This window comes from Sapajus apella, unplaced genomic scaffold (assembly GCF_009761245.1).
Source record: "Sapajus apella isolate SASKATOON/1434 unplaced genomic scaffold, GSC_monkey_1.0 scaffold54, whole genome shotgun sequence".
Lineage (NCBI taxonomy): Eukaryota > Metazoa > Chordata > Mammalia > Primates > Cebidae > Sapajus > Sapajus apella.
The window spans coordinates 49,290-121,378 of record NW_022436994.1 but is presented as its reverse complement, the minus strand read 5'-3'; the positions used below and the strand labels follow the sequence as shown (position 1 = coordinate 121,378).

The window sequence follows — 72,089 nt, the reverse complement described above, 5'->3', positions numbered from 1 at the left end:
AAACAATGTAGTCGCTGAAAAGAAGCGCTCAACTCTCCAAACTCAATCTATTACATTCCATTATGACACGTGTCAACTTTCTTCTAGGAGTGCTGGTTGTGTACGTGATTAAGAACTGTGTAATTTCAGCTTAAAGATTTGTTTGAGGCACTTCATACAGTACACTGCGGTATGACACATGTACAGGAATTTGCCTACATGACTCAAAACAATTTTTTTCATTGATTGGAAGTGTTCATCATTCTTAGGGTCATTTAATACATTCTCTTAAGACATACTTACCAAAAATATTTCTAAGGGTATGAGATATATGCTTGATTTACAACAGTGTTATTTCAGTAAATAGAAGTGTTCATCACTCTTAAACTCTGTCTAGTAGACTTAAAACACATATATTAACACATGTCTAATTTGGTAAGTTGTGCAAGTAATTCAGAATGGTGCGAATTCAGGGAATGGATATTTTAACTACTCTTAACTACTGCAATTATTCTGTCAGGACACATGTGTAAAAGATATTTCTAAGAGTGCTAATGCGTAGCTTATCAAAAAAGTTTTGTTATTGACTTATTTTTTCTTTTTATCATTGGGTTGTTGAAAATATATTTTTATTTTAATTGACAGATATTTATTTTCAATTGACAGATAAAAATATTTATTTTTAATTAACAATTTTAAATTGGCAGATGGCATTGTATGTTTTTCTCATGTACAACATGATGTTTTGGAGTACATACACATTGTGAAATGGTTAAATCTAGCTATTATTATTATTAATTCTGAGACAGAGTGTAGCTCTGTTGCCCAGGCTGGAGTGCAATGGCACAATCTCAGCTCACTGCCACCTCTGCCTCCTGGGTTCAAGCTAGCCTGGTCTCAAACTCCTGACCTCAAGTGATCCACCGGCCTCAGCCTCCTGAAGTGCTGGGATTATAGCACCACACCCACCAAAATCTAGCTAATTAAATGCATCATCTGACATAGTTATTATTTTTGTGGTAAGAACATATAACATTAGTTCTCTTTACATTTTTTCAAGAATATAACATATTGACTGGGGAGGGTGACTCATACCTATAATCCTTGCACTTTGGGAGGCCAAGGCAGGAGATCCCTTGAGGCCAGGAGTTCAAGGGCAACATAAACTCTGTCTCTATGAAAAAAAAAATTTAAAGTTATTTGGGCATAGTGGCACATACCTGTAATCCCAGCAACTCATGGGGCTGAGGTGGGAGGATCACTTGAGCCCAGGAGGTTGGGAGGTTGAGGCTTCGGTGAGCTGTGACTGAGCTACTGCACTCCAGCCTGGGTGATAGAATGAGACTCTGTCTCAAAAAAACCGCAAATGATGAAATACAATATATCATCATTAACTAAACCATAGTCACCTTGCTGTTACCCCAAGTTTCTCTTCAAAAAATCAGTATGTCAGTATGCTCAGCTCTCTTATTCTTTAATTCTCTATTTTAAAGTTTAACTTCCTTGTAATTCTAGTGAACAACCTTCTCCACTGGTTCCAATCAGTAGTTCATATCTGCTCCCCCTTCCCTCCAACCCCTGGCTCCATCCTGACTCATCCTGGTCACCTGATCACCCCTGACTACCTGATCTACCTGCTCTGACAGGCCTGTAACCTTCCTTCCTGCCAAAACACCCACCCTACCACTCCAGCTCAGACCTCTACTCTTTTTTAAAAATAGCCAATCGGGATTAGTCTAGCTGGTGCGGTCTAATCCTAGCCAATAGGGGACAACACAGTAGTAGGGGCGACCCCCTTTAGGCATAAGTACCCCTTCTCCCCTTGTACAGGCTGTGGTGGCCATGATTGCTCTGTTTGTGTGCCCTGCATCCTTCTATAGAAGTAAACTGCCTTGCTGAGAGGACATATCTTTGAGTGCTATTTCTTTTGTGGCATTAAAATTTTACTTAACATTTCTGTGTGGTAGATCTCTTGAAATTTGTTCCTCTTATCTAATTGCAATTGTATATCTTTTAAACGACATCTCCCTATTCTCTATTTCCTGCCAAACACTTCAGCTTCTAGTAGCTACCATTCTACTCTCTACTTTTATGAGATCAACTTGTTTAGATCCCACCTGAGTGACATAATGTGATATTCGTTTTCCTGTGTCTGGCTTATACCATTTAACAGAAATGGTTTATTCATGTTGTCAAAAATGAAAGGATTAAATTATTTTTTGTAACTAAATGGCATTACCTTATGCACATAGACTGCATTTTGAAAGTGTATTCCTCCATTGATTGACACTTGGGTTGATTCCATATCTTTGCCCTTGTGAACAGTGCTGCAATAAACATGGGAGTACAGGTGTCTTTTTGACATATCAGTTTAATTTCCTTTTGATATAGACCTAGTAGTGGGATGGCTGAATCATATGGTAGTTCTATTTTTTATGAAATAATTATTTGTAATTCATATAAAAATTATACATATGAAGTACAATGTGATGTTTCAATGCATGTATAATTGAATAGTGTTCAAATCAAGGTAGTTACCATATCCATCGCATTAAACACTTGTCATTTCTTTGTAGTGATGACATTAAATATAATACTTTCAATGAGTTCATGTCCTTTGCAGGGACATGAATGAAGCTGGAAACCATCATTTTCAGCAAACGGACACAAGAACAGAAAACCAAACACTCCCTGTTCTCACTCATAAGTGGGTGTTGAACAATGAGACCACATGGACACAGGGAGGGGAACATCACACACCAGGGCCTGTCAGGGGATGGGGAGGCTAAGGCAGGGATAGCAGGGAATGGGGGATTGGGGAGGGATGTCATTAGGAGAAATGCCTTATGTAGATGACAGGGGGATGGATGCAGCAAACCACCCTGGCACGTGTATACCTATGTAACAAACCTGCATGATCTGCACATGTACCCCAGAACTTAAAGTATAATAAAAAATAAAAATAATCCTCTCTTGAAATCTACACTAAGTTGTTTTTAGTCATCCTACTCTGAAATAGAACTCCAGAACTTATTCTTCCTGTCTAACCTTTTGCCAGTTAACTAATCTGTTCCAGTCCTTCCTCCATCCTTCCTAGAATCTGGTAACCACTAATCTACTCTATACTTTTGTGAAACCAAGCTATTTCTATTCCTAATATGAGTATGGTCATATAGTGTTTGTCTTTTTGTGCCAGGCTTGTTTCACTTAAGATAATGGCCTCCAGTTCCATCTATGTTGACGCAAAAGACATGATTTCATTGTTTCTTATGACCAAATAGTATACCACTATATAAATAAACCACATTTTTAAATTTATCTTGTTTATGGACACTTAGACTGATTCCATATCTTTGCTATTGCAAATAGTGTTGTGATAAATATACAAGTATCAAAAACCTTAGGTTGATTTCATGTCTTTGTCATAAATTTATGACACTATACACAATAGCAAAAACATGGAATCAACCTAATCTCTATTGAAAAGATGCCTGTACTTGTATATTTTTGATACAAGTACAGGTATCAAAAAGATACCTGCACAAATACAAACTCCTTTTGATTTTTTAAATGAAGTGGTGGATACCTAGTAGTAGGATTGCTATACTAAATGGTAGTTTCATTTTCATTTTTTTGAGAAATTGCCATACTGTTTTTCATAGAAGTTGTGCTGATTTACATTCCCATCAAAAGTGTATATGAATTCCCCTTTCTTGGCATTCTGACTAACACCTGTGATTTTTCCTCTTTTAATAGTAGCCATTTTGACAGGGGTAAGATGATAGCTCATTGGGGTTTTAATCTGCATTTCTGCAATGATTAGTGATGTTGATAATTTTTTCACATAAAGAACATAAAACAGAACTACATCTGACCCAGCAATTCCATAACTGGGTATACACTCTAAAGAAATAAATTGTTCTACCAAAAGGACACCTATACTTGTATGTCTATTGCAGTAGTATTCACAGTAGTGAAGACATGGAATCAATCTAGGTGCTCATCAATGGTGGGCTGGATAAAACAAATGTGTCACAAATATACCCTGGAATACTATGCAGCCATAAAAAAGAACAAAATCATGTTGATACAGTTTAGCTTTGTGTCCCCACCTAAATCTCATCTTGAATTGTAATCCCATAATCCCCATGTGTGATGGGAGGGACCCAGTGGGAGGTAATTGAATCATGGGGACAGTTTTTCTCCATGCCGTTCTCATGATAGCAAATGAGTTCTCATGAGATCTGATGGTTTTATAAGCGGCTTTCCCCTTCACTTGGCAGTCATTATCTCTCTAGCCACCCCATGAAGAGGTGACTTGTGCTATGATTGTAAGTTTCCTGAGGCCTCACCAGCCATGTGGAACTATGAGTCAATTAAACCTCTTTTCTTTATAAATTACTCAATCTCGGGTATTTCTTCATAGCAACATGAGAATGGACTAATACTGTAATTTCATACTACAGAGAGTGTAGTGCTGCAGTAAAGATACCTGAAAATGTGTAGGCGACTTTGGAACTGGGTAATAGGCAGAAGCTGAAACAGTTGGGAGAGCTCAGAAAAAGACAGGAAAATGTGGGAAAGTTTGGAACTTTCTAGAGAATTGGGGGTCTCAGAAAACAGGAAAATGTGGAAAAGTTTGGAACTTCCTAAAGACTTGTTGAATGGCTTTGACAGAAGTGTGGATAGTGACATGGACAATGAAGTCCAGGCTGAGGTGGTCTCAGATGGAGATGAGGAAATTGTTGGGAACTGGAGTACAGGTGACTCTGTGACTTGCGGCATTTTGCCCCTGCCCTAGAGATCTGTGGAACTTTGAACTTGAGAGAGATAATTTAGGGTGTCTGGTGGAAGAATATTCTAAGTGGCAAAGTATTGAAGAGGAATCAGAAGATAAAATTTGGAAAATTTGCAGCCTAACAATGCCATAGAAGGGCAAGTCCCATTTTCTGGGGAGAAATTCAAGCCAGCTGCAGAAATTTGCATAGTAATGAGGAGGCAAATGTTAATCACCAAGACATGAGGAAAATGTCTCCAGGGCATGTCAGATACTTTCACAGCAGTCCCTCATATCACCGGCCTGGAGGCACAGGAGGGAAAAATGGTTTTGTTGGGGGCCCAGGGCTCCCATGCTCCGTGCAGCCTTGGGACATGGTGTCCTATGTCCCAGCGGGTTCAGCTCTAGCTGTGGCTAAAATGGGCCAAAGTACAGCTCAGGCTGTTGCTTCAGAGGGTGCAAGCCCCAAGGCTTTGATAGCTTCTATGTGGTGTTGGTCCTGTGGGTGTGCAGAAGACAAGAATTGAGATTTGGAAACTTCCACTAGATTTCAGAGGATGTATGGAAATGACTAGATGTCCAGGCAGAAGCCTGCTATAGGGGCAGAGCTCTCATGGAAAACCCCTGCTAGGGCAGTGAAGAAGGTAAGTGTGGGGCTGGAGCCCCCACCAGAGTCCCCACTGGGGCACTGCCTAGTGAAGCTATGAGAAGAGCACCACTATCCTCCAGACCCCAGAATGGTAGATCCACTGACAGCTTGCACCATGTGCATGGAAAAGCCACAGGCACTCAACATCAGCCTGTGAAAGCCCCCAGGAGAGAGGCCGTACCCTGCAAAGCACTGGGGCTGGAGCTGCGAAGGCTATGGGAGCCCACCTCCTGCATCAGCATGATGTGGATGTGAGACATGGAGTAAAAGGAGATTATTTGGGAACTTTAAGGTTTGGCTGCCCTATTGGATTTTAGACTTGCATGTGGCAAGTTGCCCCTTTATTTTGGCCACTTTCTCTTATTTGGAACAGGTGCATTTACCCAATGCCTGTAATCCCATTGTATCTAGGATGCGACTAACTTGCTTTTGATTTCACAGGCTCATAGGCGAAAGGCACTGCCTTGTTTCAGAAGAGACTTTGGACTTGAACTTTTGGGTTAATGCTGTAATGAACTAAGACTATGGGGTGCTGTTGGAAAGGGCATGATTGGTTTTGAAATGTGAGAACACGAGATTTGGGAGGGGCCAGGGGAAGAATGATATGGTTTGGCTTTGTGTCCCTACCCAAACCTCTTCTTGAATTGTAATCCCATAATCCCCATGTGTCATGGGAGGGACCCAGTGGGAGGTAATTAAACCATATGGGCAGTTTCCCTCCATGCTGTTCTCCTGAGACTGAGTTCTCACAAGAGCTGATGGTTTTATAAGGGGCTTCCCCCTTAGCGCTACACTCAACCTCTCTCCTGCCACCCTGTGAAGAGGTGCCTTCTGCCATAATTGTAAGTTTCCTGAGACCTCCCCATTCATACAAAACTGCGAGTCAATTAAATCTCTTTTTACAAATTACCCAGTTTCAGGTATTTCTTCATAGCAGCATGAGAACAAACTAATACACCTGTCCTGTGCAGCAATATATCCATATTAGGCCATTATCCTAAGGCCCAAGAGACAGGAGTATGGGGCTTCAGTTGTACCCCCAAAACTCATGCCCAGAGGCAATTGTTTAAAGGCATTTTTGTTTCTTACTAGCTGGCCCACTCATTATACTAATGTTCCTGAAATTTATGACAGAAAGAACAATGTACAGGCAATCAATAACTTTCGTTATTTTTGGTAAACAATTTGGGAGTTGCCTCTTCTTTTTTCCTTAAAAATTCCCTTGTAGCTATTGCTAATTGGGGTGTACAATTTGTATCACACAAATTATGATTTGAATTTGAAATCATTCAACTTGAATCATTCAATCTATACTCAAGGGTGGCTATCCTCAATCTTTGTGCTTGAATAAACTCCCTTGAAAAAAAACCACTTGAACAAATAAACATTCTTGATTATTTTAGGTTAACATTTTGGTAACCACAAGAGGGTCCAAAGTGAACTTCCAGCGATTCCTCCATTTCACCAACAATCAAGACCTTGGTACCAGCACAAACACATGTTTATCTGCCCACCTTGCTGAGCCTCCCCTGGTCTCTTTGGAGTCTCCTTTTGGATTGTGAGCCTCTCTGATTGTTGGGATGAGATTCAGAATTTATTCAAATTCAGTTCCACACTTGATGGGGCTCAAATTGAAGATCTACTTTAAGGTTTTAAGGTAAAAGTTTTGTTTATTATTTTCTAGAGATTCTGGGGACTGAAAATTTGTGATTTTCATCTTTCCCTGAGGTTAAGGTTTTGTTTGCCTTACTTGTTAGAGCTTGCAAATCTTTTGTTTAAAATTTGGTTAAGGAGAAAACAAATTTTTTCCAAAGGAGAAAGTGAAATCTTTGTAGCTTAAAAGTCTAACAAAAGGCTCCCCCAAAAGTAATCTTTAAAACTGACCAGATGCTGAAACTCAGTTTGTTACTATTGGAAGGTGTCCAAGTTATTGGTAGTGAATCCACACAGGTCTGCAGCAACTTCAGTTCTTGCCTCCTCAGAAGAAAGAATTCATCTGAGGGCCATAAGGCAAAAGAGCCTGAGGTGAGTTTCAGAGGAGGAGTGGAAGTTTATTTAAAAAGGCTTTAGAATATAATAGAAAAGAAGGAACACTTGGAAGAGACCCAAGTGGGTGACTTGAAGAACAAGTGCTGTGTTTAACCTTGATCCTTGGACTTTATAGTCTCGCCTCTTTCCCATGATTCTTCCCTTAAGGTAGGCTGCAACATGCAATGCCCTCCTTACCCTTGAGAATTGAGCATGTGCAGTGTGTTTAGGAAGCTGTACGCATGCACATCTGAGGCCTTCATCCCTTTTCTGGTGGAGATTCCCCAGAGGTCATACTTTACCATTTTTGTCTCTTAATGCACATGCTTAGGGAGTTTCTTCTCCCTGGCATCTGCATTCAATTAACACTTTAATGTTAACAGCTGTGGATCATCAGGAGATTGACTCTCCCTGGCACCCTGGCACCATCTGCTGGGTTATCATTCTTTTTTTTTTTTTTTTTTTTTTTTTGAGTCGGAGTTTTGCTCTTGTTACCCATGCTGAAGTGCAATGGCACAATCTGGGCTCACTGCAACCTCCGCCTCCTGGGTTCAGGCAATTCTCCTGCCTCAGCCTCCTGAGTAGCTGGGATTACAGGCACACGCCACCATGCCCAGCTAATTTTTTGTATTTTTAGTAGAGATGCGGTTTCACCATGTTGACCAGGATGGTCTTGATCTCTTGACCTCGTGATTCACCCGCCTCGGCCCCCCAAATTGCTGGGATTACAGGCGTGAGCCACTGCGCCCGGCCTGAGTTATCATTTTTACAGGAGCAGTGTGAAGATTGTTGAACCATCATATGACATTCTTAGTGGGTAGGGGAGAAAAGCCTTCTCCTGCCCCACTCATGTCTATCTAACTACCTGTAACAAGTTCAATTGACAAATCAAAACTTTCTTCTTGATTGACCAAAATTCCTCCCAAAGGGATTTTTCGGTCATTCGAAAGGAAAACCTAAATTATGGGAAAATATATTTCTAAAGGAGTGATCCACCTTTAAAAACTCCAGCTGGATTCATAGACGATAGTGGCTCTTGATGTATATATTTAGAAAAACTCTCCTGCATAACTCATGGAGAACCCAAGTTGCAATGGTCAAAATGGGGTCTCTTTGAGATGCCTAAACTGATCTGTTGATATGTTCAGTTAGAAAAAGCTGGCTAAAATAAAACAAAATGACCAAGAGAGCTATTTTCAATGTACTTAGAAGCATCTAACAAGAAGGTTCTAAAAAAGTAATTTTTTTGAAAGAGGATAACAAAATATTATTAATATCATTTTGTGACTTGGTTTTTGCAGCATAACTTCAGAGCTCAAGGGGATGCTTTCTGTTGGCTGCTACAGCCTGGCACTGTGAGCGGGATGCCAAAGCTGCTCTGCTTGAAGTCATAGTGAATAAAACCCAGAACCTGACAAGCCAGAAGAAAGGGTAAGAATTTCTCAGTAGTCAGGCTCCCAGTCTCTCTGTACAATTCAGCCAAGTGGACAAGGAAAAATCACTGTTCATGTCTTTTTCCTTGCAAAATTCTTATTAATATGAGAAAAGGACTTGTGTGACTCATCTTGGATGTAGTGACTTTGGTGTACATCTTGGTGAGAATAGAGTATTGGGTTGCTATTGGACTAAATGTACCATTGGAAATTCTAATACCAGTGACCAAGAAATGGATCCTTTAAATTAGAATGACTTAATTAAGACAAAGTTTTAGACATCTCTCATTCTAAACAATCACCTTATTTGTATTTAGTGAAGATGAAATTAAAGATGCATAATAGTGTCATGGCTAGCCTTAGAAATCCTTTTTACAAAATTAAAGAGCAAAACTCTAAGCTAAAAATGTTGAAGTCCTTCAAAAGCTCAAACTGCCTGCTTTGGATCCCTGTTGAATTTATACTCCACCCTGTGGTACAGTGGCTAAGATGCTGTACTTTTATGACTTCAGCCTGGGTTTGACTCCTGGTCAGGGGATCAGAGCCACTTGTCTTAAATTATTTGTATGACTCTTTACCCTTTGGGGGATGAACTCAGGAAATCTGTGACAGGTCTCAGTTAATTTAGAAAGTTTATTTTGTCAAGGTTGAAGATGCGTCTGTGACACAGTCTCAGGAAGTCGTGACATCATGTGCCCACGGTGGTCAGAGCACAGCTTGTGGATTTTTTTTTTTTTTTTTTGAGATAGAGTCTCACTCTGTAACCCAGGCTGGAGTGCAGTGGCATGGTCTGGGCTCACTGCAACCTCCACCTCCTGGGTTCAAGCGGTTCTCCTGCCTCAGCCTCCCAAGTAGCTGGGGTTACAGGCTTGTGCCACCACATCAAGCTAATTTTTATACTTTTAGTAGAAACAGAGTTTCACTGTGTTGGCCAGGCTGGTCTTGAGCTCCTGACCTCAAGCAATCTGAACACCTCAACCTCCCAAAGTGCTGGGATTATAGGCATGAGCCACCGCACCTGGCCACAGTTTTCTTTTATACGTTGTAAGGGGACATGAGGCATTAATCAGCATATGTAAGAAGTACATTAGTTGTGTCCAGACAGTGGGGGACAACTCAAAGTAAGCCCCCTGCCTCAGGGCTTCCAGGTCACAGGTTGGTGAGAGACACATGGTTGCATTTATTTGAGTTTCTGATACGCCTATCCAAAGGAGGCAATCAGAATATGCATCCATCTCTGTGAGTAGAGGGATGACTTTGAATAGAATGGGAGGCAGATTTGCCTGAGTGGTTCCCACTTGAAGAGGCCCAAGATATTTTCCTTTCACATTTCTGTTGGGAACCTGCCCAACCCCATACATGGGTGCCCTTAGTCCCAGCAGTGACGAGAGATTGAGAAAAGGAAATGAAGACAGAGACACAAAAGTAGAATTTACAGCATCGGCCCAGGGGACCAAAGCAAGCATGGAAAACACGTTGGCCCTAAGCTCTGGGCTCCAGACACTTATTATGTGTATAATCTCATTGATCTTACAGGCATGGAAGGGAAGGGGAAAGGAGTAGGTAAGAGAGCTGGGTGGAGAGCACATGAGATCCTTCTAAGACATGTTAACTAGTGCTCTGAGCATCCAACAGCACTTGAGATCCTTCTAAGACATGCTAAACTAGTACTCTGAGTTTACCACCGATTGTTATCAGGCTGTGGCTGCATCAGAAGTATAGCAGATTGGGAGCCACCCTGTCTTACCATTCCCAATGCATCAAGGGGCTTTTATCTCCCAAGCATTGAGGACATAGAGCATTTAAAATCACTCCATATTCCGAGAACCTAGGCAGAGCCTGAGGTGTTCTGTGATCTCTGTCCTGCAAGGCTTTTCTCTTCCTTGCCAGCTCCAGCTCCCATCTGCAAAGACCCTCCCAGATCTTGTGAGCGGAGGTCACCTCCCTTCTCAGAGATCTTTACACAAGCCCTATTTACAAGGGCTTCCATGTCAAGAAGGCATTCATGGGACCAGAGCCATATCTTGCCTGCTCTGCAACCACTCTGAGGTGTTCCCCGGTGTTACTGCACTCTTGGACGGTCTTTACCTTAGGCTTCCTGTTGCCACTTGATTTCCAATTAATTGCACCAATAATATAGTTTAGTTCGGTGCATAAACTTCAGTGTACTCTGAGCCAAGCAAGCTTATAATTATTTAGCTAGAATTAACATAGGTCTCTCCCTGGCTATCTTGACCCACACATTTCCCCTTTTTTCTTTTTTATAGTCTGTTGAAGAAAGCATTTTACAAGAAAATGAGTCTGTAGTCTCAGGTTTCATCTGATCTCTCATGGGTAGGATGGTTTATTCCTAAACAGGTAGGTCCTGAAAGCTCATTTTTAGCATGTTGAAGTCTCCTGTCCTATGAAGAGAAAATGTGAGAAGTAAGAAAAACAACAACAAACAAAGGAACAATTCTGGAAAAATCATATAGGCCACGTTACTCTGAAGGCGATACATTAGTAGGCAGGTATGAAAGTGGCTTACATATATAAGTGGGTTGTTGTTATTTTCTTTGGAAATTTAAGTTGTTTGGCTTCAGTTCACAGGGATTTAAGAAAGCACAGCTTAGTTTTAGTCCAAATTAAGAAAAATGGAAAAAAAAGAAGAAAAAAAATTGAAAACATTATTTTGAAGATTTGTAGCTAAGAAAAATTGGAATTCAGTTCAAACTGTAGAAAATAATAAAAATTGAAAACTCATTAGGCAAAAACTAGAATCTAATAACAGGTGTACTATAGTTGTGAAACCTAATTTTTCTCTCAAGTGTTTCCCATTTTTACTAAAGACAAATTATGGTAGGACTGGTTTGCTTTATTATACTTGGCCTAATTATTTGTATACAGTACATCAAAAATATTTTCCCCCCATAGACTTTTAAATTGTCTTTGATGGAACTTGTTCCACAGGAGGAATCTCAGACAAGACTTTTTAAAGCTGAGCCAAGCCAAGGATTTGTTTCATTTCTATGAATTGGGTGAATTTCCTCTCCTTTTGAAGTTCTAATTCTGGGGCATCTGGGTCCGTCAGAAAAGTGACATTCTTTATTTATCACAGGTCAGAAACCCAGTATAGGGACTGCGTACACAAAATATAAGGCCAGTTTTTCCAAGGGCTTTATTGGCTCCAATAGTCAAGTTTGATTTCTTAAAGAAAAACACACCATTCCAGTCAAAACCTTGGTAAAATAACCAGTTTCTCCAATTGTGCCCTGTTACAAATGCAAACAGATTCTTACTGCACTTGTGCAAATAACTGTATTGCCATAAGTTAAAAATACTCACAAATCATTTCCAAATTCTGGAGAAATCAGGTAGAGAGAAAAAATATGCTCCAAATTTTTTTCATAGGAATATACTGAATTGTTAAGAGATGTCAATAGCTCAAAAAAAAAAAAAGTTTTTAGACAATGAAAAGCAAAACAAAGAATCAGCAAATATTTTAAACAAAAAGTCAAAATGATTAGTTCAGTCCATGCAGTTAATTTCTATTTTGCTGGATACTCATGAACATTTTAGCTTTCTATGAGTCCTGAAAAGTTTTTCCTCTATTCTGATGTCACAATCTGCAAAGTTATCAGAAACTTGTATTTAAGAGCATCTCTTAAAGTTTTATAGTTGATTATAAAACTGTATTCTAAAGAGGACCAAAACAAGACAACAATTGTCCACAGATGACAAAAGTTTTAGGGCAGACATAGTCAAAGGCACAAATGACAAGGAAATTTGTTAACTCTATGGCACACAATAGTTTTAACACAACAATTTTTTTTTTAAGATATCCAGGTATTCTTTATTTAGCCCCTTCTTTAAAAAAATTTTTTTATTTCATTTTAGGTTTTGGGGTACATGTGAAGAACATGCAAGATTGTTGCATAGGTACACATATGGCAGTGTGATTTGCTGCCTTCCTCCCCTTCACCTATATCTGGCATTTCTCCCCCTGCTATCTCTCCCCAACTCCCCACCCCCCACTGTCCCTCCCCCATTTCCCCTCAACAGACCCCAGTGTGTGATGCTCCCCTCCCTGTGTCCATGTGTTCTCATTGTTCAACACCCGCCTATGAGTGAGAACATGCGGTAACACAATTATTATAATTACTGATAATGTACGTGGTTATATCAGAATTATAGGAATTTTCCATAATTTAGGAACAGATACCAATAAGATATTTGTACAAATAAAGCTCAAAGAAAACCGAACACCATTTCATATTTGACAAGGCTTCATGTATAATTTTTGTACCAAATAAGCCAAATTATGTTATTTTTTGGACTTTAGGGAACCTAACATTTTAAAGGATTAATTAGGTCAGAAAAAGACATAATTTATAATTTGATTTTGGAAAGTTTGTCAACTATAATGGTTTTAAACACTTGATATTACAAAATAGTATCACAGGTCATTGTAAAATCAATCATTTATTTAACCAAAGTGATAACTCAGGGATTTTTGTTTAAAAAGTGAAAACCTTTATTCTTTGAAAGAGGAGACTTTATTTTCCAAACAACAAGCCCTAATAAGAATAGCAACAAGCCAGTTAAATTTGGTTTTCAAAGTTTTGTAAACAATATATAACATTTTAATCTTGACCATAAGATACAGCTTTCATCAGACTTTTATAACCTTTATTAAGGAGTTGCTTAGTGCTTCCAAAAAACCTTGTTAATCCCACACAGGGGCCCATATGCTAGTCTTGTATCAGTGTGCCTTTGAAATTAATAATTAAGTTATAGAGAAACTGAACTTATTGTATCTTTCAAAATTGACCTTTACGATCTTACATGCCCACCTCTTCTGCGATAGTCCCTGGGCCTTGAGGAGTTGAATGGCTTTAATTTCTTGCCTTGTGTCTAAGGAGTGCAGTTTATTTTGATTGACATCTTCTTTGGGCTCTGAAGATGAGGCTTTGATTGCTATCAATATTTAAGATTTAGCATGACTTGATGTCCCTTTTAGGCCTAGGAATCTAAGCCTTGTAACTTTATGCCACATTAAGGACTTTAAAAGCACATAAAGAAAGATAAACGTATGTAACAACCTTAATTAAAAAAATTTTTTTTCAATTTTTTTAAGCAAACCAAAACTTAAATATGACAATTTGATCATATTAAAGTTTTTTTTTAAAATATAAATCCTCTTATTGTGACTTGCATCAATGCAGGTTTATAATCTGCTTGGACTTTCTGGTTTGTCCTGAACATCCTCCTTCTTTTTTTATTTTTTATTTTTGAGACAGAGTCTTGCTCTATCCCCCAGGCTGGAGTGCAGTGGCATGATCTCGGCTCACTGACTACAACCTCCACCTCCTGCGTTCAAGCAATTCTCTAACTCAGCCTCCTGAGTAGCTGGGGTTATAGGTGCTCACCACCATGCCTGGCTAATCTTTGTATTTTTAGTAGAGGCAGGGTTTCACCATCTTGGCCAGACTGGTCTTGAACTCCTGACCTTAGGATCCACCCACCCTAGCCTCCCAAAGTGCTGGGATTACAAGCATGAGCCCAATGCCTGGCCATATTCCTCTTTAAACAAACAGTCGTTTTATTTTAGGACTAAATTTACCATGCAAGATTGTTTTTCATGTAAAAATATTTCTCTACCACAAAACATTCTTTATTTTTATAACTTTATTTACATTTCTTTCTGTCTTTTTGGTTCCTTTTACCTTGTTTCATACATAACTTTTAAATAAGCTTTTCATTAAACCTAAACTTGTTTACATTTTTTAAAAGGATGCACTTTTTTTTTTTTTCTTTGTAAGGATGTTTCCCTACAGGATACATTTATTGGGAAATACTCAAATAATGAAATACCTATTACTTAATTTAGTAGCTTTATATTCTAAATTTGGTTTATATTTAAAATTTATATCCAAAATTTATATTCTAACTGGTTTGTCTACAAGTATTTATCCCATTACATTTGCCTTATTATTTAATTTTAATTGTTTATGTAGATTGTTTATGAAACTGTGATAGTCATGATTCAAAGTTATGAAACCACCATTGCAAAATTGTAACTGAGACAGTGAAAAAAGATTTGACCTAACTGACTCCATCTTGCTCTTAACTTCCAAGTTGTCCTTGTTCATTCCTGGGCATCAGCTGAACTAACTTTGGGAGGAATTTAGACTGTAGCTTTGAAACAAAGATGGTAACAGTTCTTTCCCAAAACAAACCTCCTTATTACTTGTGGACTAGACTGCCTAAAGCCACAAGATTAGAAGTTATGATAATCTTACTAAATTAAAGATGCAACTGTTTTCATTAAACCCATATTGAGGCCTTAGTTATCAAAAATTATACAAGCAACAATCATTCTATTTTGGGCTGGGTTTATAGTTTTGTAACCCCTAATGCCAAATTTTTGACATCTTATAGTGTTTGGCAGGGAAAGTATAAAATTGCTTGATCAATAAATGTAAGCAAAAATGTATGCTGGCAATTATCAAGACATTTCTAATATTATTTTACCAATAATTTTATAGCTAGCTGATTTATTAAAGATTTTACTTAAGTTACATGAACTTGAAAAAGCATTAGACTAGTCTTTTCTTTTTTAGTATCTAAGTGTTTTTATTTTTTGTAAGCCAATTAGAGCTCTTTTATATATTTTTAATAGTGAAACATTGCATACACAACACATAAATATGTAGACATATTAGGTATGCCAATACAAGTACACTTTATAGATTCATAAAAACCTCTTTTCCCCTATATTAGACTTTTAGATTGCTGATAACCTGTTTTACAATCCTGGGCAATTGTCAGCTAAATAGCCTTAAATTTGCATATTAAAGGAAGCAACTCAGGTGAAAGTCAAATAGCAACATTTACATTATAAAATACAAAAGAAAAAGTTGGATTATAAAAATTATAAAGGTCTTTAAAATACGCAGATGCACACACACACACACACACACACACACCCTATAGCTTTTACTTCAGAACATTTAGCTATGAGGTTAATACAATTTACTGGCTTCCAAAAACAAAACGAAACAAAAACTTGTTGGCTATAAAGAGTGGTTTTTTATCTTAATAGAAAAATAACAGCAGATTTAGAGCAGGCAGAAAAGAAAAAATAGAGAAAAAGGGGGCTTAGGAATTCTATAGTTTGCAGGTCGACCTTACGGCAATTTTTCCTTAAAGTAAATGTTCACGAAGAACATATTTTTCCAAGTTAAATAAACTTTGGCAAGCAGAGGTGCCAATAAAAACCTACAGAGTGCTCAAAAGGGGTCATTCTCCTTGTTTTCTCCTCATTCTTAGATTGCTTGTTTCTTGCAATTTTTTTCTTAAAAAGAGAAACTGTGTTGTGGCCTAGGGACTTGTGTGGTGGATGGACATGTGCCGCTTGGGGGCAGGACTCCACAGTGTGTCACCAGGGAGTGATTTCCTCCCTTTCATGTGTCTCAGTTTCTCCCTCAGAGGTCTGCAACCTCAGAGAGGGTTCAAAATGCCAGGTGATCCACCCTTATATGTGCTTTCTGGAGGAGCCATTTTAAAAATTATTTTTTGGGGGGACTTCCCTGAAGGGCCACTGCATGTCTTGGGAGATCAACCCCTCAGCCTGAAGCAGGACCAGCCGCAGACCTCTTGGACACTGAACTAGGAAGGAAGAGGTATTTTATTACAGCCTGGGAGCAAGGCAACATGTTTCTCTAACAATCAAGCTCCCCTAACAAAGAGAAGCTCTGCCATTATATAGGCTCGACACTCTAGATATTATACATGAAAGAACCTTAGGTTCACAGCCTTAGAAATTACAAGTGAAAGGGTCTTGGGCTTACAGTTTTACAAATCACATATGAAAGGGTCTTGGTCGATGGAGGAGTGGGGTTGGGGCTCACCCCCCACTTTGAGACCCTTGCCACTCCATAATATTAGTTAGAGGTCTCACTCTCATTCTCATTTTCCAGATCCTCTGAAGAAACTGATTGATAATGACGGCTATAAAACATTTGTGATGTGGTTCTTCTGGTCTATTACAGCAGTAAAGGATTTCTTAGCCATTTAGAGGTACAAAGGAGGAAAACAGGGGAGTAGCAAACAAACACCCACTACTATTATCACACTTATGATGAGGGTTTTTAATCCTCCCAAGGCTGAGGACCAGCCTTTAAAGAAGAACTCAGGGTTGAATTTGTGCCGTACCTGCACAGGCATGTGTGCTGGTTTGGTTATCTTCTTAACTGCATGACCCTAGTTGCCTACATGCAGGCAGCAGTTGGTTAGTTTGAATGTTTTACAGACTCCTCCTTCAGCTGCCAGCAAATAATCTAAGGCCAACCAGTTCTGATAAGTGGCATTTCTCATTTTAGTTTCTTGTCAGGCCAAAATAGACAGAATTTTGCCCATTTCATTAACGAGTATTTCCAAAGCAGCCTGCAACTGGATGATCTAATTTAGCGTATAGATAGGAGTCCTGTGTCCCCATGAGCCATTCTCTGTCCCTGTGGTTGGCCTATAGTACTCAATAATTATTTTCAGTGGCCACTTATTATTTCCCATTTACCTATCTTCAGACTTCTTTTCTTCTGGGTGGAGTGGACTGGATGTCCTAACAGCTCACCTGTCTTAACAGATAATAGGAAAAAAGAAGGCTTAATGATGCCTGTGACACAGCTACCTGTCCGTCTTTCAGGCAGCTGTACATATGCTCTATGTCCACATATCCAGTACAACCCAGGCGGGGCTGTCCAGTCTCTTCGGGATCCAGGATGATCCCAAGCATCCTGTAATTTTTGAAATTTTAGGACGGGGTTCTTTTCCATATAGTTTGAGCTCCACCAGGTTACAGTGCCCACTGTTCCATTATACAGTCTCTGCCCTAGGCAGCTAAGGTTTCCAACCGGAAGAATGAAGTCTGTCCCTTCTCTGGCCAAACAATATTGTCCAATAATTGAAACCTTTAAAACCCAGAAACTGTTGATTTGGATCCTTTGAACTCAGGTCAGGTCAGGGACAGTGTTACAGGGTAGTAACTCACAGGCTTCCCATGGCCACCTGTCACCCACAGTCATCCCTCCACATACATAGCAAGAAGTGACACTGAGGGAATGGGCCACATTTTCAGCAAATTGGAGGAACAAGTTCTTTGTCTTTTTCGGAAGTTCTGGCACTGGCTTATTTAATATACCATAAAAGTGCTGGTACACTGGCCAGGCTGAGCATTTTTGGATTTTTCCCTGAATCTGGATACTGACTCCAGGGTCAAGCCCTTTCCCATCAATTCCTAGCATTACTCTCTCCCCTTTCTCCCATTTAGGGTCTTGAGGGTTTGTGATGATTAATTCTACTGGGTTACAATGTCCTGAGACACAAGGGACATTACTCCCTGGAATGATGTTTTCCCCTTTTACGAGATGAATGGGATTATTTGTATTATTTTTCCATGTGGCCCAGATGATGCATGACCCAAAATTGCAATTACTGCACCAGTAGGTTCTCTGGCAGATGTACTTATGCTCTTTTGCATAACTTTGTTCTCATCCGAGGGAACCACAGCCCCCCCTACTGGAATGATAGGCATTGATGGCTGCACAGGCATCAAACCTTTGGGCTTCCGTTCTCCACTGTTTTAGCTATTAGCTTGGTAGGGCTGTCCCATTGACCTGTTAGAAGTTTAATTTAAAAAAGTTGTATGTGTAGGGGGCTCTGATGCATCGTAACAAACATCAGGCTGTCTATACCTGGATTACACACTCTATACTGAGTACTATTATATAAACAATTTCCCTTCTGTGTCCCTGCACATTCATAATAACTGTAGAACAAAAGAATGGCAGTAACTTTACCTCCTACCTTAGTAACCTGGTGTACACACTGAGGGCATTCTTCAAAATTAGTTAACGTCCCTACTGTACAAGTCCAAATATTAAGAACAAGTCCCATGATGAACTTCCTCATGCTTTGGCCATGCGTGGACCAGCCAGCTTCTGGGATGTGGCTGGAGCAGGGCTTGTTGTCCTTCTTAAGGTGATTTTGCAGTTGTCGTCTAGGTTTGGTGTTACTTCCAAGTTTCAACTGTTACTGGTTTTTGCGCAGCTGGGGTGGATCCAGGCTAGGATTCCCTCACCTTTACAGCTGTGGGAGTGGTCAGAATCATGGTCTGGGGTCCTTTCCACCATGGCCTCAGAGGGGATGCATTCCAGTCCTTTATCCACATGCAATCACCTGGTGAGAAAGGGTGAACTGGGGAGAAGAAGCTTACAGGACATCTGTCATTTACCCAGGTTGAAATAAGTCCTTAGCAAGAAACTTCTGGGGGAGTGGGGTCATGAGCTAGTGCCTCCCAAGGACAGTGACAGAGTTTCTGAGCCCCTGGGAAACTGGGTCCAGGCATACCAGGTGGTCACACCTGTTTCTGGATTTTCCTATTGAAAAGCAAATAGTTTCTGACTTTCCAAAGCCAGCCTGATGCTAAAGAAAGTGTTCTTTAAGTCCAAGCAGGTGAACCAGCTATCTTCCACTGGCAATAACCCCAGCAGTGTGTGTGGGTTAGGCACAGTTGTGTGCAAAGTCACTGTGGCCTGATTGACCAGGCGCAAGTCCTGCACTGGCCTGTAGTCTTCAGTCCCTGGTTTAAGAACAGGCAAGAGGCGGGTGTTCCATGGAGACTGGCAAGGAACTATAATTCCCTAGTACTTTAAGAGCTTTAGATGGACCTGAATGCCTTCTAGGGCCTCTCGGGAAACTGGATATTGCTTTTGTCTAACTGGCTGAGCCCTGGGCTTGACTTCAATGAGCACGGGGGTCTGGTTGATTGCCAATCTAGGTGGATTGTCCTCTGCCCAGACCTTAGGCCATTGTTTTGCTAAGGCAAGCTCTGTCTTCTGGTCTGGTTTGGTTAAGAAGGGTCTCCGCTCTTCCTCGTGAGGCATGCTGAGGGCCATTATGACCCTGATTTTAGGCAATGCCGGCTGTAAGATGCCATTCTCAGGGAAGATTAGGGTCACCCTTAGCTTATTGAGCAGATCCCTTCCTAGCAAGGGCAAAGTTCTGTTGTGTACAAGAACTGGTGAATTACCTCATGCCCCCCCCACCTCACAAGTCCGAGACAAACAGAAAGATTGTTTCCCTGACACCCCAGTAGCTCTAGCAGTTGTCTTCTTTGACAGGGGGTCTACAGGGGTGGTTACCACTGAATATTCAACACATATGTAGATGAGGAAGTCAGTGGCCTTGCCCCCAAATGTCGTTCTGACCATGGGCTCCTTGGGGGCAATGGAGCCTGGTCCCCTTCAGTCCAGTGGCCCTTCCATTAAATTGAACAGAACCCCTTCACTTTTGTCTGAAGCCTCACGCTCAGAGTCTCCCTGTTTTCCTGTTAGCTGGGGACATCTATCCTTCCAGTGCCCCACTTCTCTACAGCAAAAGCACTGATCACGTTGCAGGTGCAGGCTGGCAGAGTGGGAGGCTTTCCAGGAACCCCCCTTTTCCCATCCTCTTGGGGGTGTTCCTTTAATAGCGGCAGCTATCAAGTTGACATTTCATCGAGACTGGCGCTCGGATTCTCCATGACTCTCTACCGCTCATCGATTCTCAGTTTACAAACACCTGGTTAGCTATTTCCAATAACTGTGAAGTATTCATGCCTACAAATCCTGCCTGTTTCTGCAATTTTGATCTAATGTCTTCTGCACACTGACTGACTAATGTCATATTTATCATGTGCTGGTTTTCAGGGCTCTCAGGATTAAAAGGAGTATACATGCAGTAAGTTTCACACAGCCTTTTGTAAAATTGGATGGGGCTCTCCTCTTTTCCTTGAATAACCTCAGAGATTTTATTAATGTTTGTAACTTTCTCGGCCCCCTTTTTTAATCCTTCTAGCAAGGCTTCTCTGTACTGGATTAGCCTCTGCATGCCCTCCGGGGTGTTCAGATCTCACTGGGGGCCAGTTCCCAGTAACTAGACGCTGATATACTCTTGAGGGTTCTGGTAATCTGAAGGAACATGCTCCTCCAGCCAATTAGAAGCAACTTGGAGTATTCTCCGCCTTTCATCCATATTAAAAAGATACGTAAGCAGCTGGTGACAGTCAGCCCAAGTGGGATTATGAGTCTGAATAATAGTTTGCAGTAGATCAATGAGAGCCCATGGCTTCTCGGTATAAGATGGGTTGTTATTTTACCAGTTGATAAGATCAGCCATGGTGAATGGCAGGTACATGAAAACATGCCTTTCTACCACGTGGCCATCCTCATCCACTCCGGTGTACCTCTGCTCTCTTAAAGGCATCTGCACCCCTGCCTTGGGCCACAGACAGGCTGCTAGAGGGGGAAGTGATCCTAGATGCCTGGGTCTCCTTCCTCACCACATTCCCATGAGGCCCAGGGATGCCTTTGGCTGGGAGGGGCAAAATGTCCTTTCTCTTCACAGCTGAGAAAACTGTCTCTTTAACATATGAAAACCACATTTCAGTTCCTCACACAAATGCACACAGACAAACCAAATTAAGATTAAATTTGGGAGAAAAGGCAATACAGAAGACCCTTTAGAATGCATCTCTGAACTGGAATTATGATCCTCAAACAACAACTTCAGATGGAAACAAACAACAAAAAACAAAACCAACAATATGATCACTGAGTGCTCTAACGGTAAGGAGAAATTAACACCAGCTGCTTGTTAATCTTAACTTTAGCTAAGATAAACCCCAATTCAGCTACTTACCTAGGGATGCGTCTCAGGCTGAAGACTGCTTTCTACCTTCCTAGAAGCAGAACAAAACAAAACAAAACAAAACAAAACTCATCTTCCCTGTTTGAAGTCACCTCAAACCCCATAAAGGAGTTACCTGCCTTCAGTCGTCATGGAAGCAGAAAAATCTTGCCTTGGAAGCAAGTAAAACTCCAAGAAAAAGAGGAGTTGTACAGCAAAATAAACTTTAGATCTTGACCAAATTTTGGGAGATCAGGGCTTCTCTGGAGGGGCTGCTCTCAGACCTCAGCAAATTGTCTTTTTGGTTTGAGCCATAATATTAGCTCTTGCAGGTACCAAGCACCAATAGGAGATTTGTCAAAGATTGGGGGAATCTCCATTCACAATCCCCCCATGGTTACCAAAATGTGAACCCTGAAAATCTGAGACATATCTCAGTTAATTTAGAAAAGTTTTATTTTGCCAAGGTTGAGGATGAGCCTGTGATATAGTCTCAGGAAGTCCTAACAACATATGGCCAAAGTGGTCAGGGCAAAGCTTGGTTTTATACATTTTAGTGAGACCTGGGACATCAATCATATATGTATGAAGTACATTAGTTCCCTCCAGAAAGGCAGGGAGAATTTAAAGAAAAGACCTCTCCTCCCCCGCCACCACCCTGGGGGCTTCCAAGTCACAGTTAGGTGAGAGATACTCAGTAGCATTTTTTTGAGTTTCTAATACGTCTTTCCAAAGGAGCCAATCAGAATATGCATCTATCTCAGTGAGCAGAGGGATGACTGAATAGAATGGGAAGCAGGTTTGCCCTGAGCAGTTCCCACCTTGAATGGGCCAAAGATATTTTCCATTCACAGGGGGTACCCGATTGTTGATTCTCTTTTCTCCCAGGAACATCTTTTGATTTCCTGTCTCTTTCCATATGTGGGGTACACCAGGCTTTTAGGTCTTCATGTATAAGCACTCAGCTGGGAAGCTGAGATCCCAGAAAACACAGCTGGACAGAAATACAGGTCATGCTCCATTTGTAACTAGTGAGGCTTTTCTTTCTTCTAGTTGCCTCTGGTTTGATTGTGGATCTTGAGAGGATTGTTTTTCACCTCTTTGGAGATTTCTAGTTCATCCTTTCTTGGTTAAGTCACGACCTTAGGTAAGGTTTATTGGTTTTGATGAGTTACTAGAAAAGTTACCTTTTCTTTTTTTTTTAAGCTGGATACAGTGTTTATAAAAGCTAAATTCATAAGTAAAGTAGGCTAGCTGCTTTTTCAGAGTCATATATGCTGAGTTTAGGCATAGATCATGCTTTCTTTGCCTTATTCATTAAGGAGATCCACCCTGAAGTCAACAATCTAATAAAAAAAAAAAAGGTTAAGTTGAAAAGAACACCTCTTTAACTACATTGGTTTCCAAAATGTAACTGTCTGGCATTTATCTGATTATTTGAAACTCTTTGTAAAATAAATTTACATCTACAAAGAAAATTTCCATCTGTAAAGGCAGCTTTCTCTTGCATTCATACCACTAGAAACTTTTAAGATAGGAAAGACTTCGCTTAATGTTTTTACATAACAAACCTTACCTATGTTTAAGATACTTTCCCTGTCAATCTTGTTTTGACTGAGCCTTTCCCTAAGTTCTTCTTGTCTCACAGTTGTGTGCCTTTGAGATGTAAATTTTTACTTAGGGATCCATCCTTTTAGAAGTGCAATTTAGGATTGCCTAGCTAACAATTGTTTAGGGCTTGATAGTTTAAAGTGGGGAGAGAAATAATTTGAAAACTGGAAAATGAGGAACTTAAAAAAGCTATAAAATCTCCTGTGAGTCTATATGTCTATATGTGTCATGCGTATGTTACATTTTACCACTAAAATATATGAAAGAGCTCTAATTAATTGGCTTAAAGAAAAGGTAAATGCTTAACTTAAAACATCTTATCAGAAAAATAGAAAGTAACTCAAATGCCTTTTAGTATACAAGACAGGTACATTTTTGCAAATAAGACGTATTGTTTCCTAGAGTCAATATTTTTTTAAATTTTTGAGCTATTTAGAGCTCACAGAAATTGAGTAAAGTATACTTTTGTAAGCAAAACTGAAACATTTATATTCCTCCTTACCTGATTTTTTCAGAATTTGGAAACTAATATTTTTAACTTAATGCAGTTATTTGCATAAGTTCATCAATAATGTGTTTTATTTTATAAGAGGACACATTAGAGACACTGATAATTTTACCAAACCTTGGACCGGAAAGTCATATTTTTAGATATGACCAGACTGCTTTAAGGAGTTGAGGTTGGTTTTATCAAATTGATAAAATGTTCCTCGGAAAGACTAGCCCGATACTTTGCCTATATAGTTTGCACAGACAAATTTTGTGACCTTATGGTAAGTAAAAATGTTACTTTCTGACAGGTCCGTGAACCTCAAAATACTTTGGACATTAGGAAGAGTTTATCCAATTCATATAGGCGTTGCAGGCATAGTCTGATGGTGAGTACTTGGCTTGGCTTTGTATTCCCAAGAGGCTTTTAAAAGTCTAATATGATACTCCTTATGAAACAGTACCAGCAAAACCAACTTAAGAGAGTCTATACGGTGGGTCACTATTCTTGCTGTGCTTTATGAAAATAATCAGACCAAGTGTAATAAAAGTATACAATTTATTTTGCGAATAAATTTGTTTTAGTAAGATTTATCTTTGGTAGAAATGGAGAACTTGGGAGAGCAAAATTATGTTTCAGAAGAAAATTGTAGAACACCTGTTATGAGATTCTAGCCCTAATCATGATTTTTGTAGAGATGGGGTCTCACTATGTTGCTCGAGCTAATTATGAACTCCTGGCCTCAAGCAGTCCTCTCACCTTGGCCTCTCAAAGTCGTGGAGTTATAAGCATAAACCACCACATCAAGCATGCCACTACTACTACTACTACTACTACTACTTCTTCTTCTTCTTCCTCTTTTTTTTTTTTTTTTTTTTTTTTTTTTTTTTGCTATCCTGAGACTTTACTGAAGTTGCTTCTCAGTTTCAGGAGATTTGGGGCTGAGATGATAGGGTCTTCTAACATACAATCATGTTGTCTGCAAATAGAGAAAATTTGACTTCCTCTTTTCCTAATTCAAAACACTTTATTTTTTTTCTTGCCTAATTGTGCTGGCTAGAACTTCCAATACTATATTGAATAGGAGTGGTGAGAGAGGGCATCCTTGTCTAGTACCAGATTTCAATGGCAATAGTTCCAGTTTTTGCCCATTCAGTATGATATTGGCTGTAGGTTTGTAGTAAATAGCTTTTATTACTTTGAGATATGTTCCTTCGATACCTAGTTTATTGAGAATTTTTAGCGTAAAGGGCTGTCAAATTTTGTCGAAGGCCTTCTCTCCATCTATTGAGATCATCATGTGGTTTTCGTCTTTGGTTCTGTTTATGTGGTGGATTATGTTTATAGACTTGCATATGTTGAACCAGCCTTGCATCCCTGGAATGAAGCCTACTTGATCGTGATGGGTAAGTTTTTGATGTGCTGTTGCAGTTTGCCAGTATTTTACTGAAGATCTTTGCCTCATGTTCATCATGGATATTGGCCTGAAGTTTTCTTTTTTTTGTTGAGTCTCTGCCAGGTTTTGGTATTGTGATGATGTTGGTTTCATAAAATAATCTGGGAAGGATTCCCTCTTTTTGTATTGTTTGGAATAGTTCCAGAAGGAATGGTACCAGCTCCTCTTTGTTATGTCTGATAGAATTCAGCTGTGAATCCTTCTGGACCCAGACATTTTTTTGTTGTTAGGCTATTAATTGCTGTCTCAACTTCAGCCTTTGTTATGGGTCTGTTCAAGGTTTCAACTTCTTCTCGGTTTAGGCTTGGCAGGGTACAAACGTCCAGGAATCCATTTCTTCCAGGTTTACTGGTTTATGTGCATAGAGTTGTTTGTAGTAATCTCTGATCGTAGTTTGTATTTTCGTGGAGTCAGTGGTGATATCCCCTTTATCGTTTTTTATTGCATCTATTTGATTCTTCTCCCTTCCCTTTTTTATTAATCTGGCTAGCGATCTGTCCATTTTCTTGATCTTTTCAAAAACCAGCTCCTGGATTTATTGATTGTTTGAAGGGTTTTTTGTTCTCTATCTCCTTCAGTTCTGCTCTGATCTTAGTTATTTCTTGTCTTTTGCTAGGTTTTGAGTTTTTTTTATCTTGTTCCTCTAGCTCCTTCAATTTTGACAATAGGGTGTCAATTTTAGATCTTTCCTCACTTCTCTAGTGGACATTTATTGCTGTAAATTTCCCTCTAGACACTGCTTTAAATGTGTCCCAGAGATTCTGGTATGTTGTGTCTTTGTTCTTGTTGGTTTCAAAGAACATCTTTATTTCTGTCTTCATTTCATTGTTTATCCAGTCAACATTCAGGAGCCAGTTGTTCAGCTTCCATGAAGCTGTGTGGTTCTGAGTTAGTGTCTTAATTCTGCATTTTATTTTGATTGCACTATGGTCTGAGAGACTGTTTGTTATGATTTCTCTTCTTTTGCATTTGCTGAGGAGTGATTTACTTCCAATTATGTGGTCAATTTTAGAGTAAGTGCCATGCAGTGCTGAGAAGAATTTATATTCTGTGGATTTGGGGTGGAGATTTCTGTAGATGTCTATTAGGTCAATTTGGTCCAGGTCTGAGTTCAAGTCCTGGATATCCTTGTTAATTTTCTGTCTCATTGATCTCTCTAATATTGACAGTGGACTGTTAAAGTCTCCCACTAGTATTGTGTGGGAATCTAAGTGTTTTTGTAGGTCATTAAGAACTTGCTTTTTGAACCTGGGTGCTCCTGTATTGGGTGCCTATATATTTAGGATCATTAGTTCTTCTTGAAGCTTTGATTCTTTTACCATTATGTAATGCCCTTCTTTGTCTCTTTTGATCTTTGTTGGTTTGAAGTCCATTTTTTCAGAGACTAGGATTGCAACTCCTGTTTTTTTGTTTTTTTTTTTCCTCTCCATTTCCTTGGTAAATCTTCCTCCATCTGTTTATTTTTAGCCTATGTGTGTCCTTGCACATGAGATGGGTTTCCCAAATACGGCACACCAATGGGTTTTGACTTTTTATCCAATTTGCCAGTCTGTGTCTTTTGATTGGGTCATTTAGTCCATTTATATTTAAGGTTAATATTATTATGTGTTAATTTGATCTTGCCATTTTGATACTAGCTAGTTGTTTTGCCTGTTAGTTGATGCATTTTTTTCACTGTGTCAATGGTCTTTATCATTTGGTACATTTTTGAAGGGGCTGGTACTGGTTGTTCCTTTCCTTGTTTAGTGCTTCTTTCAGGAGCTCTTGTAAGGCAGGCCTCATGGTGATGAAATCTCTCAGCAATTGCTTGTCCATAAAGGATTTTCTTTTTCCTTCACTTATGAAGTTTAGTTTGGCTGGATATGAAATTCTAGGTTGAAAGTTCTTTTCTTTAAGGATGTTGAATATTGGCCCCCACTCTCTTCTGGCTTATAGAGTTTCTGCAGAGAGATCTGCTGTGAGTCTGATGGGCTTTCCTTTGTGGGTAACCCGACCTTTCTCTCTTGCTGCCCTTAGCATTTTTTCCTTCATTTCAACCCTGGGTGAATCTGACGATTATGTGCGTTGAGGTTGCTCTTCTTGAGGAATATCTTTGTAGTGTTCTCTGTATTTCCTGGACTTGAATGTTGGCCTGCCTTGCTAGGTTGGGGAAGTTCTCCTGGATAATATCCTGAAGAGTGCTTTCCAGCTTGGATTCACTCTCTCCGTCACATTGAGGTACACCTATCAAACGTAGATTAGGTCTTTTCACATAATCCCATATTTCTTGGAGGCTTTGTTCATTTCTTTCCACTCTTTTTTCTCTATTCTTGCCTTCTCATTTTATCTCTGATAACCTTTCTTCTGCTTGGTTGATTTGGCTATTGAAACTTGTGTATGCTACGCAAAGTTCTGGTGCTGTGTTTTTCAGCTCCATCAAGTCGTTTATATTCTTTTCTAAGCTGTTTATTCTAGTTAGCATCTCATCTAACCTTTTTTCTAGGTTCTTAGTTTCTTTGCATTGGGTTAGCACATGTTCTTTTAGCTCTGAGAAGTTTGTTATTACCCACCTTCTAAAGCCTGTTTCTGTCAATTCATCAGATTCATTCTCCATCCATCTTTGATCCCTAGCTGGTGAGGAGTTGTGATTCTTTGAGGAGGAGAGGCATTCTGGTTTTTGGTGTTTTCATCCTTTGTGTGCTGGTTTCTTCCCATCTTAGTGGTTTTATCTACCTGTGGTCTTTGTAGTTGGTGACTTTTGGATGGGGTCTCTGAGTGGTCATTTTTGTTGATGTTGAAGCGATTTCTTTCTGTTTCTTAGTTTTGCTTCTAACAGTCAGGCCCCTCTGCTGCAGGACTGCTGGAGGTCCACTCCAGACTCTGCTTGCCTGGAGATCACCTGGGGGGCTGCAGAACAGGAAGGGTTGCTGCCAGTTTCTTCCTCTGCTATCTTTGTCCCTGAAGGGTATTTGCCAGATGTCAGCCTGAGCTCTCCTTCATGGGGTGTCTTTTTGGGTATACAGGGGTTGGGCAGTTGTTTGAGGAGGCAGTCTGTTTCTTATAGGAGTTCAAGTGCTGTGCTGGGAGCTCTGTTGTCCTGTGCAGATCTGCTGGGCAGGTACCTTTAAGCCTGCTGCAGCTGAACTCATAACCACCTCTTTTCCCAGGTGCTCTGTCCTAGGCAGGCTCTGCCCAGCTGCTGCGTGAACTGCCTCGGTAGTGGCAGACTGTCATTAGTGGCAGACGCCCTTCCCCTCACTGAGCTGGACAGTCCTGGGTCCAGCTGCGCTTGCTGAGAAACTCTCAATCCAGAGAGTTTCAGATTGCTTGTTTTGTGGGGGTGGTACCCGCTGAGCCAGATCGCCTGGCTCCCTGTCTCAGCCCCCTCCCTTTCAGTTGAATGGGTGGCTCTGTCTCCCAGGTGTTCCAGGCGCCAGTGGAAATGGCTGCCCAGACTTGTTTGAGTTTCTGTGCACAGACCTGGCACCAGCTGAAACCCCTGCACTAAAAACCTGTGGTGCTTTTCGGCCCGGGAATCTCCTGGTCAGTGGGCAGTGAAAACTTTTTTGGAAATGTGGTGAACACTCACCCTCTGCGTTGTTCTCACTGGGAACTGCACTCCAGGCTGTTCCTATTCAGCTGTCTTGGATCCCCTAAAAAAATTTGATATAATTTTTACCTTTTTTGCATTTGTTGAGGATTATTTTGTAGCCTAACATATAGGCCTGAAGAATGTTTCACATGCTGATGAGAATAATATGTATTCTGAAGCAACAGGGTGAAATGTTCTGTAAATGTCAGTTAGGCTCATTTGGTCAAGTGTGTAGTTTAACTTCAATTTTGTGGTTGTTGTTGATTTTCTGTCAGAATTATCTGTTCATTCCTCAGAGTAGAGTGTTGAAGTTCCCTACTATTAATGTATTGCAGTTTTTCTCTCTCTTTAGGTCTATTAATGTTTGCTTTATGTATTTGGGTGCTCCTGTTTTTAGTATATAGTTGTTTATCATTGCTATATATTCTTGCTAACTTGGCTCCTTTTCTTTTTGGCAGGAAAAAAAATTTAAATTACAAACTGATTTGATTTGCTGTATTTCAAAGGTGCAGTACTTTTCTTCATTTATCAGCAAAAGAAGTTAGAAATTGACTTCCCCCAAAAATCAGCAAATGGCAAACAAATGTCCTTGAAATTCACAGTCACATCTAGTGTGTCCTAGAAGAAAGGAGAAGCAAGACAGTCTCCGCCCACTTTCATGGATTTCATCAGCTTTCGATCTTTTTCCTCAAATTTCTCTGATGAATTTCTGAGTTGCTTTTCTGTATTATTTTGTATATCACTGAATAAATACTAATTTGGATTCTTCACATGAGAACCTACCTCTCACTGTGTAGTTAGTGTCGGTCACTGGCTTCTTGCTTCGTCCATTTAGGGAGATTATGGCATTTGTGTTTGCTGTTTTTTCTTATGAATATACATCTACGTCTCTGCATTAAAGGATTAATTATGCATTCAATCTTCTCCATCTGCCTTATTTTTTATTGGGTATGTTGGAGATTGCAATTTACCTTGAACACCCTTTTTGCCAGGTCACTACCTCCTTTTCAGCACTAGATGGCCCCTTAATCTCAGGTTTGCCTCAGCCCTAGCAACCATTCAGAGCCCTTCTGGTGCCAGCTGAGGGAATTTCCAGAAGGGATCCTAGGGACACTTGGCAAGGCTAGCTAGGGATTTGTGGTCTAAGATCCCCTGGAACACAGTTCCTACGGCATGGTGTTACTGAACAGCCACTGTCATTTGGCACCTAGCTTGGCTAAATACTAAACCTCCCAGGCTGGGGATGCTAGTCGCATCTATTCTCTTTGTTTCTGGGAGTCCTCAGGGATGTTTCGCCCTTAAGGCTCTGGCTATACTACTTGTGGGTTGTGGCAGGAGCAGGTCTTCTGCCCAGGATCCCAAAACGGTGGGAAAACCAGTTGTCTTCCTCAATCTTCTTTTTTTGATCTAGCAAGCTTTAATAGGTGAAAAATTTTCTGCACACTTGGTATCTGACACATATGTGCTAAGATGTCATGAACATAAAAATCTTATTCTTTTATTATCTGCATGGATTTTTTCACTTTTCCATTACTTAACTACCTTATTTGCATGTTTGAGTTCTGTGATATTGCTAGTGATAATCTTGGTGCTGTGTATTTGTTTAAGATTTTCTGTAGGTCAGAAAGTGAAACCACTTTGCTTCTACTCAGCCTTGTGGTGATGTCACTGCCCTTATGAGTTTTGAAAGCTTTACTGTGAAGAGTGTTATATGAGTAACATATGTAGTAAGGTGTTATGTACTTTTAAACACTTTTAAGTATGTGTTTGTAGACATATTTCTAAGAGGTTGCTGATAAAATGAATTTGTAAATATATTATTTTAGTGATTTTAAGTGTTTACCCAATTGCAAATGTATAATAAAACGTTTAAATATGTTTATTTAAAGAAGCTCCTTACTATTAGATGAGTGGGTAACTATGTTAATTCACTGAATGCAAGTACTTACCACATTACAAAGTATGCAATAATGGGTTTAAACATGCCTTTTTAAAAAGATGCGTTTGTTACTAATTTTAAAAGCTTTGTAATGAAGAGTGTTATTTCAGTGATGTAATACTATGTAGGAAATAGTAGACACATGCCTAAAAAATGATTTAAGTATGTCATTGATACAATCAGTGACAATAAAATTCACTTAAATCAGTGAATGCAAGTATTATCAAACTGGAGTGTATGTAATAAAGTGTTTAAACATGGTTTTTAAAATATTCTTTTTACCACACATTTTATTTTATTTATATATTTGTTTATTTATTTATTTGAGATCAAGCCTTGCCCTGCCACCCAGGCTGGAGTGCAATGGTGCAATCTTGGCTCACTGAAACCTCCTTTGCCTCCTGAGTAACTGGGACTACAGGTGGATGCCACCAGGCCCAGCTAAGTTTTTTGTATTTTTAGTAGAGATGGGGTTTTGCCATGTTTGCCAGGCTGGTCTCAAACTCCTGTCCTCAAGGGACCTGCCCGCCTCAGCCTCCTGAAGTACTGGGATTTCAGGTGTAAACCACCATATCTGGCCTCTTTCCATACATTTTAAAAGCTTTGTTCTGAGAATTGCTTTATCAGTGAGTGAATGTGATATATGTAATGAAGTGTTTATAAGCACATGCTTAAAAGATGATTCTAAAAATGTTACTGATGAGTTGATAACAGTGTTAATTCGGTGAATATAAGTATTAATTAATTAAATGCAAGTATTTACCAAACTGTAAAGTATGTAATAAACTCCTTAAACACACTTATTTATAGATTTTTAAAATCATGCATTTAAAAATCTTTGTTGTGAAGCGTGTTATATTAGAGAGTGCATCTAATATTTCATTACATACACCTACTCACTAGGTTTGCAGGCACATGTTAAGAAGATAAAACTGATAATGTCACTTAAAATATATGTTGCCAACTGGATTAATTCAAGGAATTTAAGTGTTTCATAAGCTATCATATATGTGTAAAGTGTTTAAGCATTTTTTTTTTTTTGAGACAGAATCTCACTCTGTTACCTAGGTTCACGTGCAGTGGTGTGATCTCAGCTAGTTCCAACCTCTGTCTCCTGGGTTCAAGAAATTCTCTTGCCTCAGCCTCCTGAATAGTTGGGACTATAGGTGCCTGCCCCGACATCTGACTAATTTTTGTATTTTTAGTCATGATGGGGTTTCACCATTTTGGCCAGACTGGTCTCAAATTTCTAATCTCAGATGACCCACGCCACCTTGGCCTCCCAAAGTACTGGGATTACAGGCATGAGCCACCCTGCCACGGCCAGCCAAGCATATTTTTTTTAAAGATGTTTCTTACCATTGCATTTTAGGTAAGAAACATTCTATGGCAAAAAGCTTTTATGAGTGGATCTAACGTACATAATGTATATAGTGAGGTGTTTATAGACACATGTTGAAAGATAAATCTAAGAATGCTACTTAAAAAATGTGTTGTTACCTGTATTAATCCAAAAAATTTAAGTGTTTACCAAGCTGTATAGTATATAATAATGTGTTTAAATATGCGTCTTTAAAGATATTTGTTACCAGAGAGGGTGATGTCAGCAAGATGGTAGAATAGAAATTATCTCACTCTACTGTCTTCCACAGAAACTCAACTAACAGTTATTCACAGAATAGAATACCTTCGTGAATATCTCAGAACTTGGGAGTGAGTCTGAGATGACATCTGAACTACAGACTGAGAGAAGCCACACCTAAAGTGTAAGAGGAGTGATTTCACTTTGACCAAGTTGCTCCTCTCCCACAACTGCATAGTGCCACACACAGTATTCTCCAGTAACCACTGTTATTTTTTTTAGAGGGGAAAAAAATAGAGGTGACTATTTGGCTTTCCTGTTATTCTGGGACCATTCACAGGAGATACTATCATCTTGTCTCACCTCATGGGATATACTGGAGGGTGTTAGAAAAGCTGGTCCTACCCTGGCCTACCTGTTTTTCTAGCCCAGTACCATCTTGTCTCACCAATACTCACACTGATCCCAGGGCATCCTGAAGGCTCAGATCTAGCCTTTCTTCCTCTTTGCAGAAAGGCCTTTCTCCACCCAGACATAGTAGGACACCATTTTATACATCCACTTTACGTGTTCCCAGGAAAAGTACCTATCCCGATTGACATATCTGTGCAAGAAAACAACTTTCCCAGTGGAAGCTTGAGACATTTACCACCACCTGAGGAAGTCTGGCCTGCAGACCCTGCCTCAATGACAGATGAATGAATGCACTCTCACACCATGACAGTAATACAAGGGCTAGGGATGGCCGTTGGCTACTTTCAGAGGACAAAACGCAACCAATCAACCAAGACTCCCTCTCCATTGTTACATTTATTCAGTCAGAGATTTCATAACAGAGATTCTAAGTTAGCACACTTGTGGATAATTAACATGGTTAAAGAGTGTTTATATGAAGGATAAAAGCTTTAGGTTCTGGGCCCAGAGTAAACACTATTAATGGGTAATTCCCCTTTGTTCTGCCCCTGAGAGAACCATCCAGCACAAAGTTTACATGAGTAAACAGTTACAGTAGAGACAAAGGGATGTGGAGTAAACAGACTTAAACTGGGAAAGCTTCTTATTCTCCCTAAGTTAACAGACCTGCCGCCTTCAGGGTGTCCCATTGAAACCTTTTGGACTTCCAAAAGGTTTGGGACTAATCTATAACTTTTCCTAATATATCTTTAATATTTTGCCAGCCACCCCAAGTGAGTATCAACACTTCTTCCTTCTTTTTCAACAATAACAGGCTTTGTTGTCTGCCAGCCACGGATTCATTTAGCTATGGGTCTGTCAGGCGAAGCAGTCCTTGCTTTTATTCTGGCTCTGCATCCTGGGATTAACTAATAACATAATTATGAGTTCAATTAGCAACTTTCTTTCCAGTTAAAGAACAACTCCTAGGAACAAAAGTCTAACCAGGAGGGATGATCTTGCATACCTTTTCATATGGCTATTTATTGGGTGTGTGGATCTATAGTGTGAAGGGATTTTAGAATTTTAGTTTTAAGTTGCATTATGTCTGCTGTTAAATTGTCTTGAAATGTTCTCCAGAAATGTTGTTTCACTTCATCCCAACCATGTACTGACTGATTCCATGGTAGAGAAGTGACACAAATATGTTTATGTTCCCAGTCACAGGTTAGTTGCTGTCAATATGCCAGTGAATCTTGTCACTTCCCCACATATTTCACAGCAGCCTTGAGGGCATGCAGTTGTATAAGAATCTTTTGATCTATACCTTGCTGTAAAAGAAGTTAATTTGACACATTCTTTGTCAGATTATCTACAAAGGCAGCCATCTGTTCTGACTCAGTAATAGATGCCATTGCAACACTGGCTATAGCCAGGATGACTGGCTGAGACTATAGAGCTGTAACTATGAATCTTTTCTGTCTGACCTGTAGTATTACTTGGTGTTTCAGTTTACTCTACGCCATTAATGAGTAACTTCACTGGGGGTATGTTAATTTCTCTTAGTTAAGCAGTTGCATTGTTAGAAGCTGTGGAGGGGATGTTAGTTTAAGTTATGGGGCAGAAAAAATGTGGATTAAAAGATGGCTTGATAGAGAGTAAAGTGAAAGAATAAAAATAAACAAATCCTAAACAGGTTTCACTTAGCCTTCTGTGTTGTCCTCTTCAGCATTCTCCAGGTGACACCTGGGGCTTGTGTGGTCTGAGGAAGCTTCAATGTCAATATTAGATATATCATCAAGACAGAAAATTAGCAAGAATATTCGGGACTTTAACTCAGCTCTGGAACAAGTGAACCTGATAGATATCTACAGAACTTTCCACCCAAAAGCAACAAAATGTACATTCTTCTCAGCACCACATGGCATTTATTATGAAATCGATAACATAATTGAAAGTAAAACATCCAAGCCGGGCGCGGTGGCACAAGCCTGTAATCCCAGCACTTTGGGAGGCCGAGGCGGGTGGATCACAAGGTCAAGAGATCGAGACCATCCTGGTCAACATGGTGAAACCCCGTCTCTACTAAAAATACAAAACATTAGCTGGGCATGGTGGCGCATGCCTGTAATCTCAGCTACTCAGGAGGTCGAGGCAGGAAAATTGCCTGAACCCAGGAGGTGGAGGTTGCGGTGAGCTGAGATCGCGCCATTGCACTCCAGCCTGGGTAACAAGAGTGAAACTCCGTCTCAAAAAAAAAAAAAAAAAAGAAAGTAAAACATCCTTAGCAAATTGGAAAGAACTGAAATTATAACAAACAGTCTCTTAAACTGCAGCACAATCAAATTAGAACTCACATAAGAAACTCACTCAAAACCACACAAATACTAGAAATTGAACAACCTCATCCTGAATGACTCCTGGGTAAAATGAAATTAAGACAGAAATCAAGAAGTTCTTTGAAACCAATGAGAACAAAGAGACAGCATACCAGAATCCCTGTGACATAGCTAAAACTGCTAAGAGGGAAACTTGTAGCACTAAATGCCCACATCAGAAAGGTAGAAAGATCTCAAATCAACATCCTAGCATCACGATGAAAAAAGCTAGAGAACCAAGAGCAAACAAACCCAAAGCCAGCAGAAGACAAGAAATAACCAAGCTCAGAGCAGAGCTGAAAGAGACAGGGAAACAAAACATCCTTCAAAAAATTAATAAATCCAGGAGCTGGTGTTTTGAAAAACTTAATAAAATAGACCACTAGCTAGATTAATGAAAGAGAGAGAAGAATCAAATAAGCACAATAAAAAGATAAAGGGATGTCACCACTGACCCAACAGAAAAACAAGCAACCATCAGAGAATACTATAAACACCTCTATGCAAATAAACTAGAAAATCTAGAAGAAATGGATAAGCTCCTGGAAACATACACTGTCCCAAAACTGAACCAGGAAGAAATCAAATTTCTGAATAGACCAATAACAAGTTCTGAAATTGAGGGAGAATTTTTGTTTGTTTTTGTTGTTTATTTGGGTTCATAATTTAGTAACTGCAGGTCTGTGCTGGAAGGCCAGAGTCCCCTCCTGCTGTCATCACCCACATCCACAGACCAGCCCCAGCGTCGGGTGTAGCTGCTGCCACCCACTGCACATGGGAACAGGACCTGTGCCATGGGCCTGCTCTTCTGCCCAGGGAGACACCCGTGTGTCTGCCCAGGGGCTTCATGACACAGTTATCGCAGCTAGGGAGGGCTTCGATTTGGTGGTGTCCCCAGGCCTCTCCCTTGGAGGCTGTGGAATCTGCCACGGGGCCCGGTTCCACGGCTCCACAGCCGGCCGGCACCTTTCCCGGGCCGACGGGGAAGAGCAAGTATTTCCAGAGATGGCTTGGAGGCCCTGGAGCGGTCGGGACAGGGACAGGGAGAGCATGAGACAGACCCACAGGGCTGAGGCCAGCGCTGCTTTTATTTCACGAGAGCTTCTCGATGGCTGACAGGAGCTGGGGTTTCAGGATGGAGTCCGGCTTGATGTCCTCCAGCACGGCCACGTCCCACGAGGTCAGCAGGGCAGAGGGCACCAGCCCGCACTCGTTCAAGGCCGGGTTTTCGTTCTCTGACAGCTTCTGCCATCCCAAGGCCAGCAGCTCAAAAGGCAGCCAGTAGTTCTGCAGGGCCTCCAGGACGAACCGCACTCGGCCTCCAGCGGCTCCCAGGCGCAGAAGGTCCCCTGCAGGAGGCAGCCGTCGGGGAGGCGCACCCTTCCCAGCCCCCGCTGCCCCTCCTTCTCCCGCTTGGCCTCGGTCCGCAGCACACTCAGCCGCTGCACCGCATCGAACCCGAGCCTCTGCTCCCGCTTGATCTCCTCGGCCGAGAGGTTGAAGAAATCCCCAGGCAAGTCGAACTGCGAGGCCGGGGGCGAGGGCTGGAAGACAGCGCTGCCGGTCGAGCTTGGCGGGCACGGGCTCCGAGGTCTGCAGCTGCTCCTCGTGCCTTTCCAGGCTCTGGGGCTGGGCCAGGGTGGCCTCGCTCAGCACGTAGAACTCCTCTGGGTTCCCCTGACGTGGGACGGGAAGCATCACCTTCTGGAAAACAATGGCCTCAAAAAACTCGTGGGTCCCTTCCAGGCAGTTAACGAGCTCCTGGGACACTTTGTTCTGCAGCTTGATCTTCCGGAACTTCTCCTCCTCGGGGTGCAGGTGGATGTTGTCCAGGTACTTGGCGATGGCGTCCACGCCCAGCTTCACCCGGTCCCGGGCTTTGTCGAACGTGTGGATCTTCACGATGGAGGCGGCCACTGGGTCGGTGGAGAAGCATGAGAGAATAGCGTCCTTGATGCAGGCGTCCCGCTGGTCCTTCCTCAGGGTGGCCCAGGTGAGCGGACAGGTGAAATAGATGCCAGGCACGGCCAGGTGGGCGGAGCCTTCCTCTCTAGGCTGAGATATTATGTTGGTCCCTGGGGCCTCGGGGCTCCTGCTGACTGTGGCTTCGGCTTGAAGTTCCTTTCTCACCTGGTTTCGGATGGTGTCCTGAGACGTGGGGCCCCAGGGCCAGGACTGCTAATGCTCCAGCAGAACCAGGGCGGCATCAGCCGCCATCTGTGCCTCATTGTGGGTCCCTGGCTGGGCTGCCGGGGAGCTGGCTGGGTGGGCTTCTCTTTGAGGGCCTTTTCCCCTAGAGAGTCTGTGAGCTTCTGACTGGGTCCCGCGCTCTTGAACTTGATGTTGGCCTTGAACTCCTGAAAGAATTTCTTCATGGTGGTGGCTGGCCCGGAGGCGGGGCAGGGGGGGTGCGGAGAGCAGGAGGCAGGTTCCCATTCCAGGAGGGGCCTCCCAGGACCCTACCAACAAAAGCCCAGAATCAAATGAATTAAGAGCTGAATTCTACCAGAGGCACAAAAAAGAGCTGGTACCATTTCTACTGAAACTATTCCAAAAAATTGGAAAGGAGGGAATCCTCCCTAACTCATTCTATGACACAGCTTTATTCTGATACCAAAACTTGGTGGATATACAACAAAAAAAGAAAACCTGAGGCTACCATCCCTGATAAACAGCAATGCCAAACTCCTCACTAAAATACTGGCGAACTGAATCCAGCAGCACATCAAAAAGGTTATCGACCACAATCAAGTCAGCTTCATCCCTGAGATGCAAGGCTGGTTCAAATATGCAAATCAATATAAACAAAACAAAACAAAAACAAAACAAAAAACTCTCAATAAACTAGATATTGATGGAAGATACCTCAAAATAATAAGAGCCATTTCTTACAAATCCACAGCCCAATATCATAGGGAATGGGCAAAAACTGAAAGCATTCCCCTTGAAAACCGGCACAAGACAAGGATGCCTTCTCTCACCATTCTTATTCAACATAGTATTGGAAGATCTAGCCAGGGCAAGAAAAAGCATTAATGCAAGAAAAAGAAATAAATGGCATTTGAATAGGAAGGGAGGAAGTCAAACTGTCTCTATTTACAGATGACATAATCCTATATCTAGAAAATGCCATTGTCTCAGTCCAAAAGCTTCCTCAAGCTTATAAGCAACTTCAGCAATCTCAGGATACAAAATCAGTGTGCAAATATCACAAGTATTCGTATTCACCAACAATAGAGAAGCAGAGAGCGGGGTCATGAATAAACTCTCATTCATAATTTCTATAAACAGAATAAAATACCTAAGAATACAACTCATAAGGAAAGTAAAGGACCTCTTTAAGGATAATTGCAAACCACTGCTCAAAAAAATCAAAGAGGACACAAACAAATTGAAAAAATATTTTATGCTTATGGATAGAAAGAATAAATATCCTGAATATGGCCATACTGAACAAAGTAATTTCTAGAGTCAAAGCTATTCCCATTAAATTACCATTGGACATTCTTCACAGAATTGGAAAAAACCACTTTAAAATTCATACGGAATAAAAAAAAAAGGCCATATAGCCAAGATGATCATAATAAAAAAACAAGCTGTAGGCATCACACTACCTGACTTCAAGCTATACTAAAAGGCTACAGTTACCAAAACAGCATGGTACTAGTACATAAATGGACACATAGACTAATGGAACAGAATATAAAACTCAGAAATAAGACTGCACATCTACAATCATCTAATCTTCCACAAACCTGACAAAAACCAGCAATGGGAAAGGATTTCCTATTTCATAAATTGTGCTGGCAAAACTGGCTAGCCATATGTACAAAATTGAAGCTGAACCCCATTCCCTACAACTTATAGAAGAATTAACTCAAGATGGATTAAAGACTTAAATGTAAAACCCCAAACTATAAAAACCCTAGAATAAAATCTAGGCAATACCATTCAGGACATAGACATGGACAAAGTTTTCATGATAAAAACGTCAAAAGCAATTGCACCAAAAACAAAAACTGACAAATGGGGTCGAATTAAACTAAAGGACTTCTGCACAGAAAAAGAAACTATCATCAAAGTGAAGAGACAACCTACAGAATCGAAGAAAATTTTTGCAATTTATCCATTTGACAAAGGTTTGATATCCATCATCCACAAGGAAAGTAAACAAATTTACTAACAAACAAACAACTTGTTAAAAAGTGGGCAAAAAAAATGAACAGACTCTTTTCAAAAGAAGATATTTATGCAGCCGACAAACATATGGAAAAAAGCTCAACATACTGATCATTAGAAAAATGCAGATCAAAACCACAATGAGATACCATCTCAAGCCATTTAAAATGGCCTTTTAAAAGTCAAGAAACAGCAGATGCTGGTGAGGCTGTGGACAAATAGGAATACTTTTACACTGTTGGTGGGAATGTAAATTAGTTCAACGATTGTGAAAAATAGTGTGGCAATATCTCAAAGACCTAGAATCAGAAATATCATTTGACCCAGCAATCCCATTACTGGGTATATACCCAAAGGAATATAAATCATTCTATTACAAAGATACAAGCACACATATGTTCATTGCAGCACTATTCATAATAGTAATGATATGGAATCAACCTAAATGCTCATCAATGATTAACTGGTAAAGAAAATGTACGTATACACCATGGAATACTATGCAGCCATTTAAAAAAGTGAGATCATATCCTTTGCAAAACATGGGTAGAGCTGGAAGTCAGTATCCTCAACAAACTGACACAGGAACAGAAAATCAAACACCACGTGAGCTCGCTTACAAGCATGTTCTCACTTAGGAGTGGGAGCTGAACAATAACAACACATGGACACAGGGAGGGGAGCAATATGCACTGAGATCTATCAGGGGAGCAGGAGGAGGGAGAGCATCAAAATAAATAGCTGATTCACGTGGAGCGTAATACCTAGGTGATGGGTTGGTAGGTGCAGCAAGCCACCCATGGCACACGCTTACCTACATAACAAACCCGCACGTCCTGTACATATATCTTAGAATTTAAAATAAAATATTTAAAAAAGACAGAAAGAAAATCAGAATGCTAGAGCAAATGTGACAACATTGTGAAGGTACTTAATGCCATGGAATTGTACAGTTAAAAATGCTTCTGAAGGTGGCTGAATAAGAATAGCTCCAGTCTGCAGCTGCCAGTGAGATCGACACAGTAGCTGAGTGATTTCTGCATTGAGGTACCTGGCTCATCTCATTGGGGCTGGTTAGAAAGTGGGTGCAGCCCACAGAGGGTGAGCCAAAGCAGGGTGGGGCATTGCTTCACCCAGGAAGTGCAAGGGGTAGGGGAATTCCCTCCCCTAGCCATGGGAAGCTGTGAGGGACTGTGCCATGAGGATTGCTGCATTACGGCCAAGATACTATGCTTTTCCCATGGTCATTGCTACCCACAGACCAGGAGATTCCCTCAGGTGTCTATGCCACCAGGACCCAGGGTTTCAAGCACAAAACTGGGTGGCTGTTTGGGCAGACAAAGAGTTAACTGCAAGAGTATTTTGTTCATACCGCAGTAGTTCCTGGATAGTCAGTGAGACAGAACAGTTTACTCCCCTGGAAAGGGAGCTGAAGCCAGAAAGCCAAGTGGTCTAGCTCAGCAGATCCCACCCCCAAAGAGCCCAGCAAGCTAAGAGCCTCTGGCTTGAAATTCTCACTGTCAGCACAGCAGCCTGAAGCTGACCTGGGATGCTTGAGCTTGGTGAGGGGAGGGGAGTCCGTCATTACTGAGCCTTGAGTAGGCAGTTTTCCCCTCACAGTGTAAACAAAGTCACTGAAAAGTTAGAACTCGGTGGAGCCCACCACAGCTAGGCAAAGCTGGGGTAGCCAGACTGACCCTCTAGATTCCTCCTCTCTGGGCAGGGCATCTCTGAAAGAAAGGCAGCAGCCCTAGTCAGGGGCTTAAAGATAAAACTCCTATCTCCCTGGAACAGAGCACCTGGGAAAAGGGATGGCGGTGGGTGCAGCTTCAGCAGGCTTAAACCTTCCTGCCTGCCAGCCCTAAAGAGAACAGCAGATCTCCCAGAACAGCGCTCGAGCTCTGCTAAGGGACAGACTATCTCCTTAAGTGGGTCTCTGACACCCGTGCCTCCTGACTGGGAGACATCTCCCAGCAGGGGTCGACAGACACCTCATATAGAAGAGCTCTTGCTGGCATCTGGCCATTGCCCCTCTGGGATGAAGTTTCGAGTAAGAAACAGGCAGCAATCTTTGCTGTTCTGCAGCCTGGGCAAAAAGGGTATGGAGTGGACCTCCAGCAAACTCCACCAGACCTGCAGCAAAGGGGCCTGACTGTTAAAAGGAAAACTAACAAACAGAAAGAAATACAATCGCCATCAATAAAAAGGACATCCACACAAAAACCCCATCCAAATGTCACCAACATCAAAGACCAAAGGTAGATAAATCCCCAAAGATGAGGAAAAAGCAGAGCAAAAGGCTAAGAATTTCAAAATCAGAATGCCTCTTCTCTTCCAAAGGGTCACAGCTCCTCGCCAGCAAAACAACAAAACTGGATGGAGAATGAGTTTGACAAATAGACAGAAGTAGGCAGCATGTTCTAACACAATGCAAGGAAGCTAGGAATCTTGAAAAAAGATTGGAGGAATTGCTAGCTAGAATAACCAGTTTAGAGAATAACATAAATGACCTGATGGGGTTGAATAATACAGCAGAAGAACTTCATGAAGCATATACAAGTATCAATAGCCAAATTGATCAAGTGAAGGATATCAGAGATTAAAGATTAACTTAATAAAATAAAGCATGAAGACGAGATTTGAGAAAAAAGAATGCAAAGAAACAAACAAAGCCTCCAAGAAATATGGGACTATGTGAAAAGTCTACATTTGATTGGTGTACCTGAAAGTGACAGGGAGAATGGAACATTGAAAAACACTCTTCAGGATATCATCCAAGAAAACTTCCTTAACCTAGCAGGACAGGCAAACATTCAAATTCAGGAAATAAGGAGACCACCACAAAGATACTCCTCAAGAAGAGCAACCCCAAGACACATAATTGTCAGATTCACCAAGGTTGAAATGAAGGAAAAAATGTTAAGGGTAACCAGAGAAAAGGTCAGGTTACACACAAAGGAAAGTCCATCAGACTAACAGCGAATCTCTGCAGAAACCCTACACACCAGAAGAGAGTGGGGTACAATATTCAACATACTTAAAGAATTTTCAACCCAGAATTTCATATCAAATCAAACTAAGCTTCATAAGTGAAAAAGAAACTGAATCCTTTACAGGCAAGCAAATGCTGAAAGATTTTGTCACCACCAGGACTGCCTTAAGATAACTCCTGCAGGAAGCACTAAATATTGAAAGGAAAAACCAGTACCAACTACTGCAAAAACATACCAAATTGTAAAGACCACCAACACTGTGAAGAAACGACATCAACTAATGGGCAAAATAACCAGCTAGCATCATAATGACAGGATCAAATTCTCACATAACAATATTAACCTTAAATGTAAATAGGCTAAATGCCCCAATTTAAAGACACAGACTGGTAAATTGGGTACAGTCAAGACCCATCGGTGTGCTGTATTCAGAAGACCCATCTTACATGCAAAGACACACATAGGCTCACAATAAAGGGTTGGAAGAATATTTACCAAACAAATGAAAAGCCGAAAAAAAAGAAAAAAAAAAAAGCAGGGAGTGCAATTCTAGTCTCTAACAAAACTTTAAACCAACAAAGATTAAAAAAAAAAAAAAGGGGTGTGGGAGGCATTACATAATGGTAAAGGGATCAATGCAACAAGAAGAGCTAACTATCCACCCAATACAGGAGCACCCAGCTACGTAAAGGAAGTTCTTAGAGACCTACAAAGAGACTTAGACTCCCACACAATACTGGGAGACTTTAACACCTCACTGTCAATATTAGACATATCAACAAGACAAAAAATTAGCAGAGATATTCAGGACTTGAACTCAGCTCTGGACCAAGCAGACATACTAGACATCTACGAAAATTTCCACCCTAAATCCACAGAATATACATTATTCTCAACACCACATCACGCATATTCTAAAACTGCCAACATAATTGGAAGTGCAACACTCCTTGGCAAATGCAAAAAAACAAAAATCGTAACAAACACTCTCTCAGACCACAGTGCAATCAAATTAGAACTCAGGATTAAGAAACTCACTCAAAACTGCACAGCTACTTAGGAGACTGAGATGGGAGGATCACTTGAGCCTGGGAGGTCAAGGCTGCAGTAAGCCATGGTCACATCACTGCACTCCAGCCTGGGTAATAGACACTGTCTCAAGAAAAACAAAACAGCTTCCTTTTTTTTTTTTTGGCTGGAACCATGGAGTGGGTAGAAGAGAAGAAGAAGGTTCCTGCTGTCCCAGAAACCCTTAAGAAAAAGCGAAGGAATTTGGCAGAGCTGAAGATCAGGCGCCTGAGAAAGAAGTTTGCCCAAAAGATGCTTCAAAACGCAAGGAGGAAGATTATCTATGAAAAAGTGAAGCACTATCACAAGGAACATAGGCAGATGTACAGAACTAAAAGTCAGATGGCAAGGAAAGCTGACAACCTCTATGCACCTGCAGAACCCAAATTGACATTTGTCATCAGGATCAGAGGTATTGATGGTGTGAGACCAAAGGTCCGAAAGGTGTTGCAGCTTCTTCGCCTTCGTCAAATCTTCAATGGAACCTTTGTGAAGCTCAACAAGGCTTCAGTTAACATGCTGAGGATTGTAGAGCCATATACTGCATGTGGGTACTCAAATCTGAAGTCAGTAGATGAACTAATCTACAAACGTGGTTATGGCAAAATCAGTAAAAAGCTAATTGCTTTGACAGATAACGCTTTGATTGCTCGATCTTTTGGAAAATATGGCATCATCTGCATGGAGGATCTGATTCACAAGATCTATACTGTTGGAAAACGCTTCAAAGAAGCAAATAACATCCTGTGATCCTTCAAATTACCTTCTCCACAAGGTGGAATGAAGAAAAAGACCATCCATTTTGTAGAAGGTGGAGATGCTAGCAACAGGCAGGACCAGATCAACAGGATTATCAGAAGAATGAACGAAGGTGTCTACCATGATTAATTTTTTTAAGCTGGTCAGTTAATAAATAGTACCTGCTCTCAAATTGAAATATGTTGTTGTACTTGTGATTTTTTTGTTATTGTTAGCCTGCCTTTGTCTTCCCTTCACTATTGTGGCAAATCCAGTGTGTGATAAAATTAAGCCAAATCAATAGCCCATTACCTGCAAAATCAGGGTGTAGTTTGTGTGAAAGACATCTCTTAGGTTTTTAAAGGCTTTTCTCAACGAAAGATCTTAATTTTCTGTCTTTGAACTGTGCTGAGTGATTCAAAATGGGTTTATTCTAAGAAAGCCTGTTTCACAAGCATTTGTACACGATTTGTAGGTAAGATAATACAACTTTGGTTTATGGAAAAAACTGAATTTAGTTGCTAAAATTCATTTCTCAGGACTTTGCTTATTTATAAACTACCATGTAAATGTGTTGTTTGCCTTTTGCATTCCATTTTTGTGTTCTTGTTTTGTATCTTTTTCCATACTTAGGTGAGTTACTAATAATTGTTACATATCGTGAGTGTCATGAAGGAAGAAATGAAATTTGTACCCAGGGATGCTTAGTAAAATAAAGGCTATTTGTTTTAAAGTCATTTTCATATCTGGTTTTTCAAATTAGCTTTCTTGGTTCTTTTAGTTTTCAGGTCTACAGAGATACGATTTTGAGTTGGCCACATTAGGTTTTTTTATTATTTTTGCAACAGTTTATTTAAATTCTGTTCTGTGGATACTTGTGTTTTTACCATCCAAAGATTCAAATCTGTTCCCTGCGTAAAGCTCTGACCCTGAAGCTGTCGGGCTGTGCGTAGGGACCGTCTCAGGGCCGATCTGCAGCCCTGCACCGAAGCTGTTGCTTTCTGACGATTTCTCCAGGCCAGTTTTGACCTACAGAATGTTAACATCACGTAACATGCATGGCAGCACACGGACTCTTGCTCTATTTATCTTTTTTCTAAATGGCTCTTTTGCTGTACTTGTTAATTGTATCACTTGGATAATGCACATACGCAATTTGGGACAGGAGAATTTGTTTTAGGGTGTTGTGCTAGCTGTTCTCTTTCAGACTGGGCTGCCATCCTTGCTGAACTTCAGAGATGCTTAATGAAAGCAAAGAGGGAAGAACTTGCTGTTTGTTTGTGTGAATTCAGGTAGGGGAGAATATTTACCAACCCCAGAAAGACAAGTCTTTAATAGACGGTTTTTGTGTTTCATTTTAGAATCACAGGAAGCAGATGAAGACAGCTGGAAGCAGAAGTGGGTGAAAATGTTCACCTGAGACTTGTTCTCAACTTTCAGAAAATGAGGCACCACAGCAGGCCTTTGACTCTCTCAGTCAAGGATTTCAAAGAAAGACCTGAACATGATTTTAGCAAAATTTCTATCATAAGGTCATTTTTAATAGAAACGAAGGATTCCACGGATATCCTGGCAGGCTTGGAACAAAAGCAGCGCATGGCTGTGTAACTGCAGTCTCAGGCAAGGCCTGCTTTCCAGCCCGCCAGATGCCCTCCCGGGCATGACAGAAGGTGGCATGGGGATCACCCTCGAGGCATCCACAGAAGTTGATCCAAAGGCTGGAAACTCCTCTCCAGAGCCTGTGCCCAGCAGTAGAAGCAAGCTGAAAAAGCCCAAGCCCATCCCTTTGAGGAAGAAAGCAATTGAAGGAGACTTCTCAGATGCTGACACTGCTGTGGAGGGCATACCTGTCCTCAAGGCATCCTGCTACTTCAGTGCCAAAGAGCTGGATGAGAACACAAGTCCTTCTTTGCTAGGAGGGGCCAGGTTCCAGAAGTCTCCCCCAACCTTAAAGAAACACCAGGCACTCTCAGTAGTGACACCAATGACTCAGATTGAGCTGGGGGAGCTCACCTCTCAAGCTTGGGTTTGATTTCACGGAAGATGGGGGAAATGTATAGGCCAGGAAAGCCCTTCCAAGGAAACTTGGCAGGAAACCGGGTGGCAAACTGATTCCCAAGATACAAAAAGGTGGCATCAGTAAGTCAGCAGGTATAGAACATCCTACAGATGCAGTGACACATGACAGGTGTCTCTTCCAAGTGTCTTCCAAGCTAGATCCCAGTCAGTGGGGTAACCCCAGCTTCAGCCCCTTTGGGAGTCACTCCATTCTGCAGAACTCCCCACCCCTCTCCTCTGAGGGCTTCTACTACTTAGATCTAGATAACTTTTAAGAATCCATGGATCCCTTTAAACCAACTATGGCCTTAACAAGCAGTGACTTTTGTTTTCCCACCGGAAATCATCTTAAAGAAATACTAGAATCACCCAAGAAGCCAGAGTCGCATTGAGTGAGTGACAGTGGACACTGGGTGTCGTGCTCTGTGTCTTCTCTGAGAGTTTGACAGATGGCTACTTTTGGCTTTTGTGAACTGATTTTACCTTGGAGGTGCACCGAGGTTGGTACAAAGCTTATAACGTTACCCTGTAGTCGTCCCGATTTGGCCTAACTCTTGTGTGGGAACAGAAATACCAGAGGTTTCCCTTTCAGATTTTTGTCTTATTTCTGAACCATCAGCTTCATCAGCTAAGCTCTCTTCCCTGGCCCTGGAGACTTTTTATGTTAAAAAAAAAATGGCATAAGATAGGCAGGTAGAGATTGGATGGTTTTCAGAAATCCTGGTGGGACTATCAGGAGTCGCATTACAGACAGAATTCAAATGTCAGTGCTGGTTACCATTTTCAGATTCTTTATGGATAAAACAGAAATTCCAGTCCTATAAATTACCTGGGTAGTGTTAGTAGCATGTGGGAAATGGTCCAAAAGGGTTTTGTAGAAAGTCTTTTTACATAAACAGAAAACTGTGATTTTTGTTGAAAACAAACCTACCACTAAAAGCTGATGAACATTCTTGTCTCCAAGTGTAGTTTCTGACTCATCTGTAGGGAGGTAAATTTCCAATTAGAATCAAGAATATTTTAAATGATCAGTTAAAACTGAGTAAATTAGTTGGTTTAGTCGGTCCCCGCATCTCTGTTTTTATAAGGTCCTTGGAGTTTTCAGCGTAATAACTTAAGGTTATCTTCCATATCAAGTTTCAGTTTAACTTTGCTAAAGGATTACTTTATGACAAAACTTCAGTTGAGTACATTACAATACATCTCTTGGCCACAGGGTAGTTCTGAGAAATGCATCATTAGGTGATTTTGTTGTGTGAACATTATAAAGTGAACTCACACAGACTTAGGTGGTGTAGTCTATTACACACGTAGGCTATATGGTACAACCTATTGCTTCTAGGCCGAAAACCTGTACGTCACAGTATTGTCCTGAATGCTATAGGTGTTAGGTGTGATGCCTCATGCTTGTAATCCCAACACTTTGGGAGGCCAAGGTGGGAGGATCCCTTGAGAGCAGGAGTTCAAGACCACTCTGGGCAACATAGCGAGACCCCCTCTTCCAACAGGTGGTGAACACACCGCCTGTCTCTTAAAATTTTTTTAAAAATTAGCTGGGAGTGGTGGAGCATTCCTGTAGTCCCAGCTATTCAGGAAGTTGAGGCAGGAGGATTGCTTGAGTCTAGAAGGTTGAGTCTGCAGAAAAAAAAATAAAGCCTATTGTTGGCAATTGTAACACAATCGTATTTGTGTATCTAAACATATCTAAGCATAGTAAAGGTACAGTAAAAATATACTATAAAAGATAAAAGTAATACACCTGTATAGGGCACTTACTTTGAATGGAGCTTGCAGGAGTGGAAGTTGCTCTGAGTGTCCGTGAGTGAGTGGTGAGTGAATGAGAAGGCTTAGGACATAACTGTACACTACTGTAGCATGTATAAACACTGTACAGTTCAGCTACACTAGATTTATTTAAAAAAATTTTCCTTCAATAGATTAAATTTAGCTTTCTGTAACTTTTACTTTATCAACTTTTGAATTTTTAAAGAAGTTTTGACTCTTTTGTAGTAATACTTAGCTTAAAAGACAAACACATGGTACAGCTACACAAAAATATTTTCTTTCTCATATCCCTGGCCCATAAGTTTCCTTTATTTAAAATTACTGATTTATTTACTTTTGAAACTTTTTTGTTAAAAACCAAGGCACAGACACACAAATTGCCTAGGATTACACAGGGTCAGAATCATCAGGACATCACTAGACGATAGTTTTTCAGCTCCACCATTGTACACGTGACTGAAAACGTCATTAAGTGGTACATGACTGTATATCCTTTTGGGGCCCTGTGATGTTTCACTAAAAAGTTCCAGTAAAATGTAGATATAAAGAAGGACCCATGAAAGAAGGACCAGGATGAAGCACAGAAAAGGAGTAGGAGAAGCACCATGTTTGTAGCTGTCTCTGCAGATCAGTTGGGGAAATGCTTCTCGGCGTTGCTATGACTTAAAGATTAACTCCAGACGGCATGACGGCTTACAGCAGAACGGAAGACATCCAGAGGTTTACAGGGCAGGTGGATGGACTAAAGGGCCATGAACATAGAGCGATGTAGGAGTCAGTTCTTCAGCAGCCCCAGAACGTCTAAGGGGAGTGAAATGTCATGAGTAGCTCTCGATTGGTTATTTGATTATATACAAGCAGTAAATAGTTATTTAAAAATATTACTGATTGCGTGCCCTCTTTTGTGGCTTTTAAGGTTATTTAGCTCTCTCTGGACAGCACTTAGGGTATGTACTGGGCATGTCATTGCCTAGTTACTTCCTCCTCTAAATGCACGATGCTTCTCCCTACTGAAGTTTGTAAGGAGTCATTTGTGAGCCTTTAAGTTGCATGCAAGCATGCATTAATGTCAGATAAGATGAAATCTGGGCCAACAACAGGGTAATTTACTCTCCATTTATAATCAGCAGCAAAAAGCACCATCTCTCCAGTCCTACCACCCTCACCCGGTAGGTAGCCTTTTTCCCCATTTCGTTTTTGTCAAATAAACTTGATCTAATACACTTAATAGGTTTTTTTTTTGAGGTCCTTATGCAATCAAAAATCTTGTCTTCTTGTTCTTTCTACAAGAAAGGAGTGTTCGACCTCTTGAAAGTTTCCTTTTCATCTATAAATTTGAATTTGTGGCATTTCTGAGTGTTTCTACCTGTCTCTCTTATAGTTGACATCTGTTAATCATTCACTCACTAGTCATAACATTCAGGACTATGATATTTTTAATTAGTATCTCACCTCATAGAAAGAACTGTGCAGCTTTCACATCTGCCAGACCAGTCTTTACATGATTATTTTCTCCATCTGTCTGTGTCTGTCACGTCTCTAATTTTGTTTGTGCATCAGAAGTAATAAACAAGTAAAAACTTTCTGTTTTCCATTGTAAGTACTCCTGCGGTTTCTGCTTGTCCCTGGGATTGTCGGCAGTTCCCTCTCCACCTTCCCACAGCCATCTCTCCATAGCATGTTTACTTCTAGTTCTGAGTTTGATCTTCTGATGATTCTCTGCGTTTCACTGGCCACTTCATGAGTCAGTTTCGACCTGAAGTTGTCTGTACCTTAGAGAGTGAGGCTTGGCCTTTACACCTAGGTGCAAGAGCTTGCGCTCCCTGGCTTGGCAGGTGTCGTGTGGCACTTTGACAATACCAAGAGCTGGCTTGTCCCCAGGATCATCACAGCAGTGGTTTGAGGGACTGTTCTGCTATTTAATATTGGAAACCATTGGCTTTTTTTGTGGGATAAAACTGCTGGCTTGGACAGTTAATTTTGCTGAGTCAGCTCAACTTGAGTTTGGTGGGAGAGGGGGGCACTCAGTAAGAAGACTAGGGAAAGTAGATCATGAACTAGTGATTACGCACATTCTGGTAACTTGCGTGCTTGTCATTTACTTTTTTTCTTGCAAAGGAAAGAAGTTGCAAATAATTTTTTTCTCTTTAGTGGTGTTTTTACTGGAAATTCTGTTTGTTAAAACAGAAGAGAATCTGGCCAGGCACGGTGGCTCACGCCTGTAATCCCAGCACTTTGGGAGGCTGAAGCGGGTGGATCACGAGGTCAAGAGATTGAGACCATCCTAGTCAACATGATGAAACCCCGTCTCTACTAAAAAAATACAAAAATCAGCTGGGCATGGTGGCACGTGCCTGTAGTCCCACCTACTCGGGAGGCTGAGGCAGGAGAATTGCTTGAACCCAGGAGGCGGAGGTTGCGGTGAGCTGAGATCGCGGCATTGCACTCCAGCCTGGGTAACAAGAGCGAAACTCCGTCGCAAAAAAACAAAAAAACAAACAAACAAACAAAACAGAAGAGAATCTGAATTAGTCATGTGATCCCATATTGTGTGCTAGCCTGCAAACAACAGGTGCTTCAAGCTTTCCTCAGTTTCAGGCTTTGCGCAGTACACGGCATTCATCTTCCATCTTACTCATTAATGGGGATGGTAACTGTTTACTTACACATTTTTATTTTTATACTTTGTACTGACCACAGTTCTTCTCTGTGAGCACACACGTCTAACTGGAACTGTTATATGAGACTTCTGTGGTTTTTAGTGCAATAAAGAAGTTTTAAAGCATGTGATGATTTTTTTAATGAACATCAAAGCCAAGCAAGTGAGTGAGTCTCAGAGGAACTGAATGTCTCCAGCTGCTAAGGCTCTATGGTCTGAAAAGGTTTTGGTGGCATGTGATTAAAAACCACAGACATCAGAGTGCTGTGTTTAACAACTCACAGAGGCAAGCAAGGGAGTGTTTTCAGAGAATGAGCCCCGAAACGTGTGCGTTAGTAAATGTAACAACTCGCCAGAAGAAAAATTTTAACACCTCAAGACTTGCAGTCAAAGAAAAAAAATTAACAGAGATATTGGATAGAGACCTTTAAAAGACCTTTCAATCATGCAGATGTTTTTCATTGGGATACTTTCTTGATGGAAGTGGAATGGAAATACAGATTTAGGGAGGAAAAGGAATAACATACATTTCTCACTTATTCAGGAACTTGTTTGTGTAAATTTAAAATGGATCATATGGTATCAAATCACTAAGGTAAGTAGATACCATTAAGCAAATTCAATATTTAGAATATGCCAGACATTACATTCTTTGCAATTATTTAAATTTATGCGGATAAGTTTCAGGTGTAACTGGAAAATGCTAAGGGGTACATAGATTTTCAAAAAAATGAGCAGGCATCTGAGCAAAATAATGGAAAACCACTGTCTTAGACCACTTAAACTGCTGGCTTAGAAACTTAGCCTAGAGAAGCTCCTTTTTTAAAACCTCAGATTTAACTTACAGAAACTCGGTTCTATAAAACAGCATCTCACAACGAAAAGACTCCAACTTCCTCCTTGCTTTGCACCCAGATCTGTGGCTAACCCTCTCTCATATCTGTATGGAGTTGTGTCCAGTTTGTTCCATTCACAAGATGTCACTTTTCCACATTGCTTGCCCTCCTTAAGGGTAGCATCTAATCTGTTGCGTTTCTCAAGATGAAGGAGCAGTGATCTCCCAGATTTCAGACACTTCTAATAGGGATGGCCACGCTACCGATGAGGAGAAACTGACATACATATCACATGGTCAGAAATCAGCTGGGCTGAGGTGAAGGATGAGCCAGAGGAAGACCTAGAATACATTGAGTGTTCCACTGTTCCCGTGTCTGCCATAAATCACGCGTTTTCATCCTCAGAAGCAGGTATGGAAGCATATCTTCATCTTTCTAAAGTATGTAAGCACAGACATGCCTGGAAACCTAATAAAGCAGGAGGCACTTTACAGAGAATAAACAATTGGGTCACTTGAAGGATAGATTTAGGATTACTGGCCTATGCTTTGGTTTTCTGCCGAGAAAAGGGACACAAGGAAAGCTCTTATTGACGTACTAGAAATCTAGGGATACTTGTGGCAAGTTGTGTAGGGGACTCATATGTGCAAGACTGCTTGAATTTAGAATTTTCTGTGAACATGACCATATCTTATAGTGGTGTGTGAGTTCATATGGGATGCTATAAAGGAATACCTGAGACTGACTAATTTATAAGGAAAATAGGTTTATTTGATTCATGGTTCTACAGCCTGTAGAAGAATGACACCAGTGTCTGCTTCTGGCGAGGGACTCAGGAAGCTTCCAGTCATGGTGGAAGGCAAAGGGGCGCAAGTGTGTCACATGGTGAGAGGGAGGGAGGAACAGAGGGGGAGAAAGATACCAGGCTGTTTTTAACGAACAGATCTCGCAGAAACTAAGAGAGCAAGAAGTCACTCATTACCATAAGGAGGCCACCAAGCTATTCAGGGGGACACCCCATTATGACCCAAACACCTCCCATTAGGCCTCACCTCCACCACTAGGGAATAAGTGTCAACATGAGATTTAGAAGGGACAAATATTCAAACTATATCAAATGGCCTATAAATATGTCCTATATTACACAGCCATAAAAAAAATAAGTTCATGTCCTTTGCAGGGACACAGATGAAGCTGGAAGCCACCATTCTCGGCAAGTTAACAGGAACAGAAAATCAAATGCCACATGTTCTCACTCATAAGTTGGAGTTGAACAATGAGAATACATAGACACAGGGAGGGGAGCATCACACACTGGAGCCTGTCAGGGTGTGGGGGGAAATGGGAGGGAGAGCATTAGGACAAATCCCTAATGCATGCAGGGCTTAAAACCTAGGTGACAAGTTGATAGGTGCAGTAAACCACCATGGCACATGTGTACCCATGAAACAAACCTGTAGGCTCTGCACAAGTATCCCAGAACTTAAAGTAAAATAAAAATAAATAAATAACATAAATACGGCGTATGTTTGACTTTTTATGATTGTTGTGCTCATTGCTTAACTTACAGAAATAATAGCTAATACATATGGCGCCTTATCACGCACAGGCGTTGTTCTAAGTGCTTTGCATATTCTTATTCATAGCAAGGTGTTAACTCTTTTCTCCTTTTTTTCAGAGAAACAAAGCAAGGCAAAGAAATTAAGTAACTTGACTAAAGTCACTTGGCAGGTGTAAGACAGAAAAATGGTATCTTTTTCCTCACTCACCACGAGGTTCATGGCTGAGACATCACTGACGAAAGACAGATCAACAAGAGAAAAGCAGAGAGGAGGCTGCATAGCCGCGCGGAGGAGGCAGGAGCCAGAGCGCGAGCAGTAGCTGGGTGGGCACTATGGCTGGGATCACCACCATCAAGGCGGTGAAGAGCAAGATCCAGGTTCTGCAGCAGCAGGCAGATGATGCAGAGGAGCGAGCTGAGCGCCTCCAGCGAGAAGTTGAGGGAGAAGGGCGGGCCTGGGAACAGGCTGAGGCTGAGGTGGCCTCCTTGAACCGTAGGATCCAGCTGGTTGAAGAGGAGCTGGACCGTGCTCAGGAGCGCCTGGCCACTGCCCTGCAAAAGCTGGAAGAAGCTGAAAAAGCTGCTGATGAGAGTGAGAGAGGTATGAAGGTTATTGAAAACCGGGCCTTAAAAGATGAAGAGAAGATGGAGCTCCAGGAAATCCAACTCAAAGAAGCTAAGCACATTGGAGAAGAGGCAGATAGGAAGTATGAAGAGGTGGCTCATAAGTTGGTGATCATTGAAGGAGACTTGGAACGCACAGAGGAACGAGCTGAGCTGGCAGAGTCCCGTTGCCAAGAAATGGATGAGCAGATCAGACTGATGGACCAGAACCTGAAGTGTCTGAGTGCTGCTGAAGGAACGTACTCTCAAAAAGAAGACAAATATGAGGGAGAGATCAAGATTCTTACTGATAAACTCAAGGAGAGACCCGTGCTGAGTTTGCTGAGAGATCGGTAGCCAAGCTGGAAAAGACAATTGATGACTTGGAAGATAAACTGAAATGCACCAAAGAGGAGCACTCTGTACACAGAGGATGCTGGACCAGACTCTGCTTGACCTGAATGAGATGTAGAACGCAGCAGTCCCACCCTGCTGCTGCTTCTCCCTCTGACCCTGACTCCGCCTGAGGCCAGCCTGCCCGAAGCTGACCTTCAACTGAGGGCTGATCTTTAACTGGAAGGCTGCTTTCTCTTTCGCTGCCCCCCCTTCCCCTGTGTCTTATTCGCCAAACTGTCTCTGCCTCTTCCCGGAGATTCCAGCTGGGCTAGAGGCTGAGCACCTTTGGAAACAACATTTAAGGGAATGTGAGCACAATGCATAATGTCTTTAAAAGCATGCCGTGATGAACACATTTTGTAATTACCTTTTTTGTTGTTTTGTAGCAACCATCTGTAAAACATTCCAAATAATTCCACGCCCTGAAGCAGCAAGCTAATCCCTTTCTTACTTTTGGAAGGTGACTTTTCAGCTTAATGCATATTGCCCTCTCCATAGAAGACAGGAAAAGGTATAGCCCTGCCTTACTGAGAGCCAAGCAGAGCCCAGGGAAAGACTCCACTATGGGAAACCTCATTGCTCTGTACAAAGTACCAGCTAAACCAGAAAGGTGATTCCAGGAGGAGTTAGTCAAACAAGAACAACAACAAAAAAATGTGCTGTTCAAGTTTTCAGCTTTAAGATCTCTTTGGACAACATTATTTCTATTTTTTTCATTACAAGTGACCAAATTAAGATGGTAAGATCTCTGAGACCAAATTTTTGTCCCGTCTCTACTCCCTCCCAACTGCTTACAGAATGGATCATGTGCCCCTTATGTTGAGATGACCACTTAATTGCTTTCCTGCCTCCTTGAAAGAAAGAAGATTATGTTTTTGCCACTGATTTAGCCATATGAAACTCATCTCATTACCCTTCTCTGGATTTGAAGCTGCTGTGTCTAAAAGTGCCATCTCATTTTGCTTTGTATCAGTCAGTGCTGGAGAAATCTTGAATAGCTTATGTACAAAACTTTTAAAATTTTATATTATTTTGAAACTGCTTCTTTGGATTTGTGGCACCCTGGCCACCCCATCTGGCTCTGACAGCCTCTGCAGTCCGTGGGCTGGCAGTTTGCGGATCTTTTAAAGTTTCCCTACCCAGTCCCCATTTTCTGGTAAGGTTTCTAGGAGGTCTCTTAGGTGTACATCCTGCAGCTTATTGGCTTAAAATGTACTCTCCTTTTATGTGGTTTCTTTGCGCCGATTGGGAGAAAGAGAAATCAATAGTGTAACTGTTTTGATACTGAATATTGACAAGTGTCTTTTTGAAATAAAAAACCAGTTCCTCCAAAAAAAAAAAAAAAAAAGAGAAAAGCATACACATATATTTAACGTAAGTTTTACATGGTATTAGAGCCTCCAGAAATGAAGACCCAAAGAGATGGAAAAACTGTACTTTTACGGATCATTGTGCGTAAGTATGGTTGGAGGACAGAAGGGTGTGGGCTAGTGGTAATAAACTAGGGGAACTTAGCAAGTCCTGTTCATTTCGATTCCTCTTAAGAGTGTCATGTCTTTGAGGATAAGGACATTTTTTTTTCTGGGTATAGGGAGGACCCCTCTGTACTGACATCTTATGACCTATTTGCAGGGGAAGGTCTGAGGGATTCATTTATGGTCTGCTTCAGGGCAGAGAGCAGGAGAAGGACCAAGAGACCTTCCTGCTTTCTCTGTGTCCTCAAATGTTAAGTCCCCATATTTTGGTGTAGCATGTTCTGAACCTCGTCATTCTTAAACGGCATCTTCAAAGTTAGCAAACAGTGAGGGGGAAGATATTTAAAGAAGCTGATTACACTGTAACTGATCAGCCGCATCACAGGCAAGTGGAGGCTGCGATCCTGGGTGTGGGGGTGGCTGCAGGCCCTGTTAGGTGAATCCTGACCATGTTTGGGGGAGCGTCCCCTTTGAGCTGGGTCCTGATAGCTACTTACCTAGATGTTCTCCAGGAAAGGAGACCCTCACACAGCCAAGGGAAGGAAGCCACCATGTTGGTAAAATGCCAGTTGCTTTCTGTGAGTACAGAGCAAGTGGGAAGCAGGGTGACACTGTGGAATCTGGGCTTGATCCTGCAGGTAGAAAGTGGGGAGGTTGAAGGTTTTTGAACAAGGGAGTCATGGTCACATTTCTGTTTTAAATAATTAATTCACCACAGTAGTAGTTGGGGATTGCTGTGTGGATGACTGTAGCTTTAAAGTTTTGTATGCTTTTCTGCATTTTTATGTTTACTTCAGTGAGTGCATATTCTGGTTATTTTAAATGTCATCCTCCACGCTAGTAGAGGATCGACCTGAGACGAGGAAGCCCGTTTGAAGGGTGTGGAGGGGAGAATGACTTTAGTTTTGCTGGCTTGAATTTTAAAGCTTATTATCTTATCTGCTGCATTAATTAGATCAAGGCAACCCTGCTGGGCTGGAATTTAAATTCACTCAGACTTGATGATTAAAATAAAAGAAAATCAGCGTTAGAGTGTCAGCTTTCTGACATAATGCCTTGGTAGTCCAGTGCGTTCGCCAAGCTTTAAATGGACGCCAGGGAGCAGGCGTGCCGTTCTTCCTGCCCGAAGGTGGACGGCCTGTGTGTGGCTAACCAAGCGCTCATCTTTGCCATGTCCCGGACTTATAGCGCTAACCTGCACAGCGCTCAACCAAATGCCAGAATGGCATTCTCCTTTTAAATAAAATCTTGGAATGCTTTTTATGTGTTCATAGTCATTCTCGGCCTGCGCTAGGGTTTCCAAGAGACTCTCACAAGGGAGGAAAGGAACCGACTTCTTGGGATCACTGTGAAAATCACTTTCTGTCTTAGGCATAGAGAAGGAGATGTGCTAGAAGACGGAAGCAGATGGACCCGCTGTGCCTGTAAGTTCCTGAAGGTGGAGGGCCAGGTGGGGCTCAGGTTTCTTTCAGAATTTATTTGGAAGCCTATGTTAAATTCTGGTCAGTGTTAGGTGGAGAGGATAAAATATAAATAAGGCACAGTTTCTTCACCTGAGAAACACATTGTCACTGCACTTGAACCGTAGCTAGTCAGAACTGAGATATCTGATATGTGTAACGTGCAAGCAGTTCTTGAATGTCTTAACTTTTTTATATTAACTACATGTTGAAATAATATTTAGGATGTATTGGGTTACCTAAGGTATATTATTATTATTATTTGAGACAGTCTCACTCTGTCACTCAGGCTGTAGTGCAGTGATGCAATCTTGGCTAACTGCAACCTCCACTCCTGGGCTCAAGTGATCCTCCCACCACAGCCCCCCAAGTAGCTGAGACAACATGAGCATGCCACCACACCCAGCTAATTTTTGTATTTTTTGTAGAGATAGGGTCTTGCCATGTTGCCTAGGCTGGTCTCAAACTCCTGGGTTCAAGCGATCTGCCCACCTCAGCCTCCCAAAGTGCTTGGACCACACGTGTTGAGTCACGGCACCTGGCTGGTTTAATCAGTTCTTGAAACAAGCTTTAAACTTCCTGATTCCCAACTTATTCATCCATAAAATGAGCAGCACCCATCTACCTCGGCAGAGTGGGTGTGAGGATAAGATGAAATGACAGTATGAAAGATTTAAGCTGTAATGTGCTAGGATCCATTAGTGGTGTTGTGCTGGAATACACTGGTGCGGTGTTGATAGGAAACACACGGGAAAGAGTGTGAAAAAGACAGGGAAAAAGAGGAGAGTGAAAAAGAAAAATGGCAGGCGCTGTCTCTGGAGCCAACTGGTGAGGAATTTATATGCTGTGACCTTTTAAAAGCAGCTCCATTTAAACTTTCCAACAGAAATTAAGTTCTACTTGGAACACTGAATAAACACGGTATATAAAAATATTTCAGCATGCAAAATATGGAATGAAGGAATCTGTTTAATCCAGCATTTTCTTTTTAAGTTTCTCTGTGTTGCTCTGAAGTCATGCCCCCGTTCCTACGCTGCCTTGTGCCCAACAGGTGATGGTGGCTGGGACTGAGGCCAGAGTACAGTCGGTGGTGAGGAGTCAGTCTCACCCTGCTTTTCAGCTGCGGTTCCACAGCATTTTTTTGGAAGAAAGTTAACTTTTCATTTCAGGTTTTAAACTTCTTAAGAGCTGAGTTCATTTGGTTTTACTGGGCATGTCTCTGTTACGGTGCTGCAGGAGCTGGGGCTGCTCCTCTGTGATGGAGGACAAATGACAGGATGAGCACAGCTGGTACACTGCCACAGACTCGTGATGCAAATTCTCCTTCTGCAAGGACACAGCCATGGGAAGCTGTGGCATCGGGGCTCACTGTAGACTTGCAGCTGGGAGTCCACTGAGTTCTGTTATTGATTGACAGGTCTTTGTTGGTCCTCAACTGTGAACGTTTTGAGGGACTGGGAGAAGCACTGGCAAAGGTGAAATGAGGCCTTTTGGAAGTATGTGACTGATTGATTTCGCCTCTTCATTAAAGACACACTAGATGGCCCAGACAAGGAGATGGTGTGGCCAATTCTCTGTGATGGTAGATTCTAAAACAAGGTTGTTCAGCTTGCTTAATTTTGTTGTTGTCGTTGTTCTGTTTTGTTTTGTTTTAGGCTTTTAGCAGGCTGAAGCCATGGTTTTTAGTTTCTGTCTCTAGTGATAAGCAGAAAAGAGGGATGAGGAAGGGGCTTTACGGGCCCAACCAGAAACAGCAACTAAGAACCCATGGCTGTATCTCTCTGACATCCCTGTGAGCTGTCCTGTACTTTTTGAGCAACCTAAAGGACTAAGGAATGTAAAAAGTTAAATCCTAGGAGACTGGAAAAGATGGCTAATGTAGGCCATGCCATATATTCCTGCCCTTACACCTGTGAGAGCTGCTGCATTTTGAGCAGTGAGGCTCTTAGATGTGGCCAGGCTGAGCGGAGAGTGGCTGGGGAGAGCTGGCTGGCCGAAGAGTCCACTCGCCTGGAGACATCAAACGCCATCCAAGGTCTGACCTCCCGCTGCCAGCTCAGGTTGCTGCCTCTTCTGGATCCCACATGTGTTAGCATTAAGTTGTTAGGCAGACAGGCTGAATTCATTTGCCCCCCTCACAAATGAATGAACTGCTAAACTCTGTGATGGACATTCCTGGCTAAGAAGATTTTTAGGGGGCTTATTTCCCAAATTCTCATGAACCTGGTAGCCATGGGAAGCACTGAAAGTCTGTTTCCTAAAGTTGACTCAACCTGGGGACTCTGGCTTAAACTAAGAACTCACAAGAGACTGACCCATGAAACGTTATTAATTTAGAATCAGAAGTGTAACAACGAGGTGAATCAAGTGTCAACTTGACCTCCTGTCATACCTCCCTTTGGGCAAGTTATAGTTTCTTAATAAAAAATAAAGCACAGGAGGTTAATGAGATGATTCAAATATCTGGGGATGTATCAGCGATCTACCGTTGTGTAATACATTACTCCAAGGCTTAAAACAAGTGTTTACTGTCTCACTGTTTCTGTGGGTCAGGAATCTTGGGAGGCTTTGTTGGGTGCCTCTGACTCAGGGTCTGTTGCAATCAAGATATTGACCAGGGCTGCAGTTAGGGAGACTCCTGGGGAGGATCTGCTTCTAAGCTCACTCACGTGGTTGTTGGCATGTCTCGGGTCCCCACTGACTATTGGCAGAGACATTGGCTCCTTGCCATATGGGCCTTTTCGTGTAGCTTCTCAAAACATGGAGTTTGTTCAGAATCTCACCACAGAAGTGATATCCATGACATCTGTCATATTCTAATGAGTAACTAGGTCCAGCCTACGCTCAAAGGGAAGAGATTACAAAGGGAGAGGATGAGAACTGGGAGGTAGGGGTTAGTGGAGGGCATTTTAGAGGCTTCCCACTGCAAGTGCCTTCTGGTCCTACTGGTAGATCCATCCCAAGATAGTAAAGACAGGTTTCGTGGGGACCTTAGACTTACGTTGGCATGATGGCTGCACTCCCCCAAATGCTGCTGGAACATTGGTGCTGCCAGCTCGTGGCTTTTGTATTTTGCTTTTCTGTGGCCTGAGGCAGGTTTCTATTTTGGGCCCATGGTTGAGGTCTGTGAAGCTGAATGCTAAAATTCTGTGTTTCTGAGCGTTTTTTGGAGAAAGGGTAAAACTATCATTATTCTGAAAAATTGGACTTTCTCTTTAGTATTTGTTCACACAAGATATAACTGATTGATTATAATCAATAACTAATGATCAATTATGCCCACATTTAAGATTAAGATTATTCCAGGTCACTCTGGCATTTTCAATGTTTCCAAAGTATTAGATGACTCATTTCTATAAAAAGTTTACTTCTATAGGTGGGAGGAATAGCCACCAAAAATTCCTTTTAGGAAGGGAAATAGTACTAAGTCCATGTCCTTGTGAAAAAGAAAAGATGCTTGCCAGTTTTCGCTCTGGAACCTGAGTTTATGAGAGAAGGGAGCCAGCACCTCAGATGGCAAAGTGCTGCCAGAAGGGAGTGCAAGGAGGAAGCAACACACAGGCACGGACCTTGACTGATACATGGTCGTTTTGCATACGGCCACCAATGGCGCACACCCAGCAGGCTGGGTTATGGCAGGAGGTGGTCACGGAGCACTGGAAGTTCATGATGATCTGAATCATCCGGGTGGAAGAGCGTGGTTCAGAGTTCAAATGTATTTGCTATTTCTGCCTCCTTACACTTAGTATTTTAGAAACATTTCTATCTGCAGTGACTAAATGAAGACACAGGCAAAGCATCCATATGTAACAGGAGCGGCTATCATTTGCTTTTGTTTTTGCTGTTTTGTTTTTTTTTTAAGTTCCATTTACATGGAGCTTATCATCCTGAGAAACTTAATCATGGGTGTGTTTCTCTTTTATCCACATGGTCGTTTGGTGAGTGACCACTATTATCAGTACACTTTCTCCCTTTTAGATCAGAAGAAAACTTCTCCAGGTTATTCTCCAGGTTAATAGAAGCTAAGACCACTCTGCCCTTCATTGTAAGTTTTTAAAAGATAGTTCTGTAATTAAATTTGTTTATTAAAAAAGTTTCTCCCCTGCCGATTTTTCATTCAACGTGGTTTTAAAAGGTGTGATCAATTTAGTAATGAGGAAGTTGTTGAAGGATATCAGGGATTATGAAGCTGAAGACTGATGTATTCAATGTAATTCCTTCCTCAATAGGGGCTGCTGGAGTCCTCTGCAGAGAAGGGCCCTGTGTTGGTCTCCTGTGGAGGTGAGAACCCTCTGGATGGGATCTGCCTCAGCCAATCATATAGGACAGCCGTTCTCACCTTGATAAGAGACAAGGTAAAACTCTCCTGTGTAGTCTGCTTATAACTCCATTTCTTTGGATGGCTCATGTACCAGACGGTAGATTGCATCTCTGCTGGCTCCAGTTATCCCAGGCTGGAAGCTCTTATTTCCTGCAGCTTGTTTAGGTCATAAAAAGGACTCCCTGTGGCAATGGTGCTGAAGTCCTGACATTCTGGTCTCTAGGGAAAAATGTTGACAACCTGAAATATTCGTTAGAATTTTGTACCTTTCTTTATCTTTCACATTTTAAATGTTTAAATTTGCCAGCTTTGCTCACATATGTAATTAAATCAGTGATTTTATTTTACAGAGGATATATGCTCATGCCTAAACATTAAAAAAATTTTTTTGTAGTAATACACAGTTGTTTCCTACTTTCATCCATTCTTTAACTAAACACTTCACGTCTCCAATTCCTGTACTGAGTTTCTTGAACAGCCGTTGTTCAAAGTAGGTCACTGCTAGGCCTTTCCTGGTTATCTGAAAAATATGAAAGACACTTCCGTGTACCATTAACCAGTTACCACCCTCTTCTGTTATATTTCTGTGCTGTATTTTGCATGTTTGGTTTGTATGTTTCTTGACAATTCCACCTGTTCTTAAAGGAAGGTGTGGCAATATTTTTACAGTACGTTGCAACTGGATAAGCAGCGCAGCTATGGGTCTTTTAAAGCTTTATGAAATAGCATTAAGTAGGTAATGAGAGGTGTCAGCTAGTCCCATTTTCACTTGGGAGCAGTGGTAAGGAGGCCCACCAAAATCTTTTTTTCCTTTGGAGACAAGATCTTACTCTGTCACCCAGGCTGAAGTGCAGTGGCACAATTATAGCTCATTGCAGTCTTGAACTCCTAGGCTCCAGAGATACTCCTGCCTCAGCCACCTGAGTAGCTGGGACTACAGGCATGCACCACTGTGACTGACCAAAATCTTGTAAATGAGAAAAATGACTTTATCTTTTTCTTGGGAGTTAAGCTCTGAAGTGACTACCTAACGGATCAAAGTAAAGAGGTGCCTTGTTACCTGAAGCAGACAGGGTACTTTACAGGTTCTTGAGATCCTGATAAATATAAAGAATCTACCAATTGTAAGAGAGAGGAATATAATCATGGTACAAGACTCCAATTAATAAGTTATGAAGCAAAAATCCTAAGACACTGTACCCTAAATGAAAAACAGAGATTTTATATAGACGTTGTATAGCACCTAGCTAATTTTACATAACTATTAATTTTTAAATTTCTAATGTCATTTTTGTATGTTTTCTATCATTTTTCTTCTGTATGTTGATATAAACAGAAATCACTGAAGACTCCAGTGCTTCTAGGCTAATTCGCTAACTCAGTTCCCTACATATGTAGCTTGTTAATAGTCTTTGTCCACCTTAGTGAAAACACAAGTTGCGACAATAATATTGAGATTCACCTGGTTTATTAATATTTTAACAGAACTTTAATGAACCTAATTACAAATTCCAGGTAAATCAACCAGGCCACAGGCTTAATAAAAAGGAAAGCCCCTTCTGAAGGTTGATCCCAATACCTGTGTGCATTCGTACTCACAAATTATAACTGAGCACATACTATGTGCCAGATGTGGTCCTAGGTGCAGGGATGTACAATGCCCAAGTATTGCACGTGCCCGAATCTGGGCTTGTCAGAAGGTGCCTGTGATGTATGTGAGGAGACCTATCAAGGGGGACACACTGGAAAAGTCACCAAGATGGTCCAGTGGAATCAGTGAGGCAAATGCATGGGAGGTGGGAAGCGAGAGCAGTAGAAGGAACAGAGGCTCCCCAGGGAGCCCAGAGTGGAGAGAAGCTCCTGGAGGGATGGGTTGTGGAGGTCCTGTGGAATAAAGGCGGGGTAGCCCGGTGGGTATGGATTAGGGTCAGGAAGGAATTAATCAGTGAAAACAAGCCTTTCAAGGAGTGTGTGTGTGTGTGTGTGTGTGTGTGTGTGTGTTTCTGATTGTGTGAAGGACTGTGATGTCTGTAGGGTGTAGGTGGTGTGTGTCTATGTGGAGTTTGTGTCCAGGAGAAGCTGCCACCTGGCAACAAGCTGCCTGCGGTCCTTGGGGAGAACCACCTGTCTGCGGATTCCAGCTGAGCTTGCCGACAGTGTTGAGCTTCAGGACCGCTGGATGCTTTTGTGGCAGAGTGACAAGGTTGTAACAGCAAAAGGAGGAGCAGGGACCAGGCCAAGAAGCTGAGGTTACACCCCCGCAGGCCCCAGTATTCCAACCGAGGTGCTGTTGCAGGAGTTCAGCTGCTGTGGAAAGGCCCCATGTTGCAGCGCCCAGCTGCAGAGCCCGAGCCGTGCACGCACATCCCCGCGGGGTCCATCTCTACGAGTCTCGCTCCTTCAGTACTGGCTGCCTCCAGGAAGGACAGTGTCAACAAGACACGGGGAGTGCAGGCGCTGCTGGCCGCACCCCGGCCCTGGGGCCTCTGGGAAGCCGCCTCCCACTGCCGCCAGCACACATCGGTTCAGTGGCGCGCGCTGCAGGAACTCTGCTCCTGCACCTCTCTGGGGACCTGCGCGCCCTTGGACTGCCTTTGCCTGCTCACCTGCATCCAGTCCCGGTGCCAGCACAACGCCTTCCTGGAGGCCGTCCTGGGCCTGAAGGGCAGTGTCAAGCTCCTCCCCACCTTTGTCAGTGGTGACCTGGATCTGCAGATGGGGCCAAGGGTCTCCGTCTTCTTGGACAAGACGGGCGGCTCCTGCTTCAGTGGTGTCCTGGTCTTGGGAGTGGCCACCACAGGGCCTTCTAGCCAGGCAAATGGATCCAGTGTCTGTTGGAGTGGCAGCGGCCACAAGCAGGAGAAGCCCACCCAGAACTCCGTCCACACTCTGCCCACACTGGCCGCTGCAGCTCAGCCCAGAGACAGCCACTACAGGCGGAGGTGATGGGCAGCTGGTGGTCCCAGAACCAGGTGTGATTTCAGGATATCTTTTAAAGGAGGAAAAGCCCTATTGGACTGTTATCCAGGAAATGGTCTGTGTGCCTGGAGCGCTTGCTTTGTCCCCAGCTGCAGACCCCGATTTTTTTTCCTGGCCTGTTGGGAATCTTGCCCAGATGGCTTCCACACCTTTCCTGTGGCCCCGCCCCCACCTTTTCCACCTTTCTTCCGGTTCTCATGGTTTTCAGGGAACACAGGCGCTCCTGGAGGGCAGTCAGCTACAGCTGACCCAGGGGCTGCCACTGAGAAGCAGCTGCATGTTCTCACTGCTCAAAGGAGCCCAGGCTGGATTGGGCGACAGGGACCACTCCCCCTTATATTCATCTGGGCTCCTCGGTCATGTCTATCAAGAGGTGAAAGACTGATATAAACAGACTGTGCTGCGTCCATGCAGTAGAACAGTCATTCAAAAGTAAAAAGCCCTTCTGCCCGTCTCCAGCCTCCACTTCTGCCACCAGGGACTGGCATCCGCACCAACTTCATCCCGCGCGGTCCAGGTCCAAGCAGACCTGCCGCACCCGAGCCCCGCCAGGCCAGTGCCAGGCGCCGTGGCCCGGCTGCCCTCCGCAGCCACCAAGCACCCCCTGCCCTTCCACCACTGGGCGTGAACCGGCCAGGAAGCGGGGCGCAGGAGGAGGCTGCGGCTGTTGTCAGACGCGGTTTCCAGCATCATGGCTGGCGGTCCCTGGCTTCCCAGTTCACTCTCATGTGGGCAAGAAGACGAAGAAAGCCACCTCCTCAGCAGATCAGCTGCCCTGCCTGGCGGCCCAGCCAGACAAGGCGTCCCCAAGTTCACCCTCTCTAAGCTCAGGTTGTGCAGGCCGTGGCCTGGTGCCCAGGATGCTGGGGAGCCCTGTGAGCCGGAGGCAGAGAAGCCGTCGGGCCCAGATGCGCCACTGAGAAAGAAGGCGCCCGCTTCCCAGCGCTTTCACGCCGGGATCCCACACGGCCCGCCGGGGGCTGCTGCAGCCCAGATGTCCCGCAGCGTGGACACTGTCGCGGGCACGCGCCACAACGGGTCCAAGACGGCGACCTTGGCCAAACTCACGCAGGTGTCCAGGACATAATGCTCAAGTGCTTTGGGGAGCACAATGTGGCCATCTCAGAACCCTGGAGGCTGTCTTCCAAGTTTTCCTCCAGGACCGCAAGTCCCCACCTTTAAGAACTGGGTCAAGCGGTGGAATTACCGGGCGCATGGAGCCCGGTCTGGACAAGGAGGCTGGAGGAGCAGCCTCCAGCTCACACCTCGCTCCTCCTGTCTTCAGCCAGGAGATGGTGGGGCCAGTCAAGGAGCAGCAGGAGGCCTTCTGGGCCTCCCTGAGCCCTCCATGGCAACACCCGCGCTTCCAAGTGGATGAGGTGCCGGACATTGAGCCAGCCGCGCGGCCCCAGTCACCCACCACCAAGCAGCTCACCACCTCCCAGGAGGTGCTGGCCCAGGTTCACAGCCTGATGTCACCCAGAAGGGAGAAGCCCAGCAGCCCTGCGTCCCCCAGTCCGCGTCCCCCAGTCCGCATCCCCCAGGCCAGCACTGCCGGTCACCCTGCCCGATATCCCTCCTAGGACCCTGCATTGGGTGTCCCATGGCTTCCTGGAGCGGGTCCAGGCTAAGGAGGCACAGAGCAGCTGGCGCAGGTGACATGGTGCCTGGAGCAGAAGCCCAGCCACAGTGGCTGGAGCAGCTGGCCCGTGCACTGTGTGGCTCTTTGTGTCTGAGCCATTGCTCAGTGTGGAGGTGGCCTGTACTTGGATCACAGGGGGCCCCGGCCAGATGGAGAAGCACGTGCTGCTCCTGAGTTGCTGCTGGACTGGCTCAACTGCACCACATCTGCCCCACACCTGGACAAGGCCACCGACCTGGCCGGGATCCTTGCACTTCTGACCCCTACTGAGGAGGGTGTGTGAGACCAGCAGCCACCTGATAAACACCATCTGGAGACTTGCTGGCCTGGACCCATCCCAGTCTGTTTTATTCTCTTCATGAAATTGATGCACTTTGCTCTTCCCTTCATGAGTGCCCCTGGGAGGCTGGAAGTGAGCTGCAGGGTGCACTCTCCTAGGGTTTCCTGACCGTGGGTGATGGGCCTGTCTCACAGGCCCATGTACAGCATGTTTCTGTTAAACTGGTTTTTGCTTCAGAAAAAAGACAATAAAATCAATGCATTATAGATAAGTGCAATGATATGGATGAATCACAAAATAATTTATATGGGATAAAAGAAATCAGCCAAAATCATGCATAGTTTAACAATTCTATTTATATAAAATTATATATGCGATTGAAACTAATCTATAGTGACCTAAAGATGAACAATGGTGAACAGGTGATCTGGAATAAAAAGAGGAGTGGGAGGGAAAGATTACAAAAGAATTGAAAAAATTTGGGGGAGACAGATATATTCAGTATCTTGATTGTGATGCTGCTGTGGTGATGTATGCATATGTAAAACCTTATCAAAAGATACACTTCAAATATGTACAGTTTGTTTCATGTCACTATACCTCAATAAGGCTATTAAAAAAGGAGTACCTCCCTACCAAGAAAAGTAAAACTATTAGCTAATGAGCACCATGATTTTTCCTGAGTTTGAAGTCCTCCAGATGTTCTGTTAAATGGCACATTTCATTCTTAATTTAATTATCAGCTTGGTCATTGTTGGTATACAGCAGTGTTACTGATTTGTGTACATTGATTTTGGAACCTGAGATTTTACCAAATTCATTTATCTAGGAGTATTCTGAAGGAGTCTTCAGTGGTTTTTAGGTATCCAATGATATCATCATTGAACAGTGATAGTTTGACTTACTCTTTTCCAGTTTGGATTCCTTTTTTATTTCTGTTTTCTGATTGCTCTGGCTGGGACTTTCAGTATTATTTTGAATAGAAGTGCCAAAAGTGCACATCCTTGTCATGCTCCAGTTCTCAGGGAGAATGTGTTCAACTTTTCCCATTTGGTATGTTGCTGGCTGTGGGTTTCTCACATATGGCTTTTTTTGTTTTTTGTTTTTTTTTTTAAATTTGATGTAAGTTCCTTCTATGCCTAGTTTGCTGACTTTTATCATAAAGGGAAGCTGGAATTTATCAAATGCTTTTTCTGCATCTATTGAAATGATCGTGTGGTTTTTGCTTTAAATTCTGTTTGTATAATGTGGCATTACATTTATTGACTTGTGTATTCAACACTTTTTTAAAAATTTGGCCACTTTGTCTGGCAGAGCTGTAGTAAATTCATTTCTACACTTGTGTTATATTCCACTGAGAAGCTATCCCACAATTTAATTATTTGTTTTCTTATTTATGGCATTTGGATTATCTCATGTTCTTTTTATTGTCACAAACATTTTTATGCACCTCTTCATTTATCTTTGATATGTATCTGGGACTTATTAGATTCAGAGTATAATGAAGAGTCTGACTCCATTTTTTAAATGTTTGACTGCTATTTTGATGTTTGAGGTTCCAAGCCCCACTCTCCCTCCTTCCCCCCGCCCCACATCTGGACAACTATGAAATAAGAAAGCCTGGATGCTCCCTCCTCTGGTGGAAGAGGAAATTCAAGCCATCAGTGAGAACCTTCACCACAACATCAGCCCATAGCTACCATAAAAATCTCAAGTCTGTCTCCAATGAGAGTCTCTGTTGCGACACAGCTGGCACTCTTGTTAGTGCCTTGACACTCTGTCACTCTAGAGGCATTAGCCCCACCCATGCAGCTAGACAGGGCACTGTCTAGACAGTAGCATGGGCACTGCCGCTGAGAATGCTACTGCCACCAGCAGCACAATGAAATCCAACTGCTCCTTTATCTCTGCGCCACGTACTCCTGATGCTCAGTCATAGGTTTCAGAAACCACTGGCGGAGCCTGAGTCAGGTGCCCCCACCCGGCTGCCAGGAGAGCAGAGAAGGAGGATTTGCCCTCTATTCATTAGCAGCAGGAAGTTATTATTACAGGATATATCATCTCATCCTCTATTGACAGCTCCATTCCTTGTTTTTAGGCAGTTCATGGAAGCCGGTAGGAACCTCTGGTGTACGTGTACCACATTTTCTTCATCCAGTCTGTCAGTGATGGACATTTTGGTTGATTCCATGTCTTTGCTATTGTGAATTGTGCTAAACAGCACAATTCTAAGGAGGACGTCAAAAGAGAACTAATTAAATACATCAAACTGAACAAAAATAAAAATATAACATATCTAACGTGATTAACACAGGCAAACTTGTGCTGAGAGGAAAATGTATTTCACTAAATTTGTATGTTAGAAAAGTAGAAAACTCTCAAATAAAAATTCAAGCTATCTCATCAGGAAAGAAGAAAATGGCAGCAAAATAAAATCAAAACATAAGAAAGAAAATAATATGGATAAGAGCAGAAATAAATGAAACGGCCAAAAGAAAATGACAAAGAAAAGCAAAGAAACAAAACTGGTTCTTTGAAAAGATCAAGGAAATTGACAAACCTTTACTAAGAATGACAAATAAAGAAGGGATGTCATAAATTACCAGTTTCACGAATAAAATGGGCTATCCTTATAGACCTCGAAGATATGAAATGATAATAAAGGAATGTCATGAACAACTCCACCCACATACATCTGACAACTTGGAGAAAATGACCAATTTCATGAAAAACAGAAACTACCACAAAACTCACCTAATCTAAAATAGATAACTTAATAGCCCTAAAACTTTAGGACATTTCAATTCTAATTTTGGAGACTCCTGAAAGAGAAAGCTCCAGAACAAAATGGTTTTACTAAAGAATTTTATCAACTACTTAAAGAATTCACACCAGTCGGGCGCAGTGGCTCACGCCTATAATCCCAGCACTTTGGGAGCTGAGGCAGGTGGATCACGAGGTCAAGAGATTGAGACCATCCTGGTCAACATGGTGAAACTCTGTCTCTACTAAAAACACAAAAAAATTAGCTGGGCATGGTGGCCCGTGCCTGTAGTCCCAGCTATTCGGGAGGCTGAGGCAGGATAATTGCCTGAACCCAGGAGGCGGAGGTTGCAGTGAGCCGAGATCGCGCCATTGCACTCCAGCCTGGGTAACAAGAGCGAAACTCCGTCTCAAAAAAAAAAAAAAAAAAAAAAATTCACACCAATACACACAATAGAGAATTCACACCAATACACACAATAACTTTTGAAAATAGAGAATCTTTCTCAATTCATTTTTATGAAGCGAACATGACTCTGATATCAAAATAGACAGTACAAAAAGTAAACTATAGTTCAGTAATTCTCTTGAACATAGATAATTCTTAACAGCATTAGCAAATAGAACTCAGCAATATACACAAAGAATTACAGAGCATGCCCCAGTGAAGTTTACTCCAGTGACTGCACACCTAGGCATTCATTCCACTGAAATAACTTAGTCCATGAAAAGATTGTATTGCATAGACTAGTACACGTATGCCATCTGATGACAAGTGTAACCACCATCATAAATAAAACTTTGCAATCACCACAAAGATCCCCTTTTTTCTACCTATTTGTAGTAACACAGCACCCTTTTTGCCACTCCAGCCCCCACGCACTATGCTACAGCCCAGCAACCACTTATCTGTCGCTTTTTTATCATTTTGTCACTTCAAGAATGTAATATAAATGTAATCATACAGTATGTGACCTTTTGAGGCTGGCTTTTATCATTTAGCATAATGCCTTTGAGACAATTCAAGTTCTTGCAAATACCAATGGCTCTTTGTGTTTTCTGATTGAGTCACATTCCATAGTGTTGATAGTTTAACTATTCACTTACTCTAAAAATTATTGGTGGTTTCCAGTTTTGGGCTTTTACAAATAGAGCTGCTATAACATGGTATACAAATGTTTATAGCAGCTCTATCTGTGCTTATTCCTTAATCATGAGTCCTCAATGAGACTTGCTATATTTAAGGAACTTTTTGGCATCTTATATACCAGATAGTTGCAAAGCTTGCTCAATGGTCTCAGGAAGCTCAATATTTTGCATGGCATCTGAATACCAGTTCTGCCATAAACTAACCACGTGAGCTCTTCAAACACTAAAGAAATAAAAAGGATAGGACACGGCTAGCCAAACACCTTATGTTCTCATTTATAAGTAGGAGATGAACAACGAGAACACATGGACACAGGGAGGGGAACAACACACACTGGGGCCCTTGGAGGGAGGACGGGAAGGGAGAGCATCAGGAAAAATAGCAAATGCATGCTAGGCTTAATACCAAGGTCATGGGTTGATGGGTGCAGCAAACCATCATGGCACATGTTTACCTATGTAACAAACCTGCACATCCTGCACGTGTACCCCAGAACTTAAAATAAAATAAAATTAATAAAATAAAAATGTAAAAAGACCTTAAAAACTGTGCTATTCATTTTTCAAGTATTTGAGATTTTGCTGTTATCTTTCTTTTTTTATTTTTAATTTGATGCCATTTTTGACTGGAGGATACATTCTGCAAATTTCAGTTCTTTTAAAATTCTTAATATTTGTTAAAATCCAGGATACAGTCTACCTTGGTTTATGTTCCATGGGTGCCTAAATGCTCTCCTGTATTCTGCTGCTAGGGGGTGGAGCACTTTTTTTTTTTTTGAGGTGGAGTCTTGCTCTTTTGCCCAGCCTGGAGTGCAATGGTGGGATCTCGGCTCACTGCAACCTCTGTCTCCCAGGTTCAAGAGATTCTCCTGCCTCAGCCTCCGGAGTAGCTGAGATTACAGGCATGTGCCACCTCACCCAGCTAATTTTAGTATTTTTAGTAGAGACAGGGTTTCACCATGTTGGCCAGGCTGGTCTCGAACTCATGACCTCAGGTGATTCGCCCAGCTCAGCCTCCCAAAGTGCTGGGATTACAGACATGAGCCACCACACTCAGCCGGCAGTGGAGCACTTTATAAATGCCAGTGAGATCCTGTTGGCTGATGGTGTTGTTGAGATTTTTTTTTAAATATATATTTTATTGCCTTTAAGGTTTTGGGGTACATGTGAAGAACATGCAAGATTGTTGCATAGGTACACACATGGCAATGTGGTTTGCTGCCTTCCTCCCCATCACCTATATCTGGCATTTCTCCCCATGCTATCTCTCCCCAACTCCCCACCCCCTACTGTCCCTCCCCTAGTTCCCCTGCACAGATCCCAGTGTGTGATGCTCCTGTTCTTTAGGTCTAGTTTTTCTACCAATTATTGAAAGATGCTTGTCGAAGTTTCCAATTATAATTGTTGATTTGTTGTTTATTCTTTCAGTTCTATCAGATTTCGCTTCACATATTTTGTAGCTCTGTTATTGGTTACATGTACATTTAAGATTCCTGTATCCTTTTGGTGAACTGACTCTTTTTTCCTGATGTCATGCCCTTCTCTGTCTCTCCCTCCCAATTATTATTGCTCTGCAATCAGTTTTAGCTGATATTGACATAATACTCCTGCCCTCCTTTAACATTTGCACGACATATCATTTTTTCTCCTTTTACTTTCAACCAATCTATATTTTTATTAATTATTGTGTGCTAGTGTGGACTCTCATTTCTTCATCTTCTTATGAGTTTTAAAGAAAACCCTGAGACTGGTTATAAATAGAAAAATAGACAATATGACAATAACCTACCCACTAAATCTTGTCATGTGATATTCCTGTATATCATACTTACACCTTCTCTGTTCAAAGATTATGACCCATTTCAAAGAATTTGGCAGGTTCAGCACAGTTTCTTATACACACAACAAATTCCCCAACCTTTCTCAAATTTCCAGTCCAATCTTAGCTCTACTTATGAAACATATGTATTATGGGTAGCAAACTAAAATGTGTTTTTTTTTTTATTTTTTTATTTTTATTAAGGCTGGTCAAGTGAAGCAGTGGGAGTGGAGAACGAACAAAGAAATCTGCAACTGGTTGTGATCAGTTAGTTGTGTAAACACCACTAAAATGTATTTTTTATACTAAACTCCATGTCAAACCCTCTCCA

At 41.9% G+C, this 72,089-nt stretch overlaps 4 pseudogenes across 1 annotated transcript; 3 read left to right on the top strand and 1 right to left on the bottom strand.

The window, feature by feature from the left end:
- Positions 1–35,648: 35,648 nt before the first annotated feature.
- LOC116527291 lies at positions 35,649–37,369 on the bottom strand (annotated as a pseudogene).
- A 6,000-nt stretch (positions 37,370–43,369) lies between these two features.
- Positions 43,370–43,984, top strand: LOC116527293 (annotated as a pseudogene).
- Positions 43,985–45,617: 1,633 nt separating this feature from the next.
- LOC116527430 lies at positions 45,618–63,374 on the top strand (annotated as a pseudogene).
- LOC116527292 lies at positions 53,143–54,728 on the top strand (annotated as a pseudogene). The gene has a single exon (XR_004258477.1). The product of XR_004258477.1 is annotated as a tropomyosin alpha-3 chain pseudogene (transcript).
- Positions 63,375–72,089: the final 8,715 nt, after the last annotated feature.